Source organism: Calonectris borealis, chromosome 5, assembly GCF_964195595.1.
Source record: "Calonectris borealis chromosome 5, bCalBor7.hap1.2, whole genome shotgun sequence".
Taxonomy (NCBI): Eukaryota; Metazoa; Chordata; class Aves; order Procellariiformes; family Procellariidae; genus Calonectris; species Calonectris borealis.
In genome coordinates this window covers 39,666,452-39,723,899 of record NC_134316.1, presented here as the reverse complement: position 1 = coordinate 39,723,899, position 57,448 = coordinate 39,666,452, and the positions used below count along the sequence as shown (strand labels likewise).

General features: G+C 39.1%; 1 protein-coding gene across 1 annotated transcript; it reads left to right on the top strand.

Annotated features, from left to right (window-relative positions):
• The first annotated feature begins 1,036 nt into the window (after nucleotides 1-1,036).
• On the top strand, nucleotides 1,037-51,725 carry COX16 (cytochrome c oxidase assembly factor COX16). The gene is made up of 4 exons (XM_075152522.1): nucleotides 1,037-1,208; nucleotides 13,999-14,076; nucleotides 36,059-36,121; nucleotides 51,337-51,725. The coding sequence occupies exons 1-4, from the start codon at nucleotides 1,149-1,151 to the stop codon at nucleotides 51,451-51,453; spliced, it is 318 nt and encodes a 105-aa protein (XP_075008623.1). The 5' UTR covers nucleotides 1,037-1,148; the 3' UTR covers nucleotides 51,454-51,725.
• The last annotated feature ends 5,723 nt before the right edge of the window (nucleotides 51,726-57,448 follow it).

Sequence of the window (57,448 nt, the reverse complement as noted above, 5' to 3'; positions counted from 1 at the left end):
TTAGGGACTATGCTGTAGTGACCAACTTTGAATTTTCAGTCCTGGAATACAGACAGACTGAACTGCCACTCATGGATGTCATTACCTTCATATAATAGCACAATATACGTGTACACTGTTTTGTGATACTAGTGAACGGGCGGGGTACCAAAAGTAATGAACAGTAAGAATAACAGCATAATGTGCAGCAGACCTAATCCAAAAATGAGAATGCCACTGTGCTAGGTGTGGTACAAACACCTCACAAAAATAGCACGTTTGCAGAAAAAAGCTTCCAGGAGGAATAATGGGAGTTTTCATTCCACATGCCATAGATGGCAGATAAAAAAAACACGGGCAGAAACCTCAGAGGGGCTTCTGGACAGCCCAGGTCTGGCAGCCATGGAGCCAGATCATTTTAAGCCGCGATACCCCTCTCAGCACACATGTGCTCACGTGCTGTTACTGGCATCCCCTGGCCTTGAATCCTAGCCGCATACTTGTGCGGGTGACAGCATGGCTCCAGCCCCATCCTTTTCTTCCCATGGACACAGTGGAAGCCGTATAAAATCTAAGCAACTTAGCTACAGCCGGTGTAGGACGCGGGACGTGCTCCCCAACAAACATTTCTCCTCAGGAAAGCCAGGGGGTGGATCAAACCATTCACAGGCCAGTCTGGCACCAGCATACCGGCTGCGTATGTTCAACAAACGTCCGTTAATTCAAAGAGCTTTTGCGATACGTGTGTGTGTGTGCGCCTATAACCTAGAAGCACCCTGTGGCTTTGTAACTGGTAACCAGGCCGCAGCAGCCATGTCAAGTGAAGCACCTGGCTCGCTGCGGGAGTCTGACCGCGCTACTTCACGTGGACTACTTCAACAAGCGATCAGCTATGTCTGGAGAAGGGGCCCCGGCCGCGCTGCAGGGGTGGTGGGTGGCTGGATGCCGAGGTCGGCTCTGCCCAAGCCAACGCCTTCTGCCAAACCTCCCACGGGCGCAGAGAAGGCACCGCAGGAGGCAGACACCACCGCGGAACCCAGTTTTCTCGGGCGCGTTGCCGCGGTGGAGGGGGCCGCTGTGGCGAACGGACCCGCGCCTCGCCGGAAGCGCTGAAGCCGGGCCGACGGCGGGAGGGCGCCGCTCGGGGCCTATGGGGAGGGAGGGAGGGGATGGAGAGGCTCCGGAAGCTGTGGAGGGGCCGCACGATGACCTTCGGGGTCCCCCTGTTGGTGAGCACCGCGGCGGGGGCACCGGCACCGGCGAGGAGGCGCGGCCTGGGGGCGGGTCGGTGCCACGCCTCGTGGGGGCGAGCGGGCTCCGGGGATGCCACGGTGCCGCCGCTGCCTGAGGGACGGGGGGTCCGGCCCTCTGAGGGTGCGGCCCAGGCCCTGTGCGCCTGCGGAGTCCTGCCGTGCGCTGGGCGGGCAGGGAGGCAGCGCGGGGCCGGCACAGCCCGGGGAGGTCTCTGTCGGTGTCAGGGGGACAAGGGCGGATGAATTTGTGCGGGCAGGGAGGAGGAGGAGGAGGAGGATTTGTGGTAGCTAGTGGACGGTGCTTCTGCCTCCCACGCGTGTCGGGAACTGTAAGGGACTGGTGTGTGCCCGGAGAGGAGGCGAAGGGAGGGCGTGAGCCGTGTGCCCGCTCTGCCCGCAGGTTCAGTGGAGGCCTTTGGAGGTCAGGGGAAGGGTTATAAAGCATACTCTTAAAAGTATTCCTGACGAAAAGGTGAGGAAAGTGCATCTTGGTCTTTTTTCTTTAAAACACTGCTTACGTGTTTGTCTAACTTACTTTGGCTTTTCAACGGATTTTAAAGTGTTGGTCTGAAATTTGTACTTCTAAATAAATGGAAAGAATTTGAGTTAAATGAGTTGATAGGTTACAGTTACAGTTGTGCTCAAAGTGATAGGTGAGGCATAACTATTCAGAATAGTCGAGGTTAGAAAAGATCAATTTAAAAAAATCAATAAAGTCAAAGGAATAAAACAAAATTATAAGACGGACAGCATAATAGATTGCACTTGCCTATCCTAAGTACCTGTGCACATTAGAGGAAAAATTAAACAACTCACATGCACTTACGGATAAAAGCTCAGGAAGGAAGACAAAAGCAGCAGCCAGGACAGTGTGGTTTCTGTTTATGCAATTCATGTCTCATTTTCCATATATACAATCGGTTTAGAAAAAATAAGCAAATTTCAAGGTGGCTAAAGAGTAGGGCAAAGTATAATTCCAACATTTTTATAATACTACTAGAGAAATTAGTGTCATCCTCGTCAAATATTTAGCAGTATGCCTCAGAAAAACGGAGTGGTCCAGAGAAGGACAGCGACCCTTGTTAGAGTTAAAAAAAGTTTCAGGCCATTTATTTTAAAGTGATATTACAGAGGTTCTAGAGTAAGGACTTTAAGTGGAAATATTCATGCAATTGAATACACTGAAGTATCTTTTCTCAAAATATTGATGAAGTCATTTGTAAGAAATGAAAACAGATTTTAAAAAAAGCAAACAAACCAACAAATAGTGTGATAATACCACAACTGTATGAATCATTTGCATCAGCAACTCCACTCCCTGATATTGCAGGCACCCTCCTCCTATAACACCTTTCATAAAGTGATCAAGCATAGTGTTACAGCTGTTTAGATATCCTGCTGCATGCATGTATAATTAAAAGGATGTCCAGGACTTTGCTGCTTTCATGCTTAGACTGAATTTCTAATTTTTCATGTCATTTTTTGGGTGCTCTGACATTATTCTTTAGTTTAATAACACCTTTCTTAGATGTTTAAGGTTGGATATAGTTTTACGTTACAGTCCTATTGTTTATGTAATTATTTGAGGTTTGCTACTTCTCTTTCAAAATGAGGTGAACCCAGGCAATTTAGTGCTCTCCAGCTCAGTTTTAACTCCATAAAAGGTTTGGGGAAAATACTACGTGATTATAGACACTTAGATATAGTGATATAGACACTTAGATATAGTGATATAGACACTTAGAGGCAGTGACCTGGTGGAGATAAATGTCACCATTGCTTTTCAATAATAAATGTATCAGATTTGATATTCGATAGATTAACTGGTATAGTAGGCAAGCAGATGCAACTGCTACACAAAATCTTGACTTTCATAAAGCTTTCTACGTTACCTTCCCTGTGAGAATTGCACTTCAGAGAAAGTATAGCAAAGATACGTTTCTTATTATTTGTGTTCTCAAAGGACTGAAAAAATACTATAAAATGTTATCAGGGGCCTTCCAAATTGAAAGGTATTTTAGGTGGCGTGGGTCCTGCAGAAATAATATGGGCTGTAATATTGAATATTGAAAAAACAGAAATGTCATTATAAGACACAGAAACTTGTCAAAAGTAAAGTAAAACATGGAACAGGTCTCTTCCAGTCTACTCAAAGTCCTCAGCTGGTGTAATTTTCCAGCTTTATGGTGCCATTGTAGAGATGATGAAGACAAACTGTAAAGTCTAGAGGAGAGCAACATAAAAGATACAGCAGACATTCCATCTTTGAGGAATGCTTGAAGGAATTGACTTAGTTTATTTTAGAAAAGTCTGAGAAGTTCTGTACATCATATATTGAGAGTGGTGATTGCTTTTCATAGCTTGGGAAAGAAGTACCAAAATAAATGAGCTTTAGATCAGATGTTAGGAAAATATTACTCTTTGTTAGGAAAGAACACTCATGATACATACTTAGGGTTTTTGAGGAGAGGTTGAACAACCATCTGGCAGCAATGGCGTAGATTTTCTCAGTTCTGCTTCAGTGCTGGAGCTAGGACTTCAGCTTCCCAGGCCAAGGTAGACCTGTGGTTGTCCTTCTGGCCCTCCCAGTGTTTTTGCATGATTTGCCATAGGTCATAGCAGAAATTTTTGAGACTGGTTTCTTTGACTCTCTACTGCCTAATTTCATTCCATTTCTGTTACCACAGAGCTCTTTCCTCCAGAGACAATATTATATAGAGAAATATTCTATTATATTTCTTTCCAGGGTTTCATGTCTCCCTGCCTTAAAATTATCCTCCACTGTGAATACTTCAGAATGTTTCTGTGTTGCTGCCCAAAGGCTTCCCAAGGAGTAAGAGAAAGGAAAATTCATGCAATTCTTGTCAGTTCCCCAGCTGTCTATTGAACTCTGAAAGCATCTCTGAAGCTAAACAGAATTGTGCTAAAAGATCAATTACAGCAAAAAAGACACTGAATCTATGCACAGAATCAGAAGAAGCATGCCTTTGTAACCCTTTAAATTCTGCTGAATTTGTTGATAATACTGAAACCAAAGGTTTCTGTTAGGTTCTTGCATCCTGTACATAATTTTTTTCACTCGACAGGTACAGGACTTTATTCTTCAGTACTGCTGGACTTTTCAGCAGTACCATATTTGCTTTTTTTATCGGGGGAAAAAAAATCAAACGGCTTTCATATCTTCCCTTTTTACACTGCATATTTGAGTAAAAAATCCCTGTGCCACTTTTTCTAAAGGCTCCGAGGTTAGAGAGATCATAATTCAAAGACGGATGAGTGTCTCATTATACACATGCATGCAGAAATATATATTAAAAATATCTCTTACTTTTTAGTGTAAATTATCTTGATTCTTTTTTCTTTGTTCTTTTGGGCGTGGGGCTGTTAGAATATTTCAGTGCAGAAGGAGTTTTCTTGGCTGATTTTTAAACCTCAAGCTGACAACAGCTTTCAGAGTAAGATGTGTAAATCACAGTTTTCAGTCATACTTTCTCAGAAGATAAGAGTGTTTCTTTGTGAGCGAGACTGTAGGGAGTAGGAATTAAACCTGCAGGAAACCTTCATTTCTGAACGTTTCCTTTAACTCTGTAAACTTCACAGATAAGATCTCTCTGCATGACATAAAACAGTAAGCATGCAGGAGAGAGTGATGTAGCCTGGCATGGAATATCTTAACAGCTTGAGTGCCACAAGGTGCTTTAGTCCTAAAGCTTTGGTAAAGATGGTAACATCTATGTAGATGTTGAGATGAACTCCAGCGACCTTACAGATGTATCTGTAAAATTTGCTGTTACGGTGGAGGGCTGTGCCAGCTTTGTGGTGACTTAAACATCTTTCTCAGCTATATTGATATCTCCGTTTCCTATCATGATAACAGGAACTCTTTCCTTATCACATGAAGCTTAACTTACAAGTCTTCAGGATACTTGGTTCTGTTATAGAAGAAGAGCTTCAGTCACTGCTGCTTTGTATTCCACAATCAGCTCTACCTGACCAAAAGGGACGTGTCAATCCATGTCCTATTGCTTCTGTGATGCTTCTGTAAGATCTTGAGGGAACCAGGCTCTTTGGTATTACAGCTAGTGGATCCAGTGTCATACCTTTCTTAGAAGGACTGAACATGTAAGGTTACATCTCTAGTGCAGTTAGAACGTTTGAAGGTTGCTGGAAGTTATTTCTTCAGACAGGTATAAATGGCGATTCTAGATCGTTGAGAAAACGTGTTTGGATTTCAGAGTTGCAAAGCAGGATCTGAAGTGGCATCTTAGCAGACAGAAAATATAGTCTGTGGCTCATTTGGTGCTTTTTATTGCACACCTAAAATAAGTATATTGCACTACATATGTAGTGCTGCAAGTTTCAAATTTGCAGTATGTTGCAACATTCTCCATATCTATAGCTGTAGATTTTGACTTCCTTTCATTTTTCTGGGTTTTTTTTCCTCATCCTGTAAAGACTGTACTTTTACAAGTACTTTGCTTCTCCTTCTGGATCTTGTCTTTGGTGTTTTACGTGCTGTGCCTAGTGTTGCCAAAAGAGAAGATGGGGGTAGCTTGGAACAGTGAAAGATATTTCTGTGAATAAACACGTTTCTAAAATCTATTTCCATCAGTGTTTATGCACACAGACTGTACTACAATGCCATCTACATTGCTGCCTTGAACAGTGCAAGTTTACTTTGGTAAGCACTTTGTCAAGAGACGCCAAGAATGCGTGTCATGTACAGGACAAGAAAAAAGGTCAGATTAGAAAAGTCCCTGACAATATTGCAGCAATGTGGTCGGTGCTTCCAGGCACTGTTAGAGAAGGTCAGTGCCATCTCAGGCCCTTGTTAATGAACCAGTTGTCTCTCAACCTTTTTGACAAACAAACCAAACCAAAACAAAAAACCTTTCCCAGACATCAGGACATGAAATTACATGTCTGTGGATTAGTTTTGGTCACTGGTGAAGTCAAGGTCATCTGGAAGCCATGACTGATGCTCAGAAATGTTTTGCAAATATTGTGAAATGGTATTTTATTGTGCTGTGAGTCACTGAAAGTGAAAGTTTTACAGGGTTAATGGGTAGGGAAACTGTTTTTATCATTTAAATGTATTTAAATAACTAAGTTTCCAAAGCTTTCTTTAAATACAACATTCCTAATTAATTCCATAAAAAGCTGCTGAATTCTGAGTCTTGGGATATGCTGAATACAAGGCACACTTTTTCTGGAATATCTGCGCATAAAAGATTATATGAACGCTGAGAAATATGGAAAATTCTTCTCAGGAGTAATCACGTTTCTGAGATCTGCTGTTGCCACCAGTGTGCCTGTGTGTAGAAACTGTTATTGCATTATCTTCTGATATTGTTTGAAAAAGGATTACTACAATCAGCATTTTTCACTTTTAGATATGTCAGTGTTATTGTTAACATCATTCACATTATCGCCTTGAACAATTCATAATACTGAATTGCAGGACTTTTATTAATACCTATAACTTCATGTAACTTTACAGTAAAATTTGACATATGCAGAACAGTTGATTTAAATGTTAGTATGCTTTTGAGAGATGAATAGAAGTTAACATTTACCCATGAGAAGAGAATTCTGACTTCTAGTATTTGTAGATAAATTGTGATTGCCTGTAAAAGTCAGAAGTATTACATCTGTAGCCTAGAAAAGCAATAAATATGAAACTGTTTTTAGAATTTTAAAATGGTTGCTCCCAATCAGTGAATTGGAGTGTGTTGCTTTTATGCTTCAATGACTTGTATTATAAATACTGAATCTCTAAACTTATGATGAGATATGTTTTTGACTTCTGCTGCGCTTCTGCTTTGCATCTCCTGTCCATCTGTGTGTGTTTGAATCCAGAGCAGAGTGTGGAGCTGTTCTGGACAAAACCACCCCCTGGAACTGTTTGTGCCGGAGTGGAAGCCAGTGTGTTCAAGCTGAATGGGCTTCTGTGGACTCCAGTTTGTGCAGTCTGAATTAGCTGCCTTCCATCTTTCAGTTGACTGTCAGGCCTTAAAATTTCTGAGCTCTTCTTTTGAATCAGCACTTTAAACTTTTTTTTTGATTCGTCATCTTTGAGTACTGTTTTCCACATAAATGTTAGAGAAACAAATAGGCGCTCTTTAGTACTCCAGATTTCCCCTCTGTTTCATTTTAAAACATAAAGAGTGTATTTGCATTGTTTAATGCTGTTAGAATGGACTAATCTGGCACTCAGCGGAACTGAGGTTCTGTGTTGAGCCTCGGAACAAGAACATAAGTACAGACTTGCCTGTTTCCACTTTGTGTGTTTAGTCCTGCTCTAAGTCTCTACCTTCTTCAAGGGGTGGTGAAGGTAAAGATACAGGATTAATATTTACTCTACAGTACATTTCATCTTCATCCCCTGTCCAGCGTTGTCAACAGGGAAGTATTACTTGACTAATAGTGGGGTTTTTTAATGGTTTTTAATGCAGGTTTCAGTTTATTGCTGTTTTGAGCTGGGCCTAACACATCACAAGAACACCAGGTTGCCATGAGATGTAAACAATTTCTCATTGTAGTGTACCTTGGCTAGATTTGAACCTGCGAGTAATGGGAATGATAATTTTAATAAGGAATCAAAATTTTGGCTTTTACAAGCTTGTGAAGAAAGAGAAGGTGGTGTTCAGAAACTGCAGCTTGACCGCCTCGGCAGACGTGTTTTTCAAACAGTTGCAGCTGCTGAGTTAAATTCCCTTCTCATCTGACCAGCTGAAAATACCCTTTTTCGCTAATGCTCATGCTGAGGAACATATGGGTTGCTGCGTCTTCTGCATTGTTCTTAGGTTGGTTTCTATTAAATGCATTTTCTGTGCTTTGCAACCTGTTACAAAATGGACATTTTAATAAACAACGGTTTTGTTTTCTTCCTAAGACATTGAATAGTAGCATTGAAAGGATACAGACAGTTTTTGTTGTACTCTGGCCTGTAGCCATTCATATTTGCAATCTTTCAATCATTGCTTTGAACATAGTCTATACTGAGCCAATTAACTGGCTACCTTGGGTCAAGTTTAATATTCTCCACAGAGTTCTACATGCTGTGAAAACTACACTCTTCTGCTTTATCAGTCCGTTACGATTGGCTCCAGTTTATACCAGCTGCTTTCCTGGGTTGCCAGCATGGTATCCGTGCGGTCATCTACTGGCATATTTAATCCATTTTTTAATGTAATGCAGTTCAGTCTTTCTACAATTTATGAATTCTAGTATATGCATTAAGTCAGTGCATTCTCTTACTTTGTCGTGCTTTCGAATGAAAGAAGTACTAAGAGATGCATAGTTTTGGTTTCTGTTTTCCCCCAAAGGAGGCCTCTGATCTGAACTAAAAATGATTTCCATTTGTTGCAGACAAGAAGAAAAGGTAGACCCTCTTCTGCTCCCATCGAGGGTGGGGAGAGGATTTAGTTTCTGAGAAGAAACTTCTGCGCCGTTTCTCTCGCTTAGCAGTTTCAGTGTTAGAGCCAAGCGCCAGAATGGCTGTGGGACATGAGAGCTGGCGGGGGGGGGCGCTTCAGGTTAAGGTGACTTGCCTGGGTCTTTTCTGGGACTGGCAGTTTGCCCTGCTACTTTATTTAGGGAACAAACAAGAGACTTCAGTCTTCTGCGCTGTCAGATTGCCATCTTTCACCAGTCTTGCACTGCACGTATGACAGTTCTTTAAAAAGGAAAACCCAAAACCCTTTTTACTGTGATCACTTCAAACTAAAATAAAATCATTCACGTGATTGTTCTAGTTTTGAAGCTCCTGATGAATAGCTGGAGGTGTTTGCAGCAGCGGTCTGGAAGAAGAGGTTAGAAAATTATCATGTTCCTTCTCCAGTGATATGTATCATAACATTTTCCACCACTGCGTAGTCTGTGTTGCCAGCCCTAAATATTGTGATTTGGTTATTTTAGGGATTTATGACAAATGTAACTTTGTAATGGCTTTCACAATAGGTACTATAGCAGGAATGGCTTTCTCTAACAACAAGGACACCTGTAATACGGCAAATTGCTGGTCCTGCCAGAGAAATACTTTCTCGTTATTTTGTTAACCCAAGGGACTGAAGATGGCTGCTTTAGATTATGCAGGAAACTAAAAAAGTAGGGATCTGCTGTATGTGCCAAGTTGTTCTGCTGTTGTGAGTCCTCAGTGAACATCTCACTGTAGTTGGTGACAAATACAAGTATTTCCCATCCTAAGATGCAGTTCAAGGGATCAGTCTGATGCCATCTATAACTGATTGCATAACATACCTCCCAATGGAGACGTGAACAAATAGAATTTTTAGAAGAATGTTATTAAAGAGAATTTTGTGTCATTTTTTTACATAAAACATTTATTGAGGTTGCTGAGTGTATGTGACAGATGGTGCTCTTATGTCACATCCTATCTTTCATTTTGTTTTGCAACATGCAAGTCTTCCATGCCTGCATAATTGCATTACAACATTGTAGGGTTTTTTTGTATACTCACTGAAACATAAAGGAATAATTCACTGTGAGATCTTTAATGGGGGGTTGTGCTAGCAGTGCTGTTAAGCTGTTTGCTTTGGTGTTAAGTGCTGGCTAACTAGTATGTTTTATGATTTTTGCCTTCTTAAGGTAAACTTGTAAAAGGTGTAAAAGGTAAAGTGAGAAGTTACTATAATTTCATCAAGCTGCTGAATGCATTCAAGTAACTAGACAGATGACGTTCACTACATAATAACATTTTTTCTCCACGTTCTAAAGCATGTAAAACAAATAGTTCCCTCACAATGAAAGAATGCAAATATATTTAGACTTTCCAACTTGAGTACCCTTCAGATGCCAATGCCTTAACATTTTATAGTGTCAGTTAAGTATCTGTATGATTCTAAAATTGGAATGAAGAAGAATATATCTTAATTTTCATTATATATGGCATTACTTTTCCCCTTTCAGTTAACTGGAGAGTGAACTTGAGCCTGACTTCATTAGAATATTGCCAACCTAACTGTTTTATTTATATGGCATCCAGAATAGCTTCTCCTGTCTCTTTTATGTCTGGACTAGTGGATGGAACATACTTGATTTCGCTATTGCCCTTGGCTTACATAGAGCAAATTCATCCATTGTAGTCTTTTTTTAACTGAAGAGTGTTTTGCAAGGAATGTAGAGACTATATCTATTTTACAGATTGGGAAACCAGAAATGTATGTGAAACATACAGAATATGCAAAGCCAACAAGCTGATAACGTCGCTGGAATTTTTAAATTGAGTCTTATCCCACTTCTAATTATTTTGACTGGTGACTCTTGATGCTTCATTGTTGTTTGTATGTATGCATTCTTCCCTTTAAATACTGTTAACTTAAATGAAGGTAGTGAGGACATCTTCCGTCATAATGCAAAAAAGAGAAAGGAAACGCTTAAACCAAGAGTAATACTTCCACTCAATGCATTGTCAGTCACTGAGTCCTTTACTACCTTTAATGGTATTATAGTTGCGTAAACTCATTTATACCTTCTTTTATTGGTTTTTGAAAACAGTTTTCAAAAATCTAATTGAATAGCTGTCCATTGCTGCTCTGGCTTGTGTAGATCAAGGCAATTCATGCTCAGGATTGTCAGGTAACTGTATTGACATGCTGTTGGTTGGTTAAAGAAGTGCTGAATATGACCGATTCTGGTCTGGTTTTGCAGTGAAGTCTTAGACAACATGTCTAGTTCTTTAGAACATTGGTCAAGTAAAATTGTAAACACATTATTTATATTTTTGTGTGTATTCTGTGCTTTTGGAAATTATTTATTCTTAATCCTAACTTTCCAGCATTACACTGTGTAATATTTCAGTGGCATTTGTAATTTCTTACAGCATCCGTGTGCTTTGACTCTGATGCGGCCTAACTGATGTTTCATCATAAGATAAATCAACCATTGCAGTATTGGAAGTGTAAAGGCAACTATACTGGTAATGCCTGATAAGCGAAATATGCCAACTTGCCAGGCTAGTTATACTGCTTATGCTGTGTAAAGAGCAAAAGTACATCAGAAACCAAGTGGGGTTTTTCCCTTTAGTAGTATGAAGGTGATGTGAGTAAAATTACAGTCTCAGGCCAAAACCTGTCAAAAGGAACTGAGGTGTGTGTGTATCAACCTCTTTATCATGTATATAGCTGCAAATGTAAAATACACTGTATAATAGATGGTTGCTGACAAACAAGTGATAGGATATGATGAGACAAAATGAGTAGCACGTGACTAATTTCATGCAATAACCTTCTACTTGATTTCTCTTAGTTACAGTGTACATTACATAGTTTTAAATGAACAAAGCTAAAGAATGTAATACTTCTTTTTTAGCCTGGAGCATGGCTTTGTAAGCCACAGTGTACCTTTTCATTAAGCTAAATAGTAGTTGGGTTATGAGGAACAGGCCACTTAAAGGTCTTCTACTTGTTCATATTGCATCTCATAACAGTATATACTTCATGCAAGTTCATTGTTGGGCAAACTGATTTTTAATTGATGTCACAAGTAATTGCTGCTTTCTGCCTAGTTTAACAACTGTGCACGGAACCATTTCTAGTGCAGTTGCTTTTGCCCCGCCATAGCCACTCTTCGACAACATGCTAATATACACAAAGGCAATAAGGTGTGGTTTGTAACAGCCGTAAACTTGTCTATAGACTTCTGATTTCTGTTCATGAGGACTCAAAATTTGTTAAGTCAAGTCATTGGCTATTAATTAACATAATACTTGTTAGGAGTTAAAGAAGATCAGCTAATGAAAACTTATGCTGAGGTGTCAACCATATTAAAATTCAGTTATAGTCTGGTCCTTGAGACTTTCAGCATTATGTGTTACTATATCTTCAGCTGACAAATCTTTTGCTTAGATTTTTGCGTTTTGCTTAGATGAATCCTGAATAATTTTCAGGTTTTTTTTAACTATTTTGAATACTTTATTTTCTGTTTCCTGTTATTCTTTCTTACCAAAATACTTAGACGAGGAAGACTTTTTTCCCTCCCTTTTAGACAAATACCTTTTTTTCTATTGTGTATTTTGATGATTCAATATTTGCAAGAGCATCGTTAATTCCTTGCAAGTTATGATACAGATATGGTGCCATCCAATTTTTGGTAGGTCAAATTTCTAGTCGCTGAAAGTTAACTTGCTACCACATGATGATTTTCTGATTAGCTTTCTGAAATCAGAGTTCTGTGGCCTAGCAGCTGGATGTTTGTATTGCAAAATTTTGGTCTGTTTGTTTCTAATTATGAGCTAGATTCTGAGGCTTATCGAAGGGACCAGGCCAGAAAGAGACTGTGGAACCTTTAACTCTTGGCTACTGGTGAAGGGTTCCCAGGGTTCTGTGAAGAGAGCACATTAGTTCCTGGGTACCAGTCTGTAACATACCAGTATCTGAGTGTGTGTGGGGAGTCGTTCGCATGGTTGTGAGTAGTTTTACCTGCTTGATGGGAAATCATGTAGTCCTGCAATTTTTAGAAGGAATAAATGTAGAAGGCTTTTTTTTGTTTTGTTTTTTTTTTTTTTTTAATTTAAATTGAGTGAATATGGCTTTGTGGCTTCAGTGACCTGAACTTCAGATGGCATACTTTGTGGAAAGAACATACATTTTGACTACCTGTGCAGCATAATTATAAAAATTTTTGGACACGGGCCGTTGGTGCAAACCTAATATGTAGCAAGGAATCAGCCAGCAGTGTGTAGAAAACAGTTACCAGTGCAGCAACAGCCTGTATTGAAGGACTGTAACAGCAACGTGGTGTGATAAAATAGGGGAGTGTTGGGGTTTTTTTTTTTTTCCACTCAGGTCCTTAGAGCTTCCTCATGCTTCCACCTTCCTTAGATGTGCATCTCTAGATATGAAGCCTCTTGGCCTCCTGTGCATCTGCCTTAACAGAGAACAGCAGACGGAGTCTGTCAGGTCAGAGCAGGAGCAAGAGGCCTGATTCTTCCACAGAGTAGCTAGATTTCTAAGCTAATTTTCAAGTGCTTAATGGTGTTTTTTAACAATACTTGATTTTTTGGTTGGTCTGTCCATTTTTAATGGTAAAAATACATAGACAGTTTTATGATATCCCTCTGTCATAAGAAAGAATAATTTAACAATTTCTTTATGCGGATATTTCCCCTCCCCCATTTCTCCCTGTATTATTCTTGTTCATAAGCTTCACAGGTGTGGAGCGAATTGCAAGACAACTAAAGGAGGCAACAATAAAAGTGCAGGTGTACTGAATATGATTTTTTAGCCTATGTAGTATTGTATCATTGAATCACCGCTCGTATCAGCTGGTCTGTTCAGAAGCTTAATTAGATCTCTTACCCACAGACATCAGAGTAAGTCAATGTGGCATTGTTACTTCCCCATGGAGTTTGAAAATGATGAGAATAAATCCTGTGGCGGTGAGGTAAAGGTTCCTTTGCTGCAGTTACGTCAGGAAGCCATATGGGGAGGGAAAAGAAGGGGTAAGAGGAGAGGAATTCCCTAGAAAATGTGTCATGAAGCAGCTGTCTTTGTATGACAGAGGAAATTTGTGAAATCCAGGCCCGGAGAGTGGAAGAAGGCTCTGACTTTACGTATACTCCCTCTTCTCCTATACGTATCTTCCAATTGATTCTTTTCTTTAGTTTTTGATGTTTCTGTTGGAAGAATAGTAGGGTCCCTTGGTAAATGAATTGGGACAGTATGCAAAGTGTTCTTTGTAAGAATGCAACGTGTTCTTTTTCATAGTAGTCCTAACACGTCTGTTTCATTTTGTTGTTTTTCAGCTATATCTTGTTGGAGGATCTTTTGGACTCCGTGAATTTGCTCAAATAAGATACGATGTCCACAAACTACATGGCAAGGTAGTTGAAATGGTTTTCTTTACTTTTCCTTTTCATTTCATTTAGCGTATGTACTGTATTCTAAAGGATTGCTAGGACAAGCAAACTGTTGGTATTGGGGATTTGCCTTTCACCACTGGGCCCTGGGCTACAGCTGAGGCTCTTAGGCAGTGAGTAGTATAGGTAACAATAAAGGGGCTGACGTGATGATGAATTTGTGAAACAGATCAACATAAGTAAAAGAAAAATTTTGTTCCTTTGATTGATTATAAGTGGCAATTCTAAATCCCAAGAAAGAAGTGTAGCACATCTAGAAAGATATTGTGTCTGATTTAGACTAAGAAAACTGATATCTTAAAAGGTTCTGCTTTCAAACAATACTTGGCATTAAGTATATGACATTAGTTGGGTTTTGGGGCTTAGCTTTGCGTTGACTGAGATAAGCAGACACCTTTAACATTGTGCTACATCCTGTTCTTTAAGCTCTGTGAAAGAAACAGGAGCTAGTCTTTACTCAGTCAGAATGTACTATATGCAAGAAGCCTTTTTTTAAACAAACTGGAAACCTTCTGAATCAGGGAAATAGCTTGCTTACTAGTGCTACTTACACCTCCAAGGGTAACACTACTTCCAAATTGTATAGGAAATGATCGGAAAGGAGCTTCTCAGTTCAGCAGAAAGTAATATTGACTTGCTTTCCCTAACTTTGTAATATGCAGGTCTGCCATTGCAATGCAGAGAGGCTTTCTAGTCTCAGTGCTGCTGACTTGCAGGTGGCATGAAGTTTTTTAAAGACTATATGGCATTTTATATAAAAAATATTTGTGCAAGACTCTGGACATTGTGGCTTTCTACTGTGGACAAATGTTTGAGACCCTGAGCTGTTGAGAGTTTGGAGACCTCCTTGTTTTGTCTTAGACTCTTGTTGTGGGCCATCTAAATTACTTTAATCATTCCTCATTGTTCTTGTGTTGCATACCTAGCTGTGGCTTTTGAAGCATATGTGGCCCACTCCTGCTCAGTCCCGTATTTGACATAGCCCATAGACAGGGGAGAGTAATCTTACAAATCTTTTCTCCATTGATGTCTTCTGGGTAGTTATTTTCTATCAGTCTTGGGCTTTTAGGACCAGTTCGAGCCTTTAAGTTTTTCTCCAACCAGATGGGGATCACAGCAGGGGCAAGAATTTGCCCGTTGTGTTTCTGTCAGTTTTTTGGTCAGATTCATAGTCGGTGAATTACATTTGGCCTCCATGATCTGCACTGTGACCGCAGCCCAGAGAAAAAACCTGGTAATAGTTGTGCTCGTTCAGATCTATGAGGCTCCTTTTCCCAACATTTATAATCAAGTGAAGCATCATCAGATTAGACAGTAGTACATGAAAGCTCTGAGGGGAAGCTACTACACCCTGCAGTTCTTAAGCTCTGAAAAGCTAAAAGAGGGCATCTGGATTCTGCTCTAACCGGTATTACTTAAGGCTGCAGCATCTCTTTTGTGTTTTCTTTTTCTTTTCATTATAATTTTATTTAGGAATAGATGAAATTTAAATAAAGAACAATGCAGTATTGGCTGAGAACTAGCAACACCAACTTCAGGCCCATTTGTAGACAGACAAACGGAAGCAATGTGTTCCATTAGTTTCTGTTTCTATGTCCATAAAAATGGAGTTAAGAACCATTCTAATTCATTAAATAAGATGTCAAAAGAGATTAAAATGTACTTTAACTGATAAAGAGAAACAAACCTAGTTTAAAATGTACATGAAACTCAGGAAAAGAACATTAATCTAAGTAATTTAAAAACACCATTAAAAATCCTATGGTATAACATCTGTTTAATTTTTCACGGGTTAAAATGTTTTTGTGCTGGTGTAGAATATGCTTTTCTCATACAACACACTTTGACTAGCATAAGTTCTTATCAGAACAGGGACAAGCACTCCTTTTGGGGTGTTGCGCAGTTATATGCAAATTGCAATAGGCAATAAAATAAATAAGATTTTTTTGTTACAGTTGCTCCTTTGGAATAGTAACAATATTTAATTAAATAACACTTTTCATAGAAGGAGCTCAAAAGACTTTCACAGAATTTAAATGAATTAAGCTTTGTAGCCTTACTGTCAGAAAAGGGAGGATTATTATTTCCATTTTACTGCTGAAAAAATGGAGGTTGTAAAAAGGTAAGCAACCCATCCAAAAGTAGGCTAGGATTTGTAATACGCAAGTGCCTGTGTTTTTTGATCATGTTTTAAAGATGTGCAAACTATAGTATGCCCCCTTTTGCAAGCATGATTCCTAAACTTGTTTTCTTGCTGATTTAGCTGCTAGATAGACAGGATTTAGACGATCCTTTTGTGGTATCTCTCTACTACGTTTCAAATGCTCAACTATGATCCCTTCCCTTCAAAAATATTTATCCTTTTCCTTTTTCAGTCTAACCATTCTCATTGTGCTGAGAGGGAAACCATGTTAGTAGGCAAGTTCTCAGTTGACAGTGGTATTTCGAAGGAAGCGTTATAGCAGAACTAGTGTCTGCGTTTCAGTGACTAAGGGGTAAACTGCCACTTTCTCTTTGTATACTTGTGGCTTAATGAGCAAAAACTGCATTAGTGATAATGCCTATGTTGTTAATGTCAAACTGGCTTTTGAAGAATGTTCCTTGATAAAGGAATTAAAATTCAAGAGAAAATGGTGGTTTGGACTTTTGGGGGAGTATGGTTTGGTGGTGATGCATTGGGCTGGGGCTAGGATTAGGGTTGGGAGAGAGACAGAGCCTAGAGCTGTAGCTGGAGTGGGGCTGGGAAGGGGCTGCAAGAGGTATTCTGTCCTCTTGTTCATTTGGTCTGTGGCTTGGGATCTTGGGCTAAGGCTCAGCCGATGTGTAGGACAGAGAGACAGAGTCTAGAGCTGCAGTTGGAGAGGGGCTATTATCATCTCAAGAACAGATATTTTATCAGAACAGCATTCGTTCAGAATATCCATTCAGAATAGCATCTCTGGATATCAAGGCTTTGTATACGCCCATCTCTTGCAAAAGCAAGAAAACATTTTGGGTACACCTAAATATTGCCTCAGCACACTGAATGTTCTGCGTTTAAAGTGAACTTACACTGAGACTCTTAGTGGTGTAAATGCCTGTTTATGCTAGTCAGAATTCTCCTGAAACTAATTAAGGATTTCTCCATTACCTGTTGTTGCCAAAATGTCCATTAATGGAGAAATCATTAGGTTAGGTAATTGTTTCTTTTCTGGGAAAAATCTATGCAAGTCAAAATTGGTTATAGAAAACCAGGTATGCTTACGGGAAAATCATGTGGAATTAATGGAGAAGAAATGAGTAGGTTTGTATAGGCATCGTTCCAAACACCTTTATTCTCAAACGGAAAACTAGACTTTTTCTTTGTCTTACTTCTCGTTGTGTATGTAATTGAATAGAGATGCTTATTTAAGGAGTTTTTTTACAGAAAATGTGACTTCTATTAGATATACAGAAAATGTTTCCTTTCAAGTATATTATAATAAATTATTTTTATTTACTGCGTGCCCATTGTTGTCATTCAAGGCATGGTAGAGACTTGCTAATTCGGATCTAATTTTGGTTATAAGACATATGGAAATGGTCTGTACTATTGGCTGATAGTTACTGTAAAGAGTTGAAGAGAAGCAACTTGCTAACTACCTGGGAAAATCCAGGTTTTTAGGCTATCAGCCAACCATTTAGACTAATAAAATAGAGTTTGTAAGCTCCAAAACTGCTTTGTTGAAGAAGTGTTATTGCAAGGCAGGTTCTCAGAGTACGAGGAGGGGATAGACTGAGCAAGTTCCTCCAGGGTAACATGCAGCAGAATCACTTATAGGAAAGCTAGAATCTCTAGGTCATTTTGTTGGGAAACAAGACATCAGTTAGTCTCTGAAGTCTGCACATAGTTCCTGCTGTGGATTGTGTACAACAGTGTAACTATACTGACCTCTTTAGTGTTTACAAACTATGTAATCCTGTTCACTTTTCCTTTGTCCTATCCAAAGTGAGTGCACCCCAAAAGTAGAATGCTAAGAAATGAGAATAATAATGTTTTCTGTCTTACTGAGGCAGCAAGTAGAGGCAGTGAAGAGTCAAAATTACAGAAGTTCAATCTTTTCTCCTACATGAGTTTTACCCTTCAATCAGCTGTTGTGCATTAAAATATGTATGACCATTGAGTGGCACTCCAGAGTTAAACTCCAACTGAAAATTAAAATACGTGACCTGTTCTTTCAGAACACCATCCTCTATGACCAATAAAACTGTAAACCCGGAAAGAGTATAAAAGGAGTGATGGTGGTGTGAAGCATACTCATTAGTAAGCGTGCTAGGAGCGTAAAGCTTTCTTTATGCAGACTGAGATTGCTTTTAAAATTTCTGTAAAGGGAATGGCAGTGTTTTGAGCTCCTTAGCTAATCTTTTTGACCAATTGACTGGCATGTAATTACCCATGAGACATTGCTTATAGACACATGCAAAGTGTTAGTGTTGCCATTGTCAATTCTCATTTATTGCACTTACTTGGTCTTAAAGTCCTAACTCATGAAATTGTATAACTGTGAGGATCTCAGCTTTCATTTTACAATCCTAGACCTTGGAGTTGGGAAGAAGAGCGCATATGGTGCGTAAAGGATCATCCTGGAAGCTCTGCTGTCCTTTGAAAAAGAAAAGAATGAGGAGTGGAAGAGAAAAGAAGGCTAATACGATGACTTATGACACCCTGACATTTTATTGGTTTACAGCTGTTCTCATAATTGGGCTTGATAGTGATTTAAGTGTGGTGACTGGTTATACTCCATATTACAGTTTTAGAATATTGTTGGTGGGTCCCTGGTATTGTCCTTCAAGATCGTGTCTTGAAGCTCACGAATGGGTGTCAGGGGACCGACAGCAGCATGCAATTCAAGTAACTTCCACTGATCTCATTGGAAATTTTATTTCCATCTTGTTCAGGTTCTTGCTTCAGTTCCCTCCTCTACCACGGAGCTCCCCTCTGCCTCTGAGCAAGTCACTGAATTTTAGTGAGTCTCACTTTCTCAGTCTGTAAAAGGGAGATAATTGATGCTGCTCTACTCTACATAGGGAACAGGAAAGTTAATTAATTCAAATAGAAGGAATTATTTAAATTCAAATGAGTATTTAAAAAAATATTTCCTCAGCTGAGATCCATTAATGCAAGTATTTTGGGTCAGGGTGAAATAGTTTAGGAGGAAAGAGGAGCAGAGAACTGACCAGTTTCCATGAGGCCTTTAGATCAGGGGAGAACATAACTGGCATTTGCCTCAGGAAGGTCCAGGAAAACAGTCCAGCATTTTCTCATTATTATAAGTGGACAGTTGAGAAGTAAGTCGAGATAGTCTGCCTATTAGAATGCTTTTGTGTTGCAGTCGAAACATTACTCTGGTTCACAGACGTACTGCGGTTTGTTTCAAACCGTTGAGTTGAGAAGGTGACAACTGCAGCAGCAGAGTGTTTAAATGCGGTTGCAACATCCACCCAAAAAGTGGAATAAATTTGCAAGTCACTGGACGACACTATGCTGTGTTGCTGGCTGGCATGTTCATACTGCTGTCATTACGGAAGCTAGCTCAGGTATGTCTACAGGAGTTGCACACATAGGCATCCCCCGAAGTATTACAACTACAATTGTCTGTTGGTTATTGCTTGTATTTTACCTGCCTATGAACTCCACCTGGATAGGATTTCTGTGCCCCAGCAGAAATGTGGTTTGTCTTTTTAGTTTGTTGTGGGGGTTTTTTCCGCAAAAGAAGCGTTGCAGAATTGAATGTAATTTAAAAGGTTATTGTAAAGTTAGTATGGTTTCTGAACAATCTGTCGTGTTTGTATATGTCACATCATTTTCTTCCTTTAAATAATATATTTCATATGAGGTGAAGATTTTAAAACAGAATCACCTAAACTTCTGAATAAGTCTGTAGCATTTAAAATTACACAAATAATGCTATTTTTTACTTACAGTTGTGGAATGTCAGCAGATTGTCCCCATCATTAAACATATTGCAAGCTACTAGTGCTAGATAGAGCTGCTTTACTGCAAGCTGTCTTGTTTCTCTTATTTGAGGACCTGCATCTGTGTTAGAAAACAGTATTTGCTCTATTTGCAAAGCTATCAAAGATACTAAGAATTTAACTGAGATGGCATACAGTACTGTAGCTGGATGTAAAGGTGTGTTTTTCACTTTCTTCCCCCAAATTGTTCAACTGACTGAAAATTGCAAGGTATTTTTATTGCAGTTCTTAATGGATAAGCATCCATGCTTGAAATCATGTTACACCTTGGTGTTCCCAAAGATCCTAAATCTGACCAAAACTTGACTGACTTCACCATTTCAAGGAGTAATCTGGATTGGCCAAGTCATTGTGATTGGACTGGACTGGCAAGCCCATGGTGGTGTATTTTGTTCTAATGACAACTAATGGACTTAACGCTATGGCTGCTAGCCCAGGTTGTTCCATGCACTCAAGAAGAACTATCTTCTGTGTTATGCAGGATTTCTGCTTGATTTTGACTCGTCTTCTAGATGAATGGATCTAATGGAATGGATCTAATCCGAATGGATTTAGACTCATCTTCTAGACTTCCTGGTGTGCCAACACCTCCTACCAATGCTAAGGTCAATTTAAATTAACCATTATGTTATTACTAAATATACTCTAAATGGGTTATTTGTATTATTAGAGTTAAGAAAGTGAAATTTAAACACTCGGTATCTGCTCAGCTAAATCTAAATGTATGTTTGGGTGCTGTGCACTAAGTCAAGGATTAATCTTGCTCATGTTTCCGTTGTCTTAAATGAAATGCCTGGTTTGAGATAGCTGTCCAGGCAGCTCATATAGATGGTTTGAGAGAGAAATGCCCCCATAGCATGCTTCATTCAATTGTAAAATATATGCCTGAGAAAGATGTTCTCTCTTGACCAATGGAAAAGTGGAGAGAGTGAGCTCAACACTCTATTATTACCACATTTCAGGGAGATGAGTACCATCCTTAGTGTATGAATATATTTATATTTCATTTGACCACGGAATGGTAGGTGAGAGAAACCTCTGCCTAACTTAAGGTGCAGATGAGTTAGGTTTTTGGACACTATCTTAAAGTGGGATTTGTTTTCTCTAGAAATGCCTATCTTTATTCAGCTGACTGTAGGAAAAGACTTTATGCTTCAGGTCAAAAGTTTAGATGGCTAAAATCAGGTGAGATGAAGCCCATGCTAAATATTCTTTCCCTGGAGCTTCATTGGCAAACTAGCAGATGGCTTGAAGAGAGGGGAACTCTTATTTAATCTGTTGTTTGTGTCTGAGGTGTTATGTGATTCTGGAGAGTTTTCTCCATAATTTCATAGGAGGTTGTATTAAAAAGATCCTGTTTGATTTGAGTGTGGGCAAAATCAAATCAAAATATCTTTAATTGGTGTCTGGTGGATTTTTTTGGATGGGAAAGGTACCCTTTCTAAACTTGTCAGCAAGGGAATGTGGATTCATTTTAGCATCTGTCACTGAACTTGGAAGAATAATTAAGTCTTCTCATCTGGTCTTTTCGCATTTATTTATTTATAAATGCATCTTGATGCATTTAATTGGTTTCAGTAAGCTAATTACACAAGCACAGTGTGGCAAGGGATTGATGTTGGTGATTATTGTTCTCTTCTTTTTTTTCCTTAAGCAGGTCGGGTTGGCCTGAGTCTCAAGTCTAATGAAGACAAACTTTGGCTAATTTAGTTGATTTTTAAAGACTAAATTCATTAACGAGCTTGGCCCTAGGTCCTCCAAAAATTAAGAAGATAATACACTGAAATGTTGTTTGGTGCTTTAGACAATGTGAGAGGCATACATTTATGATTACTTAAAGGAAAAAAAAAAAGATCTTTGTCAGTCATTTATCTTTATGTAATGAAGCACATTTTGCCAAATTAAAGCAAACCTTGCTTTCAAGCACGGCCTGCTTAGTGGAGGGTTTTAGAATTGGATGTTAAGTGAGGCAGCCTGGCTCCTGACTGATGGCTAAGCAGGTACCCTTGCAGTGTCTTTGTTTCTGTTGGCAGGGGGAATTTGGAACTTGTTACATCTTTTGACCATGGTTTGGAGTCATCCAAGGTGGTAATTTCAGTCCTGCAATATGACACAGAAATGAAAGGGTAGCGAGAATCATAGAATCGTAGAATCATTAAGGTTGGAAAAGACCTCCAAGATCATCAAGTAAAAGCGAGCTTTTCATACTCTCTATTGTGGTGGTACCAGATGTTCAGACGTCAGTTTTCTCTCGTTTCAGTTCAGTCCAGAGGGATTGTATGGAAATGAGCTCTTTATCCATGCTATTCTTGAAGATTTTGAGGTTCAGATGCTAGTGTTGGGTTCATGTTTTTGCATTGATTTCAGCAAAAACTAATCCATTTTGCTTGAGCTCAGGTGACTTCCCCACTTTGTCTCTAAACAGCTGCTTACTGAATTTGCTGTGGTATCAGAGAAAGGTGTAAGTTTTCATTTTTCAGACATCCTTTCAGTTTAGCATATTAACCACCATTTTTCTGTAAAAGGCAAATACGGAGCCAGTCTGGGGTTCAGTAAGATTTTTGTTGCTGCATTCTGAGGCTGACACTGTGTGTATGCTTTTAAATGGTTTCCAGTGATTGGATCTGCCTAGACGCACTGCTTATTGTCACCACAAACAGCTTAAAGCACTGTAGGACAACCTGGAGATAAGGTATTGCCCATACCTGCCCTTTCATACCATCTTGTATCAAGTTGAAAAAAGTGAGACCAAGGGCATGTAGCCTGTTCTGATGAAACCAGGAGACCTGTCAATATCAGAAGGCTTCTATTAATAACCTGAAACAGGTATGGGCTCTCAAAATCACAATATGGTTGTTAAAAGTTGAGACAGTTTCATTAAATCTGGATGTGATGATGTTAATAATAGTAATACAGAGATTATTTTGTTAATATGTGTGTTCACTGATGAAGAATTAAAGCTGTACTAATTTTTAACTTTTAAATATCTGGGTTTTAAATGAATCGTTAGTTTCAATCTTGTAATATTGTGCCAACATAATTTTTTTGCAATGAATATGAAAATGTATTGTCAATGATACTGAGTTTGGCCAGAGACCCTAAATAATAATATTCAGAGCTTCCATGGTTAAAGTGTTTTACTGAATCCTTGTCAAGCTTTTTGTATAAGTTTTTTTTATGAAGAAAAGCCCTTACCTATCAGTTTCCATATATGCAGTGGTTACTACGACTGTAGAAATCGCAGGGTTTTTCTGCCATCCATGCTAGGATGTCATGCTATATCCTGTGTGTAAGGATACATTAATAAACATCAGTGAATCAAAAATGGCATGTCTCTGAGAGGCAGAGAGGTCTTGCGCCTTTTATAAAGACCGGAAAAATTGACTTAAAGTTTCAGGGGCTTAATGTCTGTCTAGATCTAAAGTTTTGATTCTTAAAACTTCCATTCTGTGGCTGCCTGGATGTGCATTGCTTTTGGACTGAAGATCCTTTATGTGCCTAAAACTCTGCTTTTGGCCAAGCTCTCTACTACCATAGTCTTCATGGTGCTGCAAAGCTTGGCATCTATTAAATATATAGAAAATCTTCTAGACTCCATTAAATAGGTGTTCGTCAATCTGTGAGCGCCGCTAAGTGAGCTGTTGAATACAACTTGTGAGGCTTCATACAAAATGTCCGTAGAAGTAGGGATGCTGCTTCCTGTGACCTGCCAGAGGGCAGGTACCCAGGGTGTGGATGGGAGTTTCAAGGCACATCTCCTTTCTCTGGGAAACATGCAGTAACCGTAATTGTAGATTGCCTGGAGCTGCAGGTGTTACCAGCTTTCCTTTTTAAAACTCATCTCTGTATGGAATTAGTTAAGAAATTGGACGAATAAGGGAGAAAATGTGATTGTGACCTAGTGGTTAGATTATATATGTGAAGTAGGGGAAACCGGGTGTTTAATTCCTATGCCATTTAGAATTTCTGTATTTTTATCAAATGAGTATTCGATATTAAACAACTGGAAGCTGGGCCCCCTTTTTTCAGGGCATTGTTCTTTCTCTGAAATAAGGGGTTTGTTCTTTTTCTTTAAAACAAACAAACAAAACCTGGTTTACCTTGCTCTGAGATGGCTAAAGACTATGAATCCTAACTGGAAGGAGGTATCTTCCTGAATTTCAGGATAAGTTGCCTAGTACTTAAAGAGATGTGGGTTGAAGGCAAACTCTTCAGCGTTTCCTCTTGTCTGTCTGTTACTGTTAGAGTCTGTAGTTACTGCTGCTCTAATTGCTGCCCAGTTTGTATCCCTTTCTAAGCATCTAAATCTTCTCTTGTCCCTTTTTTTTTTCTTTTTTAATTCCAGAAGTCTAATTCAGGCTGTGGATTTTGCTACACAACCAGGTGCTATGTCCCTCTAGTTCTGAATCTTCAGATGTGTATACTAACACATATGTGCCCATTGCTATTTACCTATCTTGAACTAGTAAATATCTTGGTGGCCCTATGCATTGTTTCAGCTTTCTCATACGCGTATGCAAGTTGTGGATGCACTTAGAAGATTGGCTTAGAACGAGTGCTTCGTGTGAGGGCTCTCATATTTATGTCCAGGAAATTCAGGACAGAATTTGGACCCTATCTGGCATGTCTTACTCGGGAGAACTCAGTAAAGGGAGCATGCTAGGTATGTTCTGCACACAAAGTAACTCTTTGTTCAGATGCACGAAAATCCCAGTGGATATCCATTGTCCAGGATTTCCAAGCATCAAGCAGCCACATTAGAGCTACCACCTGACTATGCTGCCCAGCATCTGGAAATTCCAGTCAAATGGCCAAGTTTGTCTTTTTTTTGCCTGGACAGAATTTCTGTGTGGAGAAAAGGGCTGCGTCTGGAGAAACCTGGGCATCTGGCAGCTTTACCTCAGATTGAGCTTCTCTGTGATGAAATACAAAATAGAGTGCAAGTATGAAGAATTCCTTCTTTTAAACAGAAGCCATTTTTCCATTTCATAATTCTTGATGGTGTTTCTGTTGTCAAGATTAGATTGAGATGAAGAGAAGGTTATTAACTGGAGAAACTCATTCTGATGCCATTGCAAGTGGAACTAATTTCAGTACATAAAATGTTGATAGATTTCAGATTTTTACATTTTATGTACTACCGAGAATTCTGTTTGGTTACTTTAAATCCTGTCACATTGCCACAATTAATTACTAGTATTTTTGCCTTGCAATTGAAGTGATTACAAGTGTGTAATTTAGCTTCAGGCAGCTTTTAGCCAAAACATAATTTAATATCTAACTGTTTCTCACTTCACCTCTCCCAAGCACCAGAAGACATCTAGCTTTCCAGAGTCACCTTGTGAAGCCAATAGCCATGACTGAAGCTCAAACAGAAGTACTGGGGTCCCAGTCCCTAGACCAGGGTTTTCTGCACTTCTTGACTTGTAGATCACTACAGTTTTTACCAAGAAAGTGTTGAAAACCCTTTGCCCAGGAATGTTATCATTTTAAGTGCAATCTCAATCTAAATGGACCTTCCCTTTCTTCTCCTTTGTGTTTTGAGGCTAGAAAGGCTCAAGTCAGTTGGTTCTGTTGCAAGCTACAGCTGTGCGGCAGTCTGAAAAAGCAGAGCCCAAACTCCTATCTGGAGTACAACCACTAATGAGAGGGGAAAATGTATAATCTGTCTCTCTTCAAATATCTGTCACTGCGGAAGGCATTTATAGGTTTGCTTGTGATTCAATAGCTGATACATTTTCCCTGGAGTCAGCACTGAACCTCCTGTATGTTGTGTCAGGCAGTGCTTAACTGCCTTTTTTTGATGAGGCATAAAAATGAGACTTTGCCTTTAGAACCTTAATGAGTGCTGAAATTAATGTTGTAGCTGGTACAACATCATGTCTTGCCTCCCTGGAACGCAGCTCAAGGAGGGTAGAAGGTATCAGATTGTGTGATGTCCCTGTGCGAGTAGCTGAGCAGCTGTGGGGTCAAGAAATTCACAAACTCTCCCTAACAGTCCCTCCACTTCTGCACCCTCAGAGACTATGTGTGCTGTACATAAAGCCTACCAAGCATAAGCTCTGGGATGATTCAGGAGACTAATTTAGGAATTCCCAGAGGAACCTCTCTTTCTTCATTGATTGCAGAGAGAATGTAGGCATACAAGCCTTTTGGATACTGCATGGAGAAGAGACATGACTTGTCTTGTTAGTATCTAAAATGTATGAATTAAAATCATTTTCATTCATAATTCCCACAGAATTTAGTAGAATTGTTTAGTTATTGTTGGATGTTTAGCCCTTATAAGTACATCTGGCATAATTGGAGAACAGTAACTTTGCTACTCATGTTTTACATTTAATTACCTCAGATCTTATGATTATAACTTTCTCTAATATACCCATCGGAACGCCTGAGCTTTTGGCAGGTAAACATGTTATTTATTAAAAATAGTGGCAAAATATCTTTCAAAAGAAAATAGTGCATGATTTACAAATGTGTTGCAAATTCTAGTGATCTAAAATATAGGTAATTTGGAAAATGAAAGCTTTCTGTAAGTGCAAAGTATTAGAATAGGCTTTTTCTTCTTGCTGTAAAACTTCACTAGATGTCAGTGTGGAAAGTATTTCTACATAAATGCTATGTGAACTGTAGAATGAGAAGTGTTAATTCCTTTAACACATGCAGAATTAGGATGGCACTTTCTAGAATTTGGTAGCTGGGGGGTTTCTCAATACATAATTTATTTGCAGAACGCAGTTTCAGGACAACCAAAGCAATTTTGGTAAGACCGCACTGAATTCTGAAAATTGTTTCTGTTCAAATAGACATTAAAAAAGTGAAAATTTGTTTCAGTACTTAGAGAAAGTTTTGAGATTTGTATTATAAATCAAAATGACACTTTAAAACATAATTAAAAACAATTTTTAGGGTTAAAAAACAGCAGACTTTTTGGTTTTGTTTTATATTGTTGATTATTTTGAGTTAGCAAAAATTTTAATGTATATTTTCTTGCTGTTGGTTTGTGAAAGCTGGATTTGTTTGTATGAGGGTAGCAAGTATATTTTCACATGGTTCAAGACAGGGCTTAGGCATTAACTTACGCATTTAGAAAAGAAAAAAATGCATATATATTTATATATGTTTAAGTTTGATTAAGGAAAGCATTCCTAATCTGTAAGTGTACTTGTGCATTCTTTTAACTGTATTATGTGTTTATATGACATTTGAAGAATCAGACTATCTGTTCCTACATGAGAAGGTTGGTTGGTTGGGGTTTTTTGGGTTTGGGGTTTTTTGGAGGCGTTTTGTTGTTGTTGCTTTATTGAAGCTTCAGTGCTTTTATTGAAGCTCTAAGGTTTGGTCTCCTATGAGATAGTTAGACTTTTTCCTTTAAATGAATTCCTTTGTGTTTCTGAACTGATACACCAAGCGAAAGATAGTGGTTTAGATATTGTGTGGTGCCTTTGGTTTTGCTGTATTGTTAAAGTAAGCGGCTACCAGGACTAGTTTACCAGGACGAGCCTAATTGAACAGCCTAATACCTGAACATAGGTATTTCTGCTGAAGTACAGAGCTAAAGAGGATGCCTTCTCCAGTCCTATTCTGCCTGCTAGTAGAGCAATGAAAAGATGAAGATGAGAGGAACATAGACCGTTTGCATGCTGGCTTCAACTGCCAATTCACGATTTCTCTCCTGAAGTTACTTGCTTTTAATGGAAGCTTAAGTGACGTTTCTGTGCTTTGGAGTTACCACAAAGAGGTTGATTCTGTCCAGGGTTAGGATATGACTAAGGGAACGATAAGGCAAAGCTTATACTATATGTGCATTATTTTTCCAGCTTTAACTTGTGTAGTAGGCACATAGCCATTCAAAAGCAATCTTTTAAAAATACGATAAAAAATGTTGTCTCTGCAGGAGTTGCATCCAAAAGTTGTATTTTGTCTTTATTATTTCCAGCTATTCAGTATCTTCCATTTAGAGGCAAAAAGGGTTTTTTCCCCTAAACAGTGGCATCACAAACTCGCACGCTATGTGAGTCCTCACATATACCTTAGGTAGCTTTCACTAGCACGTCCGTTACTTTCAGAAAGTTGGCACAGATGCAACCAATTAATCCTATAATTTGGATATAGCAAATCATTCTTTAGTAAATATTCATGAACTCTTATTAAAGTTCCTTTTGTATTTGTGCAGCTTTTATTCAAAGTTTGCAAATTGCTTTTGCCAATAAAGATCACATGATTCTGAATGCAGGACTTCGACATGTTTCATATTAGAATTGGACTTCCCTTTTGCATCCATTGGTTGATGCTGTACTAATAGTAACTAAATAACATGGTGATGGGTTAACTGAAATATGCAGAAAGCGCATTTGAAAATGTAAATGCCAAATATATATATTAACAGCAGATACATTTTAAGGAATTTTGAGAGGTTTGTTAAAACATTGCAAAGAGCTCACATGTAAGTTAAGGGATGATGAAACCGGTATTTAAGAACTTAAAATCTTTTAGTAATTTCATTAATTTTTCATAAATTACACCCACACTTTGAGGAGAAAAAAAGGAATTTTTTAAGTACTGCTTTATGTAACTTTTCCTTTTTCTGAACTGATACCTTAAGGGTGTTTAGTTTATGTCCTGTACTTCATGACGCTTAAGTGGCTGTAGCAGGACAGGTATAGCATACTAAAGAGGCTTTACAAAAGCACCTTGAGAAATTGTCTTTTAATGTTTTTAACATAGGCCTCATATTCCTCTTGCTGTTTTCTCTGTCAATGTTTTGTGATGGCTGACTCAGCAAATTCTACAACTGTTATTCCAGGCTAAGAATCTTTTTTTGTGACCAGTGGTCCACATTTTGGCCCACAGGAAAGAACGTGTTATTGCCTTACTTTTCACCCCTTTCTGTGATGATAAATAAAAGCGTTAAATCCTCTGATAGTAAATCAGGCTGAGCCACTCTTGCCTTTCTTGCATAGTTTGCATCGTGGATCTTCAGCATGTTCTATCCAATTCACCTGGGAGATCTTACACTTTTGTTTCTTGTTTGGAAGAAAGTAAAAAGGAAATTTGGGAAAAACTGCACAGAATACTTAGCAAGTTCCTCCCTTTGTACTATTGGGTTGCAGGGAAACCAAGATGTAGCAAAGCCCAGGAATGCCAGCTTTGAGATCCTGTATTAGAGAGCTCTGCCATTCTGACTTTAAGGTGAGAGGTGTGGTTGGGTCTATACTTCACGCTGGTTCATCTTTATGCATGCAGCAAAATTCGTTTTTCCTTGCAGTGACCTTTCAAAAACACCAAGGGTCTTGCTGTTAGTTCTGGAGATGTGGGTTTTTTTTCTCTATTGGAATATTTTATTTTATATCGGAAAGAACAGGTTTTGCACTGAATTTTACTGTGAAATGAAATTTATGCTAACATACTCAGAGCCAAGGTTTAAGGCACTAATTTATGTTTTCTAAATCAAATAAATAAATGTGCACCTGCAAATCAAGCTGGATGCGAAAGCATACAAATCATGGATTAAATGCTTGAGTACGTTCTTCTTGGAACTGAAAGCTGTAGAACCCTTGTTAGTTTTGATGACCTTTATATATGGGAAATCTAGATATGCTTAAGTGCCTGCTGAAGTATGGGGTGGTTTAGTCATCATATTAGCCTTTAACTTAATAACTTGCGTTTCCCATGGCATTATCATGCAAAAATGTATGGTCCAGAGTTTGGGATTGTAGATCTTTTTTTGATCCATCTGGAAGCAAGTAGAAGATTCGGATTTTGAGAGATCACTGGTGCGCCATGTACCGTAACTCTGGGAACTGCCGCTGTAATCAGGTTTTATATTGCTCCTTTGGAAACGTCTGCATTGATTTCTGTCAGAGGCTGGATGAAATATTTTTTTGTTTAACTGTCTGTGTTCTATGCAGATCTTAGGAAAGAGTCAAAGGACACAAAGCCAGGTTTTGTATGTAGTCTCAGCTGTCTCCCCTGTATGCTGAAGCACATGCAGTAGCCTTACCTAAGTGTTTCTCATATATTGGATATTATAAATAATGTACTTAAAGGATGCTGTGAATGAAGTTGCACGAAATGGTATGTTTTGCCTTGCCCTTCTCTGTTACCAAAAACTGTATGCCAAGGAGTTTGGCATAAGTACAACCTTTCTTGTACTTTACCACCTTTACAAGCTGTGTTCATTTAATTCCTTAAGTAGAACGGCACTCAGCTTGGCTGTAGTTTATGCTGCATTTCCTGAGTTCTGGGATTTATCCTCTCTTGTCTACAGCTTCTCACTCTGCTCATAAACCACATTTGCAATATTTATGACACAGACTTTTGTAACAATTTATGGGAGTCTTTTCTTCTCAAGGAAGATTAAAGTTGACTGATCCACGCAAGATTGCTGATTTTGCATTTAAAGGAGTTAGGCATATGATAAATGTTTTCAAAGAAGATATTCTATTGGGAAGGCCAGAACTGGTGATTCTGGTTTATTCTAAGTTTAAAAAAATGGGTGGGGAGAACAAAATGAAGAATTTCATACAAACAGTCATTTTGTGGACTCTCTGTGTTGCGGATACTGCAGGAGAATTGTGTCCCATCTATTTATGCTGGTATGAGCAGATGAAAAAAAAAAAAACTTAATTCATGTGCATTACATTCAAGCCATCATCCTTCCCCATTTCCAAAGTAAAGGCTGAAATCTTTCTCAGTGGGATATTATTTTGTGGAGGATGGGGTAGGAAAGGATACTCATGTTTTGGTAAAAATAACTAACTAGTTTTAGGGTAGAAACATCTTCTACCACCTTCTGGAAATGCTTGCTAGAGGGAAAGTTTTGTAAGACTTTGGCATACAAATATTTGGTCAGTACATGCTAGTCTCTGGACACAAGTATACAACTTACTGCACTGACTTATGTGAGAGGAGACTGTTAAAAGCACAGTCCTCTTCTCATGACATGGTTGTCTCCTGGCAGTTTCCTTGTGTAGTAATTGAACCCTTAATTTTAGAAGGTGTAATATATTTGAGAGTTGGTTTATGCTAAAACGCATGGCCACAAATAGTAAGTGGACAAATAAATAATAATGGTTATAGCTGAGAGAGAGACTGCTTGTGAAAGTGGGTTATTTAAATTATAGATCCAGGCATGTGTGTGTATTGTGGATGACTGGGATGCTACCCTGAAAATTAGAACGTGAATCAACTTGCTCCTCCTCTCTGAATACTGAACGGGAGTGACACTGCTAATCTGCTTTGTATTCCTGTGTATCATAGAACCATGGAATAGTTTGGGTTGGAAGGGACCTTTAAAGGTCATGTAGTCCAACCCCCCTGCCGTGGGCAGGGACATCTTCAACTAGATCAGGTTGCTCAGAGCCCCGTCCAGCCTGGCCTTGAATGTTGCCAGGGATGGGGCATCTACCACCCCTCTGGGCAACCTGTTCCAGCGTTTCACCACCTTCATTGTAAAAAATTTCTTCCATATACCTAGTCTAAATCTACCCTCTTTTAGTTTAAAACCATTCCCCCTTGTCCTATCGCAACAGGCCCTGCTAAAACGTCTGTCCCCATCTTTCTTATAAGCCCCCTTTAAGTATTGAATGGCTGCAACCGGGTCTCCCTGAAGCCTTCTCTTTTCCAGGCTGAAGCACCCCAATTCTCTCAGCCTTTCCTCATAGGAGAGGTGTTCCATCCCTCTGAACGTTGAAAGGGGATAGTGATGGTGTTCTTTAGGTTCCTTTGTGGAAGAGCTATCCTTTCCATATCCTGGAGGTAAAGTTAGTGACATTCACAAATTTCACAGTCTCTCTCTGTCTGTATTTGCTTCTGAACCGAAATGAACTGCAGTCACTGAGGATCAGCACAAAATTGTTAGCTAGAGAATTTTTTTTAGTAGCAGCACATTTAGATTTATAACTGTACCAGCAATATTTGTGTCACAAACAAAAATTTCCCTTTACTGAAACGAGTTTAGAGAGGCCAACGGTTTATCACAGTGCACTGCAGGAGGCCCTGGTATGGTAGGGGCTGCAAGCACCAGGTATTCCTGCTTTGCTCTGAAGTGATGCCCCTTGTCTGCACCTTTTTTCCCACCTCGAAATTCTGTCCAGGTTCTAATTGAAAAACTGAAATGTCAGCCTTAAAATGAGAAGTGGCAGCCACATATTAAAGGTTTTTAGGTACTTACAGCCTCAAATAGCTGTCCACTAAGATTTCTAAGAATATTTTTGTGCTTAACTCCTATTACTTCTAGCCACCTAAGAATTTTTTTTTAAAGCCTGTATCTTTGGGAAGCTTTTGAGGTTAAGTAAGAGTAAATCTGAGGGAACAGTGGAGTGTGAAATGGGACAAAATTATAATTTGAAAACTTTGTTCTTAAACCTTTTTTGAGATTTGTCTATATACCTGCCCTTGCACTTCCAATTGATGTAATATGAAATAAGCCTGTATAGTGCAAAATACTCTGAGAATGTTTCATTCATTTTTGCCACAAGTGCTACACAGGAAAAAAAAAACCACCACACCCCAGAAAAAAAAATAGTAAAGCCTTGAAAAATGATATTCACAATATTGGTTTCGAAGCCTTGCAGACAGCATCTCATGAAAGCTGTCTGAATACTTGCATTAAGTATTTCAATAGTTTTTCAGTAAGAATTTAATGTGAAGTTATGCTGTAATTATAAGTCCGCGCATTTTTGAATTCCATATTTAGAGATAAAGCTTGAATTTAAATGGATCTTAAAGGAACATTTCAGATTTTGCCTGACAAGAAGGAGTCCTCTACAGTAAAGGGATATTGTTTTCTGTTCCTTCCTGCCTCCTAAATAACGGTGCAGAGGACACTGCCAGACATTATGGCATTTGGGCTTTGTCTGCTGCCCCCATTATATTTACTAATAGAGATTTGTATTCATAATGTAGCTGATGATTCATTTGCAGTACATAGCTGAATACTTCTAGCTCGTTTGGCAGTATGTGTGTTGGCATAGCAGTCATCATGGAAGCAAAATGTATGTGTTTGTATTTGGATCTTGTGGCAGATGTGCAATATAAAGGAGCTACCACTTTGGCATGGGCACTTTCCTGGCTGTGCCCACATTTTAAGTGTTCCCTGGTTATGATCTGTGATTGTGGCTCATATTGATGTTTATCTGCCTTTTCAGAAGGAAAATAGCATCGTTCTGTTTTCCGTTTCTTGTTCTTGCGACGTTGCAAAGATAGTACAGTGTGGTACAAACACTGTGGAAACAGAACTTTATAATGTACTTTTTCTCAACTGCCGTATTGGTTCTGAAAACAATTTGTAACCTGTCTGTCTCCATCTGGCAACTGAAAAGCAGGGGTTCGCAACCAAGGCTTTAGAATGTGCAGATGACTCAATTTCTGTGCGGAGTCAAGTATGTTTAAATTATTCTACGTGGGTAAGTATGTAGGGACCAAAAAAGGTAAAGATAAGAGGAAATACCTACTTGCACCCTTTTTTTTTTGGTTGGTTTTTTTTTTTTTTTGTGCAAAATAACATGATCTGCAGACTGGACTTAAGTCTTTCCTGTGCCTGTGTGTTAAATGTTAAGAGCTTGCCAAGATGTGTGTATAGTTTGCCCTCAAAATGGGGTTTAACTACTCCTTTTTGGTAAGTTAATTTGCTGAATAAAATTCCTGCTTCTAAAGAAGCAGCAGTTTCTCTTCATTTCTCATTTACAGGATAACTTTTTCCTGAGAAATTTCAACTAGCCTCCTTCATTTCTGCATTTTTGTCAATATTAGAGCTACAGCATCAAACAGTTATGAGTATTGGGATGCTGTGTCTCAGTTGTAGCTAGTCTTCTCCCTTTGTGCAGGCAGAGGAGAATGAATACGTGAAGAAGTCTGAGGACAGAAGGGCCTGGAAGAGAGGAAAAGCAGCAGTACCTTCGCTGCTTGTTTCCCTTTACCTTAAACAAATGTGGTCATGCAAACACCACACATTAAACAAACACACTAAAAAGTGCTAAAATAAAACTTGATAATGGGGATATTGAGCTGTCTTTGTAAGTTAAATTCTGTGGTTTATTAAGTAAAAATGCTGCTCCAACGATGTTATCTTGGGTGCCTTATTATTAAATGAAGGGAAAACATAGGAGGAAATAAAACTCTCTTGCTTTTTTACTTGCTGGAGCATTTATTTCCCTTTGTCCATACCTGTATTGTGAGAACACCAAGCATAACAAATAGTGTTTGCATGTAGTTCTGAATAGAGGTCCACGGTCACTCTTACCTCTGTGAAAGCAAGCTCCAAAGCCTGGAGCCCAAAGAGTTCGCGTTTCTGCACATGTGATGGATGAGTTCGTTGTTCTAATGAAGCATGGCTGCTGTTGGAGGTAGTAGTCACACAAGGAGAGAGGTAACCCATCTTTAATGAGGGGCAGTTCTGTGGAGGCCTTAATGCCAAGGCAGAGGTGTAGCATTTCATTTTTTTAATTTGATGTAGAGGGCCAGTGCAGAGACAGTACCTTGTTTTACAAGGGGTTTTTTTTATTACAAAGAAGGTGGGAGCTGTATCCTGTACAAACTTTAACCGTTTTAGATGTTTTGGCTTAGTTCCCAAGTGTAATGAGTCTTAGAGGTTGCAAATGCATGTATTTCTATGGCCAGATTTCTGATCAGATACGGAAATCAAACCTCTGGCCATGCACAGATGATGTTAGACTTGCCTGTCTGAGCATCCTTAGGAATTGAGATCTCACAGGCTGCATACTAACTAGCAGGCAGTAATCAAGGGCAACATTATGGCCTAGGGGAATTCCTGAGAGCAATGCCCATCAATACAGATAGTAGGTGTGTATTTTAAGTGCCTTTGAGGATCAGGAGCTTGTGTTGGGGCAGAATCTGAAGGTGGATCTTCTCATCAACCAGGCAAATTCTGTAACTTGTGTTCCCTCCTTTTTCTTTTCTAGACTGCTTATAGCCATTTGAGGTTGGTTGTGAAGAGGGTAACGGGGCCCTTTTCATTCAGATCAAGAAGCAGCAAATTAAGAATAACAACTTTTCTTCACTGAAATAGTCGTAGTTGGACTACTGCACCATGGATGTAGAACTAAACACATTACCAGTCTCCTTACACATCTGGTTTGTTTAACACTGGTTGTATTTAAGGTCTAAAAAGGAGAATGTTTTCTCATAGTAAATTTCTTTTATATTTTAATTGATTAGCCTGAAGACTGTGCCTGAATACTGCATATGTGGCTGATGTCTGTTTGAGGAGAACATAAAACGCTTTCTCTAAACATGAAGAATGCTAATTCTCTTTTTCTGCTTTGCTTCTACTCTTAGACCTGTGGGAGACAGATGTTACTTAGCAAAGGGAGGGATGAATGTAACTTCTGGGCTCAGAAGAAGTTAAAACGTGGAACACATCTGCTGTGGTTCACTGACATTTCTGTTCTTAGATTTGTTCTTTGAACAAACTTCTCTGAAAGGTGGCAGGAATCACCAGCATTGTCAGTACAGAATCAAAACTAGGAGAGAGCTGTGTGTTCACCAGAAAATTGGAAGTTTGACTCATGCTTAGACTTCGAAAACCAGAATATATTTTATACCTATTCACTGAACACAACATTCAGGAGTAAAATATGTAATGTGATCACAATTTTCTCTTTCTTGGTCTTTCTTGTTTCATTTGTTTAAGGCTTAGTTTAGTTTGAGAGTTTCAAACTAAACAGTTACAGTTTTAAATATCTAAGGTAATGCAAGTGAAGGGCTAGTTACAAATATGCTTCCTTTTTGATTTGAAAAGTTTGCCTGTTGACCTGTCTCTTTTCAGCCCAATTCTTGTACTGTGTTCATCATCCTGGTATCCGAACAAATAGCACACAAACTCATTTAGAGGAGAGGAGGGTTTGCATGTACCAATATTTAGTTTATTTGAGGTTAAGATTTCTTTAAAAAAATTTTTTTTGCTTTATTCTTGTTTATCTTGCAGGTTGATCCAGCTTTAAAAGAAAAATTAAAACAGAACACTGTGACGCTGGAATCTGAATATGAGGTAAAATAAATTTGTTGCTTGGGGCTCATAACCTTGGCTACCCTTGATTACCCTGACCGCTGGTGGGTTGTATCTGTCCCTAACTAAAATTAGATCAGCCATCTGCCTTTGACTCACTGATGTCCAATAAAAACAAGGTTTTATGTAAAGAAAGGTTTTTGAACATGCAGTGCTTCTTTCTGAACACAGCTTTACTTTGATGTCCAGGTGCCAAGTACAGTGGTACAAATAAACTCCACTATTTCTGTGGTTAACCTAGTCTATAAATGTAGAGCTGATGTTGGCATTAGACAGAATGTGTATACGTATACGTCAACACTTCTGCTGCATGAGTTTTGATGATCTTTAGACCAAATTACAGAACAATGTGCCTGATGTGCTTTCTGTATTTCTTGCTTCTGAAACTTAAGTGTATCTTTCAAACAACTGCTGTTCCTTTTTCACTGTTTTAGAAAATTTTATAGAGAAATATTTCACTGTTCCCTCAACAATGCATTTTCTTCAAACATTACTGAGCTCCAAAATGGCTGTTTTGGCCAGTTTAATATTCAGAGTTTCATAAATCTTCAGGCCTGCAAAAAGCCATGTTAGGAAAACTGGATAAAGGCACCCTGTATCCAGAAACAAAGGATAAAGCTATTTAAGATAATTTTTAATGTTTTAAAATTACTTGGATCAAATGTCCAACTAACACTGTATCTATCTCTATGTTCTTTATGCTGAACACAGGTTTTCTTTTTCTTCCCATACCACATTGCTGACACAAGCCTTTGAAGAGCTTGATTGCACCCATAGCTCTCATGGGTGTCCAAACGGCAGTACATGGTCTTGCTGATAAAACCTTTCTATTATATTACTCTTTTGTGATTTGTCTGAAATAAAAATAAAACTTACCTTTTGTATTTTTACATGCCTGATTTCACAGAACATCTGCCTACCTGCCAGGTTTGCAATAGTGTTTTACTGTTCTTGCAAACCGTTTCGGGATGTCCCCCTTCTACAAGGAACTGTATTTTATGATGTAGGGAGTAAAAAGATTTGGTTCCTGAGGACATATGGAAAGCTCCAGTGGAAACTCAAAACATACAAATCCATTAAGTCCTGATTGCCTCTGGGATTATGGTGTCTCTCACTTTCCATGGAATATACTGTAAGGCTGCTATGATTTATTTATGTGGAAGAACCACAAGCAGTAAAAAAACCCACATCTCTCTGTTTAACTCACTACCTAACCTCAAAATCAACTGATCTGTATTCAGATATGCCTTGCTTTCTCTCCAGAAGATAAGTAAATAGTTGAAGGATAGTATTTAAATAGCCATAATTGCATTAGCTTTATGGATAAATCAATGGTAATAAAATACAACTGGCATAACAACATATTACAAGCCTACTTGGGTAATGAGGCTCCTTCCTGATGGACAGAAATGACGGAAGCAATCTTATTTTTTTCTTAATCTAAACTGCAGAGAGTTCCCAGGCTGCAATTCTTCCAAAGTAGTGTTTGGGTGTTACAGAGGGCAGACCAGTTCAACAAAACAAATGGATTTGCATTTCCACATAATGAAAATAGATTCAGATTGTTGTTTTGAACTCTAATCTCCATGTATACTTTACTATGGCACCAACTTGCAAGCACTAGGCATATTCATTTCTTGCTTCAGCGAAACTTGTGGAACTACCAGCAGTCGTGCACATACTCCGCAGGCTCTGCACTGAGTTGTGTGATAATTTTAGTCAATGTTACCTCTGTATTCTGGTGGACGAAATTTAGCCAGTCACTGAGTTACAGCTGACATTTAGGAGAGTAGTTTTCTGTGGATCCCATGTGTTCCAGGCTAGGGGGGTTTTGGTGGGTTTTTTCCCCTTTATTTTTTTACTTGTCCAAAATACAGCTCTTAAGAATGTCTTTTAATTCTATATATAGGTCACATTGGAGGATTACACTGGTGGCTGTTACTAAATATGGTATGATAAGAGATCAAGGACAGTTAAAAAAAAAAGTTGCTCTTTTAATATGTAAAGCCTTATTTTACAATATTATTAGCGTTATATCTGCAGCTGTTACTGAGGATACCAAGCCAGCTCTTTTGAGGCATGGTTGCCTGATGCATGCAAATGTCTATTGGCTCTCCCTAAGACTTTTAAAAATAACTTATTGTCCTTACAGAAATGTACATATTGAATACATACTGAATTCTTTTAGAATGTCATAATTTCTGCTATAAGCATACACCTTTGTGGGTATATTGTAAAAGATAAAGACATTTCCGATATTTCAAACATGTTGAAGTCTGCATTTTGTCTCCAATGTGGTGGTGATTAAAAAAGTTGTAATCACAAATTTAATCAATTTACTGTGAGGAAATTAACATAAAGACATTTTCTCACCTTCTAATTTACTAAATTATATCTTCTCAAACTATACAAAATTTACTTTATTTCATATAGGAGTGTTTCTGGCCAGGATACTATTTTGAGGAAGAAAGAATTTGCATGTGTAATTTGTACTGCATTTCTTATATCTCAAATCTGTTAATAATGATATTTATATTGTGCCTTGGGACATGCCAGAGGAACAAGCTACCTTTGTATGTGTTCCTCATTGTTTATGCATTCCTCTCAGGCACTTACGTGTCCTCATATGGCCAATTAGTCCTTGCTGCTCCTCTTTGCCTAATAAATCATGGCTTTGTCTGCTAGTGACACTGGTACTAATGTGAATGTAGTTCTGCTGCTGAGCTGGGCCTTGTACAACACACTGTAAAAAATGTCAAGTGTTTTAACCTGTGACAAAAGCCTAGAGTATTTTATTTGAAAGCACAAAAATATTGCTTGAAAGAGGGGGATAAAAAGCTGATTGATGTGATGAGTGAAAAACATTCTTGTGGATGTTTAACAATCACAGTGCATTCCTTTTCATTGGTTTAAATGCAATCTCAAAATAACATTCCCTATTCTAGCACTTGGTTTCTGTACTTCTGTGAAATTAATGGTCTAGTACACACTAAAAAATCTGGCCTCAGTCAGTTACATCAGACCCCAAAATAAAGAATTGTTGTTTAGGGTTTTTCAAGCAAATAAAAACATCTTTAAGAAGAATTTAGTAACATTTTACAAAGGAAAAATCAGTTAAGTGTGATTCAAATATGTGATATCCAATGGGAACCAATGCCAATTGAAGGCATAGGAAAAAATATCACAATAAATAAAAAAATGTGAAGGATTGCTATGGAAGCAGTAAATGAGAAGTTATAAAGCAGAGAAGATTGATAAAAGATGCTAAGGACATCAGAGAGTTGTCTGATAAGTAAGCTGACAAGCATATGGGTCAGAGGATGGTGTTGCAGCAAACTAAGAATAAAATAATGAGGATGTGAAATCATGAGTAACCACGTTGGCAAAGTAGCAACATTCAAAAAATATATTTGTATTCCTTTTAGAGAAAAAAGTCCTTTGTATTCAAATCAGAAGAGACAAGGAATGTACTTCCAAACTTCTTAAAACTAAATAAGATATTATTAATATCTGTTAGATTCTGATGGTTTGTAGTTGAGTTCCAAGAAAATGCTTGGAAGACTTCAATGGCTGCTGAAAATCTCAGTCTGGGAATGATGGTTCTCTGGGAATCATAACTGGGCAGGAAGGTGGTATTTTTAAGTGTTCTGTGAGATTTGGGACATATCTGGACAATATTGAGTACTTTTTTCAGTGATATGGAAGAAATTGTAAAATCATTACTGATGTGCAAGTGACACGGAAGTATTGAAATAGTAAAAGTATGGCAAGGCAGGGACAGAGAGCTCTTCATATTACTTGGTAAGCTGGGCCCATTAAATGAGTAAAGTACCTTTTAAAATGGCCAAAGTTATTTGTTTAAAAAACTGGAAATGCAGGCCAGCGTGGACTGCATTATGGAAAGCAGCAACTCTGGAAAAGATTTAGGAGTTAGTGAATAAATAATTCAGATTGATCTTCTGCTGTGATGCTGTGGCACAAAAAGCTAATTATGAATATAAACAGGAATGGTAGATGGTAGGAAGAGGTAATTTTACTTCTGAGTGTGGTACTGATGAAGCTAGTACTGAAATACTGGGTTTACTTCTGGTGTCCACATTTCGAATAGGGCTTTAAAAACGGGATAAGTTGCAGAAAAGGCTGAATATATTAACTTAGGGTTCGAGAAAATGCCTTAAAAGAAACTTAAAGACTTAAATCTTTTTAAAGGTACCAAAAAGAATGTTAGTTGTATATGAATACCTTCATAAGAAGAAAGTGCTAGCTATTGAAGATTTTTTTTTTTGCAGCAAAGATACTAAAATTAGAAGTAAGGTCCATTATTAATAGATGGGAACATCATTTGAACGCAACAGCAAGAAAAAGGGCTTCTCTCTTTTTCAGAATATCAAAACTGTAAAACTTTTTAAAGTTTTCCTTCAACTGGTTGCAAGCTATTGGACTCAGCATGGGCTAAGTGAGGGAACATGCTGGTCTGCAAATAGTCGGTTTAGAGAACGCTAAACTTTTCTTGGCGTAAAGTATATGAATATTGAGCAGTTTTTGTTCCTCATAATTTAATAAATCACAAAAGGTCAACATTAACTCTGGACAAAAGTTGTGTAACTGTTTGTTCTGAGAATTACAGCAAAAGTATTGTAATTGCAGTATTAAAATGATTATTCAGGGCAATTCAAAAAGTAAAAGCAGGTATATGGGGAGGTGGCTTGGGAATATAACCTGTATATTTATTGTCTTAAGAGTAAAAGAAGAATTTGAATAAGCTCTTTTAAAAAAGATTGAAGCCACTTAATGCTCATTTGACTTAACTTCGGGGATTGTAGTGCCAGCAGAATGGATGAAACATTTTTTTCAGGAAGGGACAGTGTAGTAACACAGTAATTTATGGTATTAAATAGATGCATTGAAGTGTGTGGACGTGAGGACTACTCTAGAAGGAGGGTAATTCCTGAATGCCAGTAGTTGAAATCTGCAAGTATCTTGTTGCTGCCATTATCAGTACCAGATGATTACCAATATCGTTGTTGTTTAAGAATTAACGGATTAGTGTATTGAATTGATTTACTTCAGTGTCTGTGAAGATACTAGTGGCTAAATAGCTTGAGCTGTTTGAGAGATGACAAAGATGTTGGGGAAAAAAATCCCTCCTTAATGACTGTTGTGACACTAAATGAGGTTGAGATATTCTTCTTTCCACCTTTAATCGCTCCGTCCCTTCCATGCTCTCTCCTTTGTCGGTGCGTTGTCCAGCCGTTAGATTCCAACTGTCCCCCAGGTTGTGTCTGGGACAAGAGGGGTTTCTTGCATTTCGGTTTATTCACATGCAAATTGGTCTCGAGTTTTTATTTCACTGTGAGTCTTCATCACTTAATGTTTTGTAGAGAAGGACAAAGTGGTGTTAGTTTATCATTAATGGAAACTGCCATGGGTAAGACAGGGAAAGGATTTTACTTAAAATAGTTTGTCCTAGGTATTTTATTCTGAGTGGATGTACAGCCTATAGCCAAGCTATAGTTTGCTCCTTTTCTTATTGACATCTCAAAAGTCTTGTGTGCCATAGTTCAAAATGTGATCAAAGAAACTCAAGAAGGTGGAATTTGATGATGGCTATGGCACAGGAAGAGTTCTGGTGGAAAAGCCTTCTTGCAGGAAGGCAGATACTTAGCCTCCAGAGGAAAGTTCACAGTGTATCACTTTTTACTGGTCTTACTTCTGGAATTTGTCTCTATTAAATAGTCCTGTAAATTCTTTCCTGGTCATGTTTATAACATATCTCTTTGCACAGGATTTTCCTTAACGGTGAGCTGTTTCTTTCATGTGTGTTGCATCTGCACTTTTCTTATGCCATAAGAAGATGCTGATTTCTCATAGATGGAAAACAAAGTGAGGCAGTTAACAGTGCAATCAGACAGCAAACATGGTTGGGACGTACAATAACCTAAAAATGTTCTAAATAATCTTTTCTCCTCACCCTTTCTCCTCTCTCCAAAATAGAATCCTTTGTACCTGCTTGCACTCCCTGTACGCTTTTTTTTAATCCCAGAGGAACCGACCAACTCTTATCATGTTAGGGCCAACACTGTGTGTTGTCTCAGTCACAAAAAAAAAAAGTTTGAGTAGGGAAAGTGGCATTCACACAGCATGGCTGAATTCTTCCGTTTATTGTCCGAAGGGATGCTGCTAGCTTCTACCAGGCAGTATTGGGAACATTTTCTTATGCAGCTGACTAGGTGGAAATGTTAAGCACTTCTGTCATACTAATGGGCCCCCAGTGGGGAATTGCAAGATCTTTGGTATGAAATATCTCTGAAGTAACTTTAATATAGTATATCGGAATTTAGCTACACAGCTGAGGCTGTGTATACATTCCTCTCATTGACTGCCTCTGAAGAGGATACAGCAAAACAGATAGTTTTGAAGGCAGCTTTTGTCTCATCAACCAGGCAAAGTGGCTTTTTGCAAGAATATCCTCCTGTTTGTTTTGCTTAGCTTTTTTTCCTTTTTTTGGCCAATTTCATAGGAATTCCATTTCATGGAATATTCTGTGACTGCCAGCGTACTTCCAGATGATGCCCACATGGACACTCAGGCTAAATTTTAAATACTTTAAAAAATTATTATACAATTCTCACATGTTCTTTGCTTCTCAAATTATTGTTACCCATCTTTATTTAATGCTCGAACTATACTGTGCAAATGTACTCTGCAGTAGCAAGTTACTGTCAGAGAGTGGGTCACTGTCTGTTCTGAGGCTTACTGATCAAACAGAAAAATGAGATGTGAAATGATGGTGGAGACTGACCACGGAGTTTGCACACTTTTTAACTAAATAATCAAACTTTTAGAAATTGAATGGAAAAGTTCCCTATTTCAACTCCTGACTTCATACATCTGGTGAGACTTGAGTTTTGCCCAAGTATAGCTGGGAGACATCACTGAGAAGTTCTGAGGGAAGTGCTGTTGGCAATTCAATATGTAATACCCCATCTTGTTCGTGGCATCTTCCCAGCAAGTCATTGGAGAGCCAGTGGCCCGCTGTGCCATCTTACAGCTCTAACATGAAAATAAAGAGTCTTGAGCACGATGCAGTTCAAAACCAAAATACCCTCCAACCATAGAAAGACCCCAGAGCTTACCTTCTAAAACTTCCTCTTCATTCTTGTAAAAATTTAGATAGATGCCTTGATGCTTCTCAGATAGAAGTCTTTCTGATTTGATTTTGAAGACCTGTTGGTTCTGATAGAATGAAAGGTAGATTTATTCGCAAGTTATTTGTGTACTGTACATTCAGCAGTATTGCTGAGAAGTAGCTTTACTGTCACTAGAAATATAGTGGGGGACTAACACTCGTATTACTATCCTCATCAAATAGACAGGGGATGTTAGCCACAGAGAAGAAACAGGAGGATTTTTTTTTTTCCTATGAGAAATTTGCCCAACAGCACAAATCAAACAGTAGCCATTGATGTCACTGAAAAAACTGAAAGGATTGAAGTTGCTCTGTTAATGTTTAGCCAAAACCATAGTTTCTACACAGAGAAAAGCATTTGGTTTCAGCATATAAATTGACAAGTAAGTTCTGGAAAAGAGATGAGTGGAAAATCAGCAGGAAAATGTAGATAAGAAACAAAAGTCCTGAACTACACTAACTCTGTGTGAATGTTACCTGAACTAACTGAGGCCGGGATAGCAGCAAATTCTCCACACTTCCAAGTGTTCATAGTCCTAGCAAGTTGTTTGAAATAAACCTTCTCTGTGGTGTCAGGAGGCTTTTGTGTGCTCCAGACAGGGACATGCTGTGGAAATCCATATGCTCTTCTACTAGCCGCAGAGTGTCATTTTTTGCTCTTACTGCACTCCTGCACTGTAAAAGATGACATATCCCCTTTGGTCAAGCTCACCTTTATATAGCTGAAAAACAGCCTGCAAACATCCCAAAGGCTGTCCCTGGCTGCTCCTCTTCTAGAGGGTTCTGCTGCAGTAACTGGGACTTACCTTTACAAAGTTTAATATGATACAAAGTTGGCAAGATCAAGCACTCCAATTTGGGAAATTCCTTGGTCCTGTTAACTTGGCTAGGTCTCCCAAGCTGTAAATTCAGAGATAAACCTTAATAAGCAGCACTTCTGTTTCTGGGGCACATTAACCATAGCTTGACCATATAGAAGGGAGGTGAAAACTATTCTAAATGTACTTCATTGCTTAATTAAAAGTGGAATTTGCTGGATTTTGGATGTTTGATCTTGAAGGCATACTATTGCACTCATACTATTCTTTATGTTGGATGTTTCAGTTTCATTTTTGCTGAAGAAAAGAAGATAAGCTGAAAGTAAATGACCCATGCATGAGTTCTCTTGACTTTACCCATAGAGCTTGTGAATCCTTTGGACTGAGAAGTCCATCTTGGGTGATCTGCAGATGTAAATGCATAAATGGCACTGGATTATCCTCTGAGATTTAATGTGGGTTTTAAGACATTCTTCATTTTAAGAAGGGAAACTGCTTGTCAGTTAGAAGGAAATCATGGCAAACTCTAACTCCTAGATGGAAGTCTGTCTGCCTGATGTTATTTGCTGTGATGTTAAAAATTCCAGGCTGTGTAATCATGTAGTTTTAACTGAGTGCTGTAGTTGTTTGGTTTACTGAGTAATTTGTATCACTATAGCATCTTCACACAAAACTATGAGAACGCTCCGCGAACATTAATTAAACTGTGACACCTCTGAGATGGAGGCAAGTCCTGTTCTCATTCTTTGAATTGGGAAAATAATGCACAGAGAAATTGGTGCAGTTCCTTGATACGCATCTTTCATAACATAGCCACCTAAAGATGTTTCTGTTCTCTCTCTGCCCAATGAGTCCTTCAGCTGCGCCAGTTCAAGTGTTTGCATAGTCTTAGACTTAAATAGGATTCATTAATAAACATTATGTATTTGTTTTCCTAATCTCTTTCATTTTTCTGATTGGGGCATAGCCCCACATAGTGCTGAATTGGCATAATTAAAGGGAAGATAACCTATGGGGAAGGAGTCTCTTAAGCCAGTTCACCATAGGTTAATTATGTGTGCCATAGATGAATGGTATTGGATCCCACTGAAGTTAGCAACAAAACCTCTGTTGGTTTCATCATTGCAGTTTTTGCCAGTCTTCAGCAAAGCCAAAAAGAGAAGTAAGTATCTCTGGATACTTACATACAAAAAACCCAACACACTTCTTCCCTTAATGAACAAGAAACCCTTATTCTGGCCATAGCATGCAGCTTGCTGACTAATAACATAAAAACTAAATGTTCTGTAGTTGGAAAAAATACTTCTTTTTAATCTGAGGATTAAATCACTAATCACAGGCTATTAAATCACAGATTATTAAATCATTAATCGCAGATATTAAATTATGTCGCATCCTAAACAAAGTAAGTAACACCAAGTTTATATTAAGAAAATGAGTTGTCAAAAAGGTGGCTCTGGGAAATAGTTGTAAAAAACCCAATAAGGCCATTTCAGTGTGATGATAAAATTAAGATTTTCAGTCACGCACAAGACAGCAGATTCAGTGTTAGCCTTAATTCTGTACCTCTGCATCTATATGTCATCAGAGAGTTCCTCAATGTATCTTTTATGGTCTTCAAGCGGTTTTGACACCCTTGCAAAACCAAACTGGTTTAATGCATTTCTTTCACTGCATCTTTCAGCTATGAGGATATTTTTCCCTGGTTCATCTTTTATTTCCAAATGGGTTTGCTTACTATAATGATGGGAAATAATTGTCTTTCTGAATTAGAGTAATTTCTTTCTGTGGCGCTCATCACAGAATCTATTCCATCAAGCTGTAAAGTAAACAGGATTTTTTTATCCCTCCTTTCACATGTGGGAAACAGAGACTAAAGCCAAACATGTTCTGAAGTGACCACCCTGAGTTAACTCAGCCCGAGCACCAATAGCTCTAAATGAATTTCTGCAGATTTCAGTTTGTTTATTGTGGCATGAAGACTATCCTGCAAGAGTAGAATTCAAACTCTTTTTTAAATTTTATTTTATTTTAAGGCTGACAGAGGATTATGGCTTTTACTTAATATAAATGAACCAGAAGTGAAGGTCTCTTTAGATCCTTATTGGTACCTTTGCGCCAGGCAAGCTATTTAACAAAAGTCTTAAAAGTCAAGTGTGTGGCAAACAGTTTAACATTTTTTTTTTTGTTCACTGTGCCTGTCTGGGTAGCTGCATTTTTTTTCTTGAATTTACAGCTTCTGTCAGTCCCGTACTTTCAAGAGGCAGTTTAGCTGATTTAGGAAGTGAATCAGTAGATTTAATGGACTACACTGATGTTACTTTAAACACCTAATTCTCAATATCCTTTGGGCTATTTTAGACAAGCAGGAATAGTGGTGCTGGTCTGATCTGATTACAGTTCATTGTAGTCTCCAATGATTGACTGTTTAGTACATTTGAATTGGGAGAAAAAGCTTTTTGGGTTTTAGACTGCCAGTTCATATGGATTTCAATTTATTAGAAGCTGGAAGTAGTTTACCGTCTTTATGTGATGTCTCCATGAAGTTAGGTGGGCAGAGTCCAGGTGGCTAAAAAGAAAAAAAGAAACAAGAAATTAAAAAGGCCCAACCAGTTTGAATGAAAGAGGTTGACTTCATCTGGGAGCAGAACTAGCTGCTTGCCTGAATTCTCACTGTACAGCTCAAGCAGTCTGAAGGAGCTGTGTAACTTTGCAGCTTGAGCTGCACCTAAGCAGTAGAAGCACTGTCAGTTTGGTCTTATTCTCGGCACTAAGACTCATTTAAAATGTAGCTATGTACATGTCTTTGGCCTACATCTAATGTAGCCATTTATTCTGGGGTGATACTGTTGTAAGAATTGTCATGTCAGTGACCAAGTAAAAAGGTTAGGTTTTATTTAGTTGTATGTGAGGTACTGTGGTTTAACCCCAGCTGGCAACGAAGCCCCACACAGCCACTCGCTCACTTCCCCCCGGTGGGATGGAGGAGGAATTGGAAGGCTAAAAGTGAGAAAACTCGTGGGCTGAGATAAAGACAGTTTAATAGGGAAAGCAAAAGCCACGCATGCAAGCAAAGCAAAACAAGGAATTCATTCACTCCTTCCCATCGGCAGGCAGGTGTTCAGCCACCTCCAGGAAAGCAGGAATCCATCACGTGTAAAGGTGACTTGGGAACACAAAACGCCATCACTCCGAATGTCCCTCTCTTCCTTCTTCTTCCCCCAGCTTTACACGCTGAGCATGACGTCATATGGTATGGAATATCCCTTTGGTCCGTTGGGGTCAGCTGTCCCAGCCGTGTCCCCTCCCAGCTTCTTGTGCAGCCCCAGCCTCCTCACTGGTGGGGTGGGGCGAGGAGCAGAAAAGGCCTCGACTGTGTGTAAGCACTGCTCAGCAGTAACGGAAACATCCCTGTGTTATCAACACTGTTTTCAGCACAAATCCAAAACACAGCCCCATACCAGCTACTGTGAAGAAAATTAACTCTACCCCAGCCAGAACCAGCACAGGTAGGTTCGTGTGAAAATAGCTTTACAGCAGGAAAGCGTTGCAGAACACATTTTTGGGTCCCTTTTCACCAGTGATACTCCTTCTTATGCTTATCCACATGCAACAGGAGTCCTCTATTCTTTCAAAACTTGATAGCATCAGTTTAAAAAATTGGATTATCTAATCATGCTGCCTTCTGATGACTGAACAGATACCTGTCCCATAATCTACTAATTTTTGCAGATACTGTCATATGCCAGTAAGGAAGATGCTTTCTTCTTGAATTGCACCAAGGTATCAAACACAATCTTTATACATCACACAAAATGTTAGTGATCTCTCTATATATAATGAGAATAAAAAATAGAAATACAGTCTCTCTATGTATTCATTAGAATCTCTAATTCTTTATATTATAATTGACAAAAATTAACTCTGTCAATAGATCTCCTCTATTCCGTAGTTTGAGGCAATGCCATTTACTGTACATAACCCTTGGTGGTTTTATTCTGTCAGTATATTACAGTGTGTTTTCCAGGTACCTTTATGCTTTCCGTTGGAAACTGCCAAAATACTTTCTTGTACTCGTTTGTTTAGATTGTATAGTTTTGAACTATTTCCTGTTTTGGACAAACCTCGGCAACTCAGGAAGAGTACAGGGATCGCGTTAGGTCGTGCAGAGAGGAAATTAGAAAGGCAAAAGCCCGGCTAGAACTCAACCTGGCTACTGTCGTGAGAGACAACAAAAAATGCTTTTATAAGTATGTTAATGACAAAAGGAGAGCCAAGGAGAATCTCCATCCTCTGTTGGATGCGGGGGGGTATGTTGCCAGTCACGAGCGGTGTTCCCCAGGGCTCAGTACTGGGGCCGGTCTTGTTCAATATCTTTATCAATGATCTGGACGAGGGGATCGAGTGCTCCCTCAGTAAGTTTGCAGACGACACCAAGTTGGGTGGAAGTGTTGATCTGCTCGAGGGTAGGAAGGCTCTGCAGAGGGACCTGGACAGGCTGGATCGATGGGCAGAGGCCAACTGTATGAGGTTCAACAAGGCCAAGTGCCAGGTCCTGCACTTCGGCCACAACAACCCCAGGCAACGCTACAGGTTTGGGGAAGAGTGGCTGGAAAGCTGCCCGGAGGAAAAGGACCTGGGGGTGCTGATTGACAGCCGGCTGAACATGAGCCGGCAGTGTGCTCAGGTGGCCAAGAAGGCCAACGGCATCCTGGCCTGTATCAGAAATAGTGTGGCCAGCAGGAGTAGGGAGGTGATCGTGCCCCTGTACTCGGCACTGGTGAGGCCGCACCTCGAATGCTGTGTTCAGTTTTGGGCCCCTCACTACAAGAAGGACATGGGGGTGCTGGAGCATGTCCAGAGGAGGGCAACGAAGCTGGTGAAGGGCCTGGAGCACAAGTCTGATGAGGAGCAGCTGAGGGAACTGGGGTTGTTTAGCCTGGAGAAGAGGAGGCTGAGGGGAGACCTCATCGCGCTCTACGACTACCTGAAAGGAGGTTGTAGCGAGGTGGGTGTTGGTCTCTTCTCCCAAGTAACTAGCGATAGGACAAGAGGAAATGGCCTCAAGTTGCGCCAAGGGGAGTTTAGATTGGACATTAGGAGAAATTTCTTTACTGAAAGAGTGATCAGGCCTTGGAACAGGCTGCCCAGGGAAGTGGTGGAGTCACCATCCCTGGAAGTATTTAAAAGACGTGTACATGAGGCGCTGAGGGACATGGTTTAGTGGACATGGTGTGTTGGGTTGATGGTTGGACACGATGATCTTAGAGGTCTTTTCCAACCTGTATGATTCTATGATTCTTCTCTGAAAAGCCTTTGTGAAATTTCAGGGACACATTAATATGAACTTTTGGTAAAGATCTCCAGTATGCATGTCTCTTTTGATAGACTTCTTTATGTAGCCTATCCTTAGATACTACAAGTTTTGTTGCATATGTTTTAAATGTTGATTCTTGTTCAGACTTCGGGAGCTGAGGACCTTTGGGAATAGTTTAGATCCTCACAGCTGTGTGGTACCTTTGTGTTTAATAAAATCAGCATGCTTCCTTTCTGTTAAAGCACAAGGTTATTTTCAGTGTAGTTTCCTTGAAGCTTCCATTAGAATCAGATGTTAAATTCCGAATTTGCAATCAGAGTGGATAGTCACTGCTGTGTGGAATGATGGGTACCTTTCCTCCCTCTCCCTCCTTCCATGTCGGCTCAGATCCCTTCCAGTTGAAATGAAGTACCAGCTAGTCATAAGATGTATAAAGTAGTGAAGACAATTCTTCAGAAAGACCTATGCCAACTCCATTGTATAAAAAATTCAGTTGCTCCTACCTTGTGAAAGTCTGCTGTGTTTGTGCATGTGTTCTCATCTGTCTTCTGTTGAATGTTGCCTAATGTCTTTTGATATCTGACTAACCTCATTGCAATTTCCTCAATTGTAGAAGTGGCAGAAAACTTTTACATAACATGAACTAACAGCAGCAGGTCTATTCTGTTCTAGCTGTTGAATTATTCTGCAACTATTATTCTAGTCCCTCACTATTTGCCATTTATTTGGATGATTGATGGCAGGCAAATTAGACCACAGGCTCAGGGCAGGGTTAAGTATTTTCTAGTGTATTTTTACAGCATTTGCTGAGACGAGGCCCTGATCACAAATCAGAGGTGATACTGCAGTATGTATCATTAATGGTACGCAGTATCACCCTCCTCAGTAGCATGTAGAATAGCCCTGTTTCTGGCAGTGGTGCAGACCCCCTCCTCAGTCTCCTGTTGGCAGAGCCCCGTCGTGTTTGATGTACCGTTCCAGACTGCAGGCTGGTACGTGCGACTTGAGGTCTGTGTCTGCTGGGAAGGGACTCCTATGTCTCTGCCAGTAGGACTGTGAAGATGCAGTATATGTTTGTCTTCTTCAACTGCAGCACTTAGTAGGTCAGGAAGTCGCCTGTTCTTCATTTTTGTGCGCCTCTAAGGCTAGATAAATACCGCAGGCATTGGTACTTCTGAGTGGGGATGATAGGAATAGGCAAGGAGGTAATTAAAATCTAGATAGTTTTTAAGTATCTGACAGTTTGGCCAGTTAGCATATCTCACGTGTGACTTGGTGAGAGACCTATCGGTGATGGTTGGGTGCCATGAGAAACTAGGCAACAGAAAGCATCACATACCTCTCTCAAGTTAAAACCACGTGTTGAAGGGGATTGCACTGTACTGGCTCTCTTTGTGCTAGATAATTAATCTCTTCCAGTATGCTTTGTATCTGTGCTGACAGGATACTTCAGGTCACTAATTACTGATCTTCTGTTTGAGCTGTACCAATGCTTATCACTCCTACTACTTCAGTACTTGGCAGGCTTGCAGTTGAAGAACGGATCTGGAAAACAAGGTGAGAGAAGAAGGAAAAAGTGAATAAAAGATATCTTCAGCATATTCAGATGCTGTAGCGCTTCCTGTCCTACATGTTATTTATCTTTTGATAAGCAGATGCAGTAATGCCCACTCTAGTCATTTATGTAGCTATATGGATAACTCCCAAATTTTTTTTCCTTGTTGTTGAACTTCTCTTGCAGGGCAGATGAAAGTTCATCAACCCAATAGTGATACTGAGTTTCTTGTGCAAAAAGAAAACAATTTAGAATAATGCATACTTTAAATCATGGGGCTGTCAAGGTGACACTATTATTTTTCCTGTTTATCCGCAGAAGCTGGAAAAGTCTGACTTGGATAACTGGGAGAACATCAGAGGACCCCGTCTGTGGGAAGATTCCAGGACTGTTCAGAAGCAACGGCGGGAGGCTATCCGTCTCAGGACAGAGTGACTGAACAAGCCTACATTGGTGCCTCTGCAAAAAAAAAAAAGTCTCAGGCTGGACTGTCTTATTTCTCAATCCAGTGTCAGGAACAGACATGGGACGGGGGTGTTGCACTGAGCCATTCATGCCGGTGTATATTTAAGTAACTGTGAGATCAATCCAAAAGGCACTGTATTATATGAAGCTCTTTGTTTGCATCCATTTGCACAGAGTTCCACAGGCTGTATATATGAATTCTCAATTAAAAAAACAGTTGATTATTCTACTAAGAATATCTCATTGTTTTTCAATCCCTATCATTCAAAACTGAGATGCTTCAGCAAGGAATAACATTTCAGGAGTTCCTTGTCAGTACCAGAAGTGGTTGCCCTAATGAGAACAACAGTGCTGTCATCTAGATGTATGTGACCAGATAAATGCTGCTTCAGGGAGCCGCTGCATGACTTCAGGCTCTTAAACTTGGAAGGGACGCCACAGGCATATGAGCTATTTGGAACAATCAGTCCTTTTTTGGCTAAGTAATATTCATGTGTTTCGTTTCCAGGAACTTGACTGTACAGAGGCATGTACAGAGCGTCAGCTGGTAATTGGTCAAATAACATTTGTTTAGCTGTGGTTAGATTTTTGTGGTTAGTTTATTGATACCTTTGTGCAGGCAGGACCTTTGCACTGGAACTTCTCAGTTTAAGTGGGTAGAATTCTTCCTCACTAAGAGCTGGGCTGTTTCTCTGTGACCAAGTATTGTAGCAGAATCTTCTTGAACCACTATATAGTGGCAAAGCTCATCTTACATATATTATTACATGTATATTTGTGCACGTGCACAGAAATTTTTTATCTTTTGATGAATTCTTCTGAAATGCTTGTCTTTTTATATTTGTCTTTGTGTGCTAAATGTTTGCTGTTAGAGGAAACCATGCTAACATTCAAGACCCTTCTGCTGAGACAGTTCAATGAAGAAGCATCTGGTCAATTTTTCACATGAAATGAAGCTTTTGATAAGGTGATACAACAGACTTGTAAAACTCTCCAGGGGAATGGAGTAGTAGAGCACAGATTAACAGTAGATTCTAGTTTCAAAACATTCAGTGACACCTATATGTAAATCCTTTTGGAACTGTGTCTGGGAGAGGTGTGGTCTTATTCTTCTCTGCGAGACGTGTCAAATGCAATCTAAATATCCTTTTGGACACTTTATTTAGGGTAGCTTCCTTGTCCTCATGTAAATCTTCCCTCGGCACTTAATTTTCTTCAGTCTCTCAGTGATGAGGCCCAGTCTTTCTCTCAGGAAGAAGAATCAACACTGATTTTTAGAAAGCTGTAAAGCAATTCCTAAAGCATTACATGAAATATCTTAGTCATATTTTGTGCATGTTTTCTTCTGATAGAGTTGCAAAGACCATCGGAAGATGTTGCATGTTATCTGGAACAAGGTTGGAGCCATCTTGTTTGTGTGTCTCCCTGTTCAATATCATATATATCTTTGGTTCTAAATACATGTACTAACAAATTAAACCAACCAGGAAAGGAACAAAAGGAGCAATGCAAGAGTGAGGTAATCGTAAATGCTGTAAGGAAACAACTGAATCAAACTAGAATATGGAGGCATTAAGCTGTGCTAGATGTAGACAAGAAGGAAATTGGTTTAATTGTTTTTTCATTTGTTTTACCTAAAGATAAAACAACATTCTTAGGCAAATAAGATATAAAATAGGACAGATAAGGAGTAATTAAAACTGCGTACCTTGTTAAGTATTTTTTCAACTCTTAAATTCAAATTCTGGTGCAGTTCCACTGACAGCAGCAAGATTGATTGCTCAAAGGACATCAATGCATTGACTACACTGACAGAGTATTCGCTGAGTTAGGGGTCCTGCAGCATCACTGCTACTGTTACGGTACTAGCTGGAGTACTGGAAATGTTTCTTTACGTTCCCTGGTATAGACCCATCTTGTGTGGACTCTGCAAATTCACTATGTCTTTCCCAGAGGATACACATCTTCCTTTTCCCAGCCTTGATTGAAGGAGAGAGGAAGTTGCCATTGCTTTGCTTATGGAGAGGCATGATCAGCTCCCAGTCTTGCAACATTGGCTCACAACATGGACCAACACTACCTCTGAAATAAACACATGGCTTTCTAGGAACAACATGTGTAGGAAAAGCTACCTCTTCCCCCAGGGGAAGAAGCAAAGATATTTCTCTTTCATGAAGCCCTTGGGAAAGCTTATCAGTTTTCTTCATGAACCAAACACGCACTGAAATATCCTGTGTATTTTTAATAATTTGATACCGTGCAAAGACTATTTTGGGAATGGCCATCTTTTTTCAGCAGGTCTGGAATGTAGTTGTAAATAACTAATTCTATGGAGAACACTTTTTATGTTGTAACTTAGGACCCAGTTTTAGTTGGTTGCTTGCTGGTTGTGGGATCTCCCCACACCTCCCTTTTTTATAGACACTAAATTTCCTGTAGTTTCTGAGGGCGTATTTGTAACTATCTTTGAAGTGGCATCTCTGGAAAGTGATGGATTTATCTTAGCATCTCTGAGAAACACTGACATGCAGTTGGAAAACTTTCCTACTTGCCCTTCTCTTCAACTTCGCTTTTAAGAGACAGCTCATATCTATTGACAGTCCACTAAAAAAAATTCCCACTTTTTTTTTTAATGCTGTTGACTCATTTATGAATTAAAAAAAAAAAAAACAACAATAACTTTTGGCAGGTACAGAAGCTGTACTTTTCATAAAATGGGGAGAGCTATTTCAGCAATTTCTCTTTATGGCCATGTACTTGGACAATGGCTTCATGCTTTATGCTGTGCTTTTCATAGCCAGTGAATTGGAAATACTTCTTAGAAAGGCGTGTTGAGTCAATTAAAGTCTCTTAAGTTGTCATGCATCCACACACTCCAGAAATGTGGAGAATTATAGTTCACAACACTAGCAAGAGAGGGAAACTTCAATTGGTTCGGGATTCATGCTTAGTTTGGCTGCTTATTTGAACTATCCTTTTGAAAGCCATGTTACAGCACTTCTGGTTATCTCTAAGGCACCTGGGGACAACCTTGTTGAATTCCTGAATTGTTATTCTAAACATCTGTGGCTGGGGGGGGTCAGAGGTAATTAAATGCAATTGTCAGTCTGAGACAGATTGACATTTTTGTATCCTTTTTGGTTACTGGCATATTCCGGTCTGAGGGGAATGAAAACAAGGCTTTAGTGAGAGGTGTGAAGTATTAAAGGGGTAAAAGAGAGCACTGAAGAAGCCAGATGTTCTAGTCAGTGTTGCTGAAATTAGAAATAACAGAAGGAGGTCTGGCTAGGTGTCTGTGAGTATGTGGACTGAAAAATAAGTTTCAAAATCCCTGTTTTGACAGTAAAGGAGAAAGTGTTTATATCTCAAAGAAACTGTGGCAAGGTTAGTCTCTGGGATCTTCCATAACAAGAAAAGCAGCAGGGCATAGAAGTGGAGGGAATCTGGAGCAGCTGTCTCCAGGAATAGTGAGAGCTCAGCGTAGCCCCAGTGGGTATCCAGCTGGATGGTTCCAGCAGCAGCTATCTGCAGCCCAAAATGTTAACCAAATCTTTGTATGAGATCAGCCCTGTGGATCCTGCTAATTGAGTTTGGTTCTCCTATAGCACTTCGAATTTGCAGACTCATGGATGACCCAAAAGAGAAAATGCTCAGTATCTTAGTTCAGCAGTAACACAGATGAAGGAAAGGCTTAGCAAAAGCTGTAGCTACTGTGATCCAAAAAAGGTTTCAAAACGTGCTCAATAACATAGCAGTTGAATTTCAAAGCTCCTAAATACATCTGGATGAGCAGCTGAGTGTTAAGAACTTTTGGAATCAAGATGCAGAGAACAATCTTGCCGATAGTGATCCTCCAAGGTCTTGAAAATGGCTCCAGCTACCCAAAAAAGGTTAGTTATGGCATAGTAAGAGATGAGTGATGGGAGTTTTAGACCAGAATATAGAATGCAGAAACTTCTGAAAAACAACTTAAACATACCCCATCATCAGCTGGGGACCAATCCCAAAAAGCAGAGGGAGAAATCCATTTCTTCACAGAGAAGCAGCAACTTGGAGTGATTTAAAGGTCACTGTTCATTGGATGATTTACATGGACACTTTTTGTTTAACTGTATGTGCATGTGTATAGGTGAAACTTGAAGCACTAGGCTTCACCTTCTGAAATAACTACATAGACCCTTGTACTTCTTGATGATCTCGCACTTCCTCTGAGTCGCTATATTTGAACTTCCAGCACAAGTCCAGGGCAAGTTTCATTTTTATATCTTGTATTTTCCAGAGACTTTTCTTTCTGTAAAATATTGTCCTTTGCTACTAATTACTTCATGTCCACTGGAAAAAAATAAGAATAAAGAAACAGAGAAAAGAAGGGAAAGATCTGAAGTCTTAGGGAAAGCAGAGTAACTATTTTTACATGAAGATGGTCACAGAATTTTCCATAAACTTCTATGTTTAAAAAGGCTGCTTTTTGTTCTGTGTTTTCAGTGGAAAACCTCTTTTCATCCTTCAGTGGAGTAAGGTTCACAAAAAATTTCCACTCTATTTTAGACCAGCTAACTAGAAGGTTTTAATCAAAGGAAAGTAATTGCTCACTGTTAGGCCTTCTTTTCCTACAAGGACTTGCAGCCAGACTCAGCCAAGGCACAAATAGTACCTAGACTTAGAAACAAAAACTCCATGCAGATGTTTTTCTTAAACTTTTCCTCAGCCCGGGAGACCAAAGCAATCTTTTATACCACTGGACTCAGACCGACCGTATTTTCTTGTTGAACATGTGCTTTAACTGCATGTTTAACTGTTTTGCTTAACACAGACAGGCAATTAAAGTCTCACCCTCACCATCTCCATGCTGCTTGGGAGGTGTGTTAAAATTAAATTCAACCAAAGCAGCAACTGGTAGTGCTGCAGAAGAGGCATGTAAAATACGGTTATACATTGCAAATGTGAAAAGAAAAGTAGAGTATATGTCATAATCACAGGTCGTTTGTGAAAGAAAGAAAAAAACAAAACAGGAAAGCCAGAAATAAGGGAGTACTGTGTATTGCCAGTGCCTCTGTAGAAGAAATTTATGCACCATACTTGGAGTCTGGCTTGATGTGCTTCAGTGGATGGAAAAATGACCATACTTATTTAGCATGTCTTTTTCAAGGTAGTTGATGAGATCCTTGATGTTCAATACCAACTCCATTGTGCGTGTTCAGGACCAAACCCATTATGGCATCAACCTCAAGGACGCCCAGTGGCTCCCAGGAGTACGGCTTCATCCCAGGCAGGATCAGGGGTAAACCCATCTCTCTGCCCTACACAGCCATTCTCCTCTTTCTGTCCTGTCTTCCAGTGTTCTTCCTAAAAAGTAACAGCTCAGTCTCTGAGCTGCTCTTTTCTAATGGAGCTGGCTGTAAAATGTCACCCTCTTTTTTTTTTAAAGTTCATTGTGTACCAAGAATTGAAGAATGTGGTTTCTAAATTAATCTGAAGGTGTCCTGTAAAATGTACGCTCAGAAACACAGACCCAGTATTATATCCCCTTAAGTGTGGCACCCAGCATACACTGGGTCTCTTCTTATCTTTAGACACACAATGCCGTGCTCTCTATTTTATGTACAAAGGAAATTAAATGTACTTTTTTCTTTAAAAGATGAGATCTTCATCCATCACCAGCTGTCAGTTCCTAATAATGTTGCCCAGAGAAGTGTTATCTGTGATTTAGTGGCTTTAGTGGACTATCTTTTGTTGAACAGAGGACAGCAGAATAAAATTTCAGCTTAATATAGCTCTTTTCATACTCCTGAATAAACAGAGGAAAAGAGGAGAGCAAGAGCAAAGAATCTTGGGTTCCAGGCTCAAATTTCTTCTGTTTTGCAATAGATAGGGCATTTTAAGAAAGAAAAGGAAGGAAAATGAAAGTGAAAAAAAGGAAATAAAAGAAAAGACGACTGGTGGAAAGAAAAAAGCTTAGGGACAA

What these genes read in the sequence shown, in the direction of transcription:
- COX16 (XM_075152522.1), top strand. Translation starts at nt 1,149, where the DNA reads ATGGAGAGGCTCCGGAAGCTGTGGAGGGGCCGCACGATGACCTTCGGG. An exon ending in TCCACAAACTACATGGCAAG is followed by an intron (nt 14,077 to 36,058) that starts GTAGTTGAAATG and finishes TTTATCTTGCAG; the next exon opens with GTTGATCCAGCTTTAAAAGA. An exon ending in CGCTGGAATCTGAATATGAG is followed by an intron (nt 36,122 to 51,336) that starts GTAAAATAAATT and finishes GTTTATCCGCAG; the next exon opens with AAGCTGGAAAAGTCTGACTT.